This window comes from Pinus tabuliformis, chromosome 4_2, assembly GCF_031772625.1.
Source record: "Pinus tabuliformis cultivar Carrire ecotype Pingquan chromosome 4_2, CPIR1, whole genome shotgun sequence".
Taxonomy (NCBI): domain Eukaryota; kingdom Viridiplantae; phylum Streptophyta; class Pinopsida; order Pinales; family Pinaceae; genus Pinus; species Pinus tabuliformis.
Window position 1 is genome coordinate 868,339,521 of NC_142304.1, and position 72,089 is coordinate 868,411,609.

Sequence of the window (72,089 nt, forward strand, 5' to 3'; positions counted from 1 at the left end):
CTGTACGCGGAGGCCTGCAAAAGGAATTACAAGTTAATGCACAAGGTAAGCGAATTTAGTTTGCAGCAGAGGAGACGGGACGCTGCATTCAAGCCAAGCATGGTTGCTCAGGACTCGATGCAGAACAGGAGTAGAGCCCAAGGCCTTTCCCCCGTGGTGAAAATGGATGATACGCCGTATATTGGGATTAACATGTCAATTATAGAACAGAACTGGCCCATTGCTGCTTCCCGTGTTCGGAGAGAGGTTATACCGGCTTCCAGTATTCGAGGGATTGTTGAGTGTTTGGGGTCTCTGGTCTTAAGCGCCATGCCGCGCAGCCGAGGAGTACCCAGGCGAGGAGGGAGGTCTGGTACCCGTGTTGGCCTGGACATGGAAGATTTACAACCAATTGCGCCCATTGCCTCAGCGCCACCCTCGTCTCCCAGCTCTGAGCAGGAATGCCTTCTTCCACAGGGCACCTACCAAACTTTTCGCTTCAGGTTTCCTAGCCGCCTAGTCAGACCAGAAGTGGTGGTCAATTTCACGGTTTTCATCTCTGAGGAAGAGCCTGGAATGCCCAATTCTAACTCCCCTGCCTCTGCTAGTGTTCAAGATAGTGATATCCTTCTGGGCGACATGAACGGTTTGGTTTATAGAGCCCACCGTTACGAGGAAGTGCCAGCTCAGAACGCCCTGGTCTAGCAAGCTCCGACTCAAGAAATTTCAGGTCATGCCGCCTCTGTGCAAGAGGTTTTGCCGCCGCCAAATTCGAATATGGAAATGGAGGTCTTCAGCGCTCGTGCTCAGCCAGGTCCGGGAGAGCTGCCTCAGGACGTGGACGAGATGGTCATCTGGCTCGACTCGCCCAGCCCGGACAAAGGAATGCAGGCGGCCTCGCCCAGCCAGACAGTCTAGTTCCCTACGGGTGCACTGTTTTGTCTTTTTGCAATCATGTCAATACAAATGGTGTTATTTCCTTGTGTCCAATTCAGTCCTAGGTCTCAGTTTGGCTACTGCTGCAAGTTTCAGGCTTCAGCAGCATGCTCTTCTTGTTTTAGTGTCAATGATGTAAAATGGCTCTGTCCTGCCAGTAGCTATGGTGCTTTTGTCAGTTTGAGTCCAGGTTATTTGATGTCCAGGAAGCATTATTATGGACTGTGTTTTATGACTCGGTTAAAGCAGATAGACAGTATAGTCCAGCTTCTTCTGTTTGAGGACTGGCCTCGGCCTCCTCGCAAGATCTAAACTTTGTACATATTTTTCTTTTTTAATATAGCAGTAGCCTTTACTTAGAAAAAAAAAAAAGAAAGAATTTTGGCATAGAAAGGAAGAGCAGCTGCAAAGAAGAACATCTATGAAGGGATGTCATTTTGATTTTGGGTTAATACATTAGTCTTCTCAAAATTTTGAAAAGCTCCCAAACCATTGAGTTTTTGCAGGCCGTGTTGAAAAGAACACACACAACAGTTTCGTAGCGCGCTACGAAACTGCTGAAGGTGATCATTTGGCTCTTATAGATGCATTGTGGAGGAAATGCTAGATCAGTTCCAAGTTTTGAAGTTTTCAATGGATAAAGGTTCATGTGTGAACTCTTAGATGGCAGGGATGCAGGTAGCAAAGCTTCAAGGAGTACTTCATAGACAAAATGAAGATTGTGCTACGAAAACAGAGTATTTTCGTAAGCACAATCATGTTTTCATCCACATGCTTGAGTTCCCTTTTTGCACAGGTGGAAAATAATGTTTCAAAAAATCATTAAGGCTTGACACTTATACACCAACAGAGAACTGTTTGAAGATAAGAACAAAGGGTTAAGGCATTTTGTAGCAGGTTTTTGCGACAACATCATGGTCATCACCAAACTCGAGGACAGGGATGGAAACTGATTAAACAGTGTATTAAAGACTCAGATAACGGTGTTGAAGACTTGTTTTAGGAATTTTAGTCCTATTTGTATTAGGAATCTTAAAAGACAGCTTGTTGTCAAGTTGTAATTAAATAGTTTGTTTTTTAATAGATAGGTGTCTAAGTTAGGAATTCGAATTCCTTCAAAGCTGGACGATAGTATCCAATGATGTAAAGTTCTATATTAAGCTTGAAAATTGAATTCCTCATGGTTGGAAATTTCATTAGTAAGGAAAGATTGTGTTATTGTAAAAATTGTTTTCTTTCATACTTAATACAGAGATCAATAGGATTACTCAAGACTCACAATTAGTTTATGTGTTTGATGTCCTTATGGCTTTATTCAATTACTTATTTGCAGCGGTATGAGTTTGTGATACTTAGAATTCATTGGAAAATGCTCTAACTTCCTTCACATGCTTGTAAGTTGTGTTGTTTCACTGTGTTACTGTTTTATTCATAAACCTTAACTCTAAGTGCCTAGACTTCCATATCTTGTTGACATGTTGTTTCGTTGAAGACTATTTTGGCTCCAAGCCCAATAGATGTTTGCTAATCATAGTTTCAAGCAGCCAACGAGTTATACTTTATTCATTTTATTCCTAGAGTTAGCCATCTAATCATTAATCAAAAACCCTAAACCTAGTGAGAGAGCCCTCTCAGGTTGAGGAGGCTAAGCCTCAACCAAAAGATTGGTTTGAAAGAGTTACTTAGAGTTTGCTTGATCAGCATCCTATCAAGGTCAGATTTTGTGATAACACAACTTCCTTTCCTTCACCTCTTTTAAGTTTTAACCTTGTAAGCATGACATAAACTTGCAAACAGTTAAATCTTTCTTTCACAAAGCAAACCTAGTGCTCTGATACCAAATTGATCTAATTTAGAATATTATATTGCAATGCTAAGATCCTCCGCATATTCTAAACAAAAAAATTTCATTGTGCTTAAGGATTCATGAATTTTTGCAAGTGTAATGAAGAGTTTTTATGTTAATTTTATGAGCAATTTAACCTAAATAAGAAACTGAAAAACAACATAAACATGTACATAGCATAATACAAACACATTAAAAAAAGCACATGGTAAAGGGGTTCACCCCTCCTTGGCTACGTCTCCTTGGTCTAACTTCCAATGGCTTGGGCTTCTCTATTATGATAAAAAGTGTAAAAATATGTGTTTACAATGCTCAAAATCTTTTGCAACCTGCTCCAATGAGTCCAAAATACTAAAAAATAGTAGTTATCTAGCCTCCCTTTTTTTGGTGAAAAACTGAAGAAGTTATGACTTTGCTCCACAAATTGCCCCATTTTCGGCCTGATCCTACAAATTAGCCCCAAAAACGCGCTAACTAGGCGAAAATTTCACCCCGCAATGGGCCATAATTTGTCGGTAGACTGTCTTATCACAAATCATAATCAACAAGGAAACCAATGGTCTTATGGTTTGTGATCACAGCGGGGCGATGTGCGATTATGATCTGGTGGACCCAATGAAACAATTAACCGGAACTTATAGTCGCATCGCATTCGGGGAACCTATCGCATTTCATAATCGGCGAAGAACCGATAGGTTATATAATGTGGGGCTCTGCTTTTTGCGAAGTGCGATTGCGATCTCCGATCCATCACATTGCAACCTTGGCTATTTTGGGGCTGAATTTTAACATGATCTGCCTGGGACATGTGATTTGCGATATGCGGGGGCCAATGGTGGCTTGCCACTTGGTGCCTCCCCATCCTTTGAAGGGCCTTGCAACATCATATTTTCCTTCCATCTGTCCAAGTCAAACCTGAACTTTGACTTGCTCTAAATTCTTCATACGAGCTCGGATTTGAGTGTTGTTTGCACCATTAGAATCAGAATTACGATCTCTTCGATATGAATCTAAGTTTATCAAGATTATGACTCTTTAATTTTTGAGCCTAGTTTTGAGCACCTGATCCTCTGCGCACCAACAAAACCATTAGACACCAGCCCTTTCGGCAACGACTTGAAAGTGGGTCGAAATCTCACCCGAGGTGGCTATGGGTGATTGTAGAACTAGGTTTCAACAACCTTGAGGGATTGCACGGAGCGGCTCTTAGCTTCACTTTTTTGTACTTTAATTCTCCATCTAATATCCATAACATTACTGCGCAGTGTATTCTAATTACAAATTTTGTCACATTCAGTTTAATATAAACACATTACAGAACAATAACAGTTGCGCTAACATACCAATTATTTGCAATTACTTCGCATAAATAGATAGAACACAAATAAAAGATACAGCTACAAAAGAATTCCCCAAAACATCTTCTTTATTAAGATTGATCTTTAAGTACATACAACTTCTCGACCTGCGCACCCAGCTGCAGGTGGTCTGTGCACTCAGTTGCAGACTCTTCCAAGGCCTCCGTGCACTAAGCTACGAAGCCTCTCCTTAGACCTGAACAAAAGACTCAATCACTTGTGCTCTCTTTATGTTGTGATCTAATCATTTTCTTCGACAAAGAATTACATGTCCTTAACTACATTACATTGTTACAAAAACCATGGTCCACATATCATGGACTAAACAAAATAATGAACTAAAACCCCAATACCCGTTACAAAATGAGGGGTTTTGACCCACCCCGATGCCCCTAGACACTATGCGGTAAATAGAAGTTCATGGACTTCGTGCACTCTACTCCTAAAAATGTGGAGTCTTTGACCAAAATTGGACCAATTTGGGTCGCACCCAACAAGCCCCCAACACTCACATGTGACTCGTCCTGAGTCACTCAGCTGCAGTGCCCTTGATCTTTGTTGCAATGCCATTGTAGATGATATTGTACTATTGGAATATTTCTACTACCTGTGTTTCCTCTCGATGAAATTCTTCCAATAATGTATCTGTGGTTGGTCCGATAGTATTTTTCAACACTTCTTTCTCCCTCTGTCGTATCTCCCTGAGCCTTTCATCTACTGCTTGCGAAAGCTAGATGACCTCATCCTGCCATGGTTGTGTCATCTTTGTCAAAATCTGGTCTTTGCTCCGAATATCTTCAATCTTTTTATGGAAATTCTTCCCTTCAATGATGCTGGCAAGCCTAAGAAAGACTGTAAGGGTCTCTGCAATTTCTAAGATTTCTTCTTGTTGCTTCTACTTCACTTGTAGCTCCTCTTCAATCCTCCAAATGTTTGGATCCTCTTGGAGTGAGGTTCAAATCTGCATAGTCTTATCTAGTAACTTTCCACAATCCGCCACTGTGTCGGAGATGCCTTTCACTACATTTTTTAGATCCTTCTCCCTTTGTTCACATACTTCGGTGGCATGACTGGCTGCAGCCTTATTTGTAGCTCAGAAATATTCACTTCATATTCAAACTTTATTTTTGTGAACTTATTCTTCTAGCTGCTACTGTTGCTAGCATGCTTCATCTCTTTCTTTAAACAATTGTTAGGGCTCCTTCTTCAGTGAAGCTCTGTCCTTTTCCACCTGAATGCTTGACAACAAAGTGCGCTATTCTCGCTCCTTTAGTTAATCTGTAATATTTTGATGGAAATCGTGTAATACTTGAGTTGGCAGTGCGATGATGTTCATGTTAACACATTCCCACTCTCTTGCTCACTCTCTGTCCTCGACAGATTCGAACTGTAACACTCCACCTGGTTTCTGCAAAATCCTCAATCCAATTGTCAGTTCTATCCATCGTTTTGGCTGCAGTAATTGACCTACCTTTGCTGGTTGTCTGGATATCTGCGCCAGTAACTTTAACTCTGTAACTCTATATGTATATATAATGGGTTGGTTCATCCTCTAAAGGAGAAAACATGGATTTCTTGGTACTTCTTCTGATATATAAATCTCATAAATATGTATAAAACAGTGGAGTCTAAGGAGTACAAGGACTTACAATTTAAAAGTCTTTTGCAGAGCAATGATAGAGGATGAGGAGGAGGAGTAAGTCATCATATGGAGCTTACAACATCAAGAATTATATGCATAACACATAGAGCTTGCAACTTTAAGAATTCCTATACTTATCTGAGTCAGAAGTATATATAATGGGAAGAAGAGAGGTTGTATGCTATGATTAATGAAGAGCAAATGTTAGAGATATAATTTCAATAATCCATGAAGACACTAGCATTAACAATGTCTATACAAATTAATCTGTTAGAAAGTTTTCAAATATTTATAACAACAGTAATTACACGAATTCAGAGAAGAAACATGAACAAAATGGGTTTTAACAGAGAGAGAACATAATGTTATAATTTATGGGGGAATCATCACCATTTCTCTTCATATTCTGGAAAATCTGTATTGTAAAGCCATATAGTCTGAAAATAACATGTAGTGTTTCTTTAGAATTTCTGAACCTTTGTTAAGTCTTTCTTTCCCATATTTATCTGGAGAGGGGAGCAAGAACATTCATTACAACAAAATATCTCTAGTCTAGACTCAATTGTTGCGTCACCTAGTTGTCTCAGTCATAAATGGCTCTATGGCCAAAAAATATTACAGAATTAAATGCCTCATGAAAGGAGGCACATTACAGTACAGTAAATAAGAAATACTTAGATAAAAAAAATACACAAAAATTCTCCTTGTCCATCCTGTGATCATCTTTGCTGCAGGAGGTGTTCTACTTGCGGTATGGCTTCCTCCACTGCTTCACCAACCTCTGTCATTTCTACCTTTATTTCATTCGATGCCGACTTCCCGATCTATGTCACAGTAGGCTTCTTCTGAATTAGCTCGTCTCGTTGTTTAAATGCACCATATATTTTTCTTAAAACCACAGCTGCCAACCAATCACACCCTTTAACTCCATGTCCTGCACTATTAGCGCCTTTATGTATCAAGTGAGTCTCTCTTGATGGAAATACATGGGAACTTGCTCATTCTTGCCTCTGGCTGTACAAAATGTTGTGAAACAAATGAAACCCGACCTCCCTTAACCCTTTTCACTTTAGCTCCCATTTTGTAAATTTATCCATATGACCGGGGGCTGGAACCAGGGGCTTAACCCTTTGTGCACTAAGGCTTTCCGCTACTCTGTGTGGGGTTTTTTCGTTCATAATATCAGAAAAGCCTTTGATAACCCTTTATACCACATTGGCCGATATACCAGATGCGAAATTTTTATAGACCATGCTATAATAACTTATCGCATATGGGGGCCTTTTTCCTTATCGTAATCGCAGTCGAAGGTCGGGAGGGATATCGAAGGAGAATGAACTTTCACTTTGCGTGATCGCCGATCCCGAGCTGACGTCATCACTGTCACGTGTCACCCTGTGAGTGGTGACACATGTCACCTGGAAACGATCCCATAAGATCCCTGAAAACGTCGAAACCGAGTGCCACTTGTCCTCCATACTGCCATGTTAACCATAAGGACCAATCACCTTGTGCCACATGGCCCCCAGGAAGAGAGAGAAAATGGCTCGCCTGACCCTGTTTTTTGCATGGGTTTCCTTGTAAAATGATCTCAGTCTTTCTCGAGGATTTTACACAACATGCAGAATTGCACCCCGCAAGGTTTTGGAGTGGTATCCCCTCTATTCCGATGATTGCCAATAATGCGGGATTGCGGGATTTCCCATCGCTGATATGTCTTACCGCCACGTGGAGGAGAGAGAAGGGGGTCGCCAGGCCTTGGTTTTTTTGTGAAATTCCTATGTTAACGATTCTCGGCCTCCCCTGGTGATCTAACACTATATCACAAAATTGGTGATTCGCCAGTCTTTTAAGTTTAGAACCCCGTCAATCCACCGATATTGTGGGATTGCGGGATGCAATATTTACCATATTTCGCCACGTGGAGGAGTGAGAAGGGGGTGGCATGACCTTTTTTTTGATGGAATTCCTTTGTTAAAAATTTCAGCCCTCCCCGACGATTTCACATTATATCGGTTATTGTCCCCCCTACAATTCCTTAAGGATGGCCCATAGTGATCAAATTTCCCATGTAATTCCTTAAGGGGCCGAACCATAGCAGATCAAATTTCCCATGTTTTCCTTTGTCTTCCTGTCGGACATCCCACCTGAGAACCAAATATCTTGGCTGAAGAGGTTGGTCCTTTGCCCTCTTGTCGAACAAAGATTTTATTTTCTATTGGTAATTGGGCAGCGTGGTCCCAACCTGTTCTCTATTTTCGTGAAGCTCAACCAACTGATTTATGCTTCTAGTCAAGGCATTTGGATCTTCCTCTACTTCTTGTAGTAATCTCGCCACCGACATTGCTAATTGGATGGGAAAAATTGCAGCCTTACTGTCTACTAGCTCAAAAGGTGATTTCACCGTGGATCATTTAGGTGTTACCCAGTTGGCCCATAGGGAAAACTTTAGTTGGGAGTCCTAGTTTCTCTGATTTTCAGCGATGATCTTTTTCAGCACCCTTACGACAGTCTTGTTGGAGGACTCATCCAAGCCATTACCTTTAGGATAATAGGCAGTGGAGTGCTTGATGATGATATTGAACTTATGGCAGAAGCTGGTGAACTTGGCAGATTTGAAGACCTGGGCAGTATCAATGATAATTTTGGAGGGGCACCCAAAATGAGACAATATGTTCTCCTCCATGAATTTGATTACCAGTGCATCTGTAGCATTTATGGCTGGGATGACCTCTTCCCACTTGGCTAAATAGTCAGTGGCTATCAGTATCCACTTGTGTTGGCCACTGTACAGTGGGTTTATTTCTCCAATGAAGTCTAGTCCCCATTGTCTAAAAGGTTCCTCCACATGTACTGGGATCAAGGGGAGAGGAGAAAACTTTTGCCTCTCACTAAATACTTGGCACTTCTGGCACGACCTGACTTGGGAATGAACATTCCCAAAAAGTGAAGGCCAATATAACCATGCCTTAAGAATTTTATGTGTCATGGTCTCCCAGCTAAAGTGTCCTCCACAGACTCCTCCATGAAAATCTTCCATCACCTTGTGGGTTTCACCATCCACTAGAAATAATAACAATAACCCTATCAGGTCCTTCCAATAGAGCAGGCCATTGGATATGATATATTTCTGTGCTTGCAGCCTTAGGGCTCGATATTTGGATTTATCTACCCCCAACGGGCACCTAAGGAAGATAATGGAGCATCTTGCTCAGAATATTATTGATTTTGGTTCATTTAGGGGGTGATGTTTTTAATTATTTATAGGAATCTTGTATAGATTGAGTGAGAAATCTATGTGTGAGGTTTTCAGTTGTGAAATATTCTCAACTATGTGAGAATGTCAAGGATAATTGATATGTGTAGATCTCGTAGAGATCTTAGGGATTACGAGATCCTTGAATAGGAATTAGTTGAGTAACTTATGGGAAAATCATGGATTTAGTATAATCCATAATTATGTAATTAATATATAAATGTAAGTCTGTGAGGAGAGTGAAAAAATAGTGTTAGACAAGTGTTAGAGAGAGCTAAGTGGTGGAGAGAATAGATCAGAGCACGAGGTGTTCTGAATATATATGTAAATACTCTTATGAACGAAAGGAGTTTTGTGTTCAAAACGTGTTTCTGCATGATCTTTTATTATGTAATCTGCTTTCATTGATTCCTTAAATCGTAGTCTGAATCTCTGTTAAATACAGGAAATTGTGTGTGTAGTTTGGTGTTTGAGGATCACTTGAACAAAGGCGTTAATTTGTTGATCGCTGATTGAAAGCAGACAAAGACTAAATAAACTTGGCAGAACGAGGAAACCTGACCAATTCACTAGAAAACTATAAGAAGATCTGAATCGTCCGACCAAACAGATCCATCAGATCTAATGGTCATCGCGTGCCAACAAGTGCGGACGTTAATTCCCAAAATCGGACGCGATATTCTATAAAATTGAGTTAATATCTTAGTTAATCGTGACCGTCTGTTTGAAGAGGTCAGATCAGACGTGTTATCACAAAACCTTGGCCTGATAGGTTGCTGATTAGGAAGGCCTTGTGTAACTCTTTCAAACCTACTTTTGGCTCAGGCTTAGCCTCCTCAACCTGAGAGGGCTCTCTCAAAGGATTAATGATTAGATGGCTAACTCTATTAAACAATTGAAGAAGTGTAAGTGGTTGAAACACAATCAATAAACATCCATTGGGCTTATGGACTCGGAAAATCTTAGTATGATAACAGTATCAGCTAAACATGGAAGTCAGGGCATCAACAGTTCAATATATAAGTTAACACATAGAGACATGTAGGAAAACACAGTCCATAAATGTATGAAGGAAGTTAGAGCATGTCAATGAGTTCTAAGTATCATACATTCATACTACTGCACATAAGGAAATAAGGACAAACATAAACAAGCCACCATTGAACTCCTTCTGAATCCTGAGAAGTAAAGCCAAAGTCTGCATTCATAAAAACATAATCTTCTACAATGGCACAATATGAGTCTTTCTCTGAAAATTTCCAACCCTTTGTACATTAGATCTTCTCCTATATATAGAGCTCTTTACATGACTTAGATTCCTCCTCTAGGATGAGGAAAATTCAAATTCTACCTGACCTGACACCTATTGACACTTAAAACTAACTATTAAATGCAAATGACAGCTAACTAGCAGTCCTAGAGACCTAAAACAATTAGGAGTGTAACTCCTCATTATGATTAAAACAACCTTATCTAGGAATTAAACACTCCTTTTGACACCTATAACTCCATGAATTCGAATTTGATAGTGCTCATAACCCTCCAATTGGCCCTTGATGACTCATCCTTTTACTGTTCCTAGAAACTAGGAGACTGTTCCTTGCTCTGTTCTGGCTGAAAAATAGGTCTTGGGACAGAGCTCATATCTTCTCATAAAAAATGTATTTGGAAAAACTGAAGGAGGGTTTTGAGAAACATCCGTGCTGAATAAAAACCTCTCCTGGTTTTTTGAAACACCTTTCCTACCGCCCATAATGTGTCTTTGAAAAACAGGTGTAAAACAAGAGAAATATGCTTATGAAAAACTGCACCTACAGCAGTTTCGTAGCGCAAGTTTGGTCATTCCTTTTTCCCAGATCATAACGGATTTGAAGAAAGTGGAAGAGGTTTTTGTATTTCAGTATCTTAGGAATGAAAACCTCTTTCACTTTTCAGAGATGAGTTTTCCATTGCTTGGTAATCGCCTTGGAAGTTGACTGCTGTTTTCATAACATAAAATTTTGGAGTTCATAAATGTCCTTCTTTACTTGTTTTTCCCTTCCTTGATGTTTATACCTTTTAAGTAATCCCTTTCAGCTGCCAATCTTCAAAAATATTCCCCTTTGTCTCTCAAAATTGGTCCACTAAATGATAATATGTAGCTACAACAGTTTCGTAGCGCGCTACGAAACTGCTGTGCATTAGGCATCACCTACAGCAGTTTCGTAGTGCGCTACGAAACTACTGTGTAATTACAAAAACACAGTTTAAGACCAAACTTTAACTTTCTTGAGTCTTTCTTTTGCTTTGAAATGACTCTTCCATATGACATGAGGCTGTTCAAAACTAAATAACTTGACACCATTCTTCAAGGTAAACTTCAAAAGGTAGTCTATATCAAAATTTAGGATTACCTTACTTGCCTTGCTTGAGCCTTCAAAGAACTCTGATGTATGCTGACCCTGAGTTTTCCAAGTGCTTCTTATGCATGAAAGGAGCACGAGAATGACCAAGACCAATTCTTCCTTACCTTACCCTTTTCCTTTGAAATATTTTCAGTGATAACAGGACGGTAATCGCGTCGGAAAGTGCACGAGATTTAATTTAAATTTCGGATGCGATATCTTATGGACTGTGATTTAATCCAGTTGAATTCTGGATTGATCACAATTGTTCATTATGTATGGACGCGATCCGATGGATATCGCTCCGGAAGATGTGTCATGGTTAGCATAGTTTTCGGACGCGATAAGGTTTGAACATGATTTTAATTTGTTTTGAGTTCCGCTAAAGAGGTCGAGGTCTCATAGTTTAATTAAACAGGGGTTTAATTAATTTAAATTTCGTGAATTATGTAAAGATGCAGTTTCGCTGCATCAAAGTGGTATCAGAGCAGAAGAAGATTCTGCGTGAAGTTTGATTATATTGCAGACTTGTCATCATTAGTCTTTAGAATTTTTGTGCAGAGTAGCAACAGAGGAAGGTGAAAAGATTTGTAGCAGCATAGAGCAAGGAGTGCTCAATTGGTTCCAAAATAGAGAACCAGAGAGATGCCGAAAGACTAAGCTCAAAGGATAGAAGCTTAGTGAGGTATCATGTAGCAGGAAGGACTTGTTACTGCAGAGGTTTTGGTTGCAGCTCATGAATGTTGTTACGAGAGACCAAGAAAGCATATGACAAGGAAAATCAAAGGTGCAATGGAAGCAAGGGAAAAGAAGAGGAGTCAGTTTTAGAATTTGATTGAGGTATATATTTTCTTTTATTGGATTTCGATTATTGATTTGAGTTTGAAGGATTAGTGAAAATGAACATGGAGAAACTTAGGAGAGGTTCAAATAAAATTCAGATGAGTCATGAAGAGCATAGGATAAGTATTGCAGTGATGAGAGAAGAGTTGAATATACTACATGAATGGTTTCAAGAGAAAGAGAATGAAGACCGAAGACATGGATGGAGAATAAGGAAATGGGTCAAGTGGAATCTGTTAGAGTCGGTCTAGTAGCCCTCCACCAGAGATCAAAAGCTCTTTGCATTTCATAGTTAGGTGTCTCATCAGTGTGATCATGTTGCATTCCGTTAGGCATGCCATAATCTCGGTGGAAGGAGTTTATGTCGTTATTCCCCTCTTGTTTGGCTCTACTGGTTTAGGTTTGTTCAAATAAATAAAGTCCTCAAAGGGTCATTCATTTTGCTTTAAGTCTTTAGGTTTTAGGTCTAGGGTTGAGTCTAATTTTGTCTTGAGAGGTCATCAAGGACCAGCAGGCTAGAGGGATGTCCTTCATTAAACATTTCTCATCATTGTACAGCTAAATTTTTACCTTGTTCTCAAAAACTCTGTTTTTGAAAACAAGGTCATTATCTCATTTTTGTAAAAATTCTCAAAATTTCAAATTCTTCAAATGTCAAAGTGCAACCTTGGTCTCCTTTGCCAAAGCATCCCAGAAGCTATCCTTGCAAAAATTTTCAGAAGAAATCATCATTTCAACCAATTTTTCAAAGAAATGAAATTAAAGGTCAGAGCCAATTAAAGCAAAAAGTGTCAACATTCAAACATTACAAAGTGGGTTTTGGGCAAGTAAAAAATTAAAAGGAAGCCTATAAAAGCATGCCATCCCTCATTGGTAATTCATTTGCCTCTCAACACTCCAAGAGAATACTTGTCAAGACGGTTTCAAAGTTCATTGGGCGAATTGAGTAGTTGCAGCAGCGCGCTACGCATCAGAGGAGGCGCGCTACGCGTTGGAGGCGCGCTACACATCAGCGCGCATTTTCCAGTTCAAATTAACTCAGGCGCTGCACGTTGAAGGCGCGCTACGCATCAGGCTGGGTGCGCTACGCGTTGGGTTTCTTGCTCAGGAAATCGCCAGCAAGCCATCAAAACTGCTTCTCTCTCCAAATCTTTTCAGGTAGGCCTCTAATCATGGTGATTTTTGGTTTGGCTAAGTGAAAACCCTATCTTGCTGTATCAAATTTTAAAAATGCAAATGTGCTAGGGTTTCATTGAAATTTGCTGCCCAAGGTTACCCATTTTCCCATTCCTCTTTCCCCATATTTTCCTCACCATTTTCCTTGACATTTTCCATGCAAATCATATAATTTCCCTACTAAAAATCATTAAAATCCCCAAACCCTACTAATTCCTAAAATCCTATGTAAATTTCCTAAACCCCACTTCCCATTTACAATCCTACAAATTATGATTGTATATGTTCCATGTTCCTTTCCTAAAATTTCCTTTCACATTTGTTTTCCCTAATCCCCTCAATTTTCCCTTTTCCCTAACATTTCCCATGTGTGTTTGTCCCCTTGGTAACAGCATTTAAACAAGTCAAAACAGCAGTTCATTGGGTGCACAGTCAGCATTATTTTTCAGTCACTTGCCTCCAAAACCATGTCAGAAACCGAAACAGATTATGAGCAAAGTGATGACCGTGAATCAACACCAGAGGTAGAGGTTCCAAGGAGGCATCACAGGGGTGGTAAGGGTGGTCAACATGTCAGGGAGGAACCCACCTCTTTGGCTTATCTACAAGCTTGTCCACTTGCAGTGTCATGTTTCCGATATCTATCATGCTATGAATATTGTGAGAGAATCTCCCAAATTCAACACCACAAGGAATTGGCCCGCTTGTTTGTCCTACATTTGCACAATGGACATGTGAATCTTGCAGGAGTGGACTTCACATTGTCACCTGAGATTGTTGCTCAAGCAATAGGGATACCCAATATTGGAGAAGAATGGAACAAGCGCCAGCAGTTGGACAGATTTCATTATGATCCATATATCAAACCTGCATATATGAGGTACCTAACTAGTGTTTTTCCCTTCAGATTCTTAAGAGACGAGTATGCACCTTTGATGAGGATCATCATTCGCTATTTCACTTGTGAGGGCAGATTTTCTCGTTTGTATTCGTACCATATCCGTTTGTTGATGCATTTCACACGGGTACGAATGATGAACATTCCATTCTTCATGTGCCGAAATATAGAGAGGATGGTTCCCTTGGTGCAGAGAAAGAGCCCAGCACAGCAACACAAGAGCATTTATCATTATGCACTGATCAAGATTGTGGTCATGCATCAGTTGGCACAACAGGGTATTCCATGGGAGGATTTCATTTCTCATGACTTGTTCACAGTGCCACAGCCACCTCCTGAGGTTGTCCGTGATGAGGGAGGGCCTTCACATCAGTTTGATATTCCAGAGCCCGAGCATGTCAGCACTCCTCCTTATGTTACATATCAGAGAGGCCACAGGGTCTTCTTTGCATCTGCACGGTGAGTATTATCTCCACATCAGGTGGAAGGGGTCTCACCTTCTTCATCAGCACAGCGAGTGTTATCTCCACATCAGGTGGAAGGGGCCTCGCTTTCGACAGCAGCACAGGTACCAGAGAGAGGCAAGCAGCCCAAGATTGATGAGGGGCCATCAGGTGTTCCAGGCATAGATGTTGTTGACCTTGATATCATTTCTCCTAGCCTAGAGTCAGAGGAGATCATCCAGCAGCTAAGAGCTGAAAATGACTTGTTGCAGCAAAAATTGGAGATGGAAAATTGGACAATTACTTATTTGGAGCAGCGCAACAAGCAATTAGAGGATGAACACTCTCTTGATGAGTTGTGGAGGATCCCAGAAGACCGGAAATTGGCTCGCAAGAGACCCAGTGATTTGACACCTAAGGAGCAAAGCTCTATGCTCATTCAGGTGAACACACATCTAGAGAGGTTGATAGCAAAGGCAAACAGGGACAAAGACATGCTCCGACACATGAAGAATCACTATTGGGCTCGAATGCATGTGTGTAAAGCAAGAATGAAGGTGCTCAAAGGACGGTTGGCCAAGGCACTAAAACGGAGGAAAAGGCCCGATCCCCTTCATACTTTGGCTTAGGCTACCTTGAAGGAGCATGGTGCTCAATGATGCACTTCCAGCTCAAATTTCAGGAAATTTTGAGCAATTTTGGTCAATTTTGACTTTTTTGTGCCACACACAGGTTTTTGCTCTCAACGCGTAGCGCGCCACGAGCTACCCTGAAGATGGGCAAGTCCATTCCTCAAAAACTTAGCATTTTTGGATTTTTCATGACAAATTACACTTTCTCAGCAATTACCAAGACATTTCATCAGGTTTTGAGCCCTCAGAAGGTCAAAAAACATGCAAAAAATGACTTTCTGCCACTTTTTGGACACACAGGGAGCAGTCTTGGGAGATTGCAATTTTTGAGGGGCAAATGACCACCAAATTGAGAAATTCCACTTGGGCTGGAAAGTAGACATCCAGACCTTTCCAACAAGCCTACTTTTGCCTCATTTGGATGCCGGGAAGTGCCTCAAAAGTTGGCTCAAAGGCGCGCTACGCGTTGAGGATTGGGGCGCTACGCATCAGGGAAGTTTGCCAGATTTTCACCTACAGCTCAACAAAACGCAGATTTGACTAGTTTTGACTTTTTGGAGTGGTTTTTCATCCTCCTTGATGTAATTGATGTAATTTTATGATGTCATGGCACTTATTTATCTCTTCTAGAAGATTCATTCATAAAAAGTCAAAAATTTAATGAATGAATTGGTTTCCTAGCTTATAGAGGCAAGTTGTTTTGATTGCCTAGATTGTAGTGCTCAGTTTAGAATTGGTTGAAACAGCTCCTAGGATGATGAGCTTGACTCCTAGAGGCAAGGAAAGGTGTTAGCTTGCCTATATTATGTATTTTCTTAGTCATTTTCATGGTTGGACTCTGGAGGGATTAGCTTCTATTGTATTACACTTTGTATCTCTGCAATTTTGGCAAAGGAAAGACCAGGGTTTTGCAGCACTATTTGCGATTCTTGTGGTTATTTGTGTTGATGGTGTGTTCTCTCATGTACTTGTAAGATTTGTTATGTGTATCAATTTCCTATTTCTCTTTTCTGCACATTAAGTAAATGAAGTGTTAAGGTAGAATTCATAATTTATATGCTCTGCCTTTAAGTTTGCTTAATATCTATGTTTTCCTCTGTCTAAAGAGAACTCTCGATGGTTTTTTGCTCTCTTTAGCTCCTCACCGGTCATTCCTATCCATTCCCTTAAATCAAAGGCATCAAGACAATCTCCTTCCTTGCCCCAAAAAGACCTCTGCAAAAGCTGTGTCCCATCCCCGCACCCAAAATTGCTCTCCCCCTGTTTTCCACAAAAACCCTAAAAATCTGAAATCAAACCTTTTCAATCAGTTTACTAGCCTAAAATTAGTGTTCTTATTGGTCATCTCCGCCCTTTGAAGATCTTTTGTCGAGATAGACCCGAAGAGAGCCCTCTCCTGCCCCGTAGGGCTAGCTACGAGGCGTGGTTTGATGTTGCCTTGGATTTTGTCTTTTTCAGCCTGAGGCCAAATTCAAGCGCTAACATATTGGCGACCATACTGGGGAGAACAAACTTGTTTGTGGATTGATGTGTTGGTTTCATAAGTCTTAGACGGAGCCTGAAGTTATGCCAGGTAGCCTTCGAAACGCTTTTGCTTTGCATAAGCGGAAGTAGATAAACGTTGCTTCAGTCAATCTCCGTGAGCTTGTGAATACAACCACTTCGATTGCATTTTACCCCAGTTCATTTGTAAACTCTGAACTTTTGGATGATTAGTTAAGATTTTTCACAGGTTGATCGGTTATTTGTTCCTCGATATCCAAACTGGCTTCAGATTCTAAACACATATTCAAATCTCATTCATGTCCAGCTATTTTTGAGTATCTTGAAGACATTGATTTTGACGAGAGTTTTGAGTTGTCCTTGTTCAAAACCAAATCTGAAAGTGCACTTGGTTCTCTAGTTCCCAACCCTGATTTTGCTGCTGCTCTTGAAATCGAGAGACATAATAAATTGGTTGAAAATTTCATCCTAAGATCTCTCCAGTCAGATATTCACGCTACTAATCTTGCTGAGTTCGTTGAAACTATATCTGTCCGTATTGGATCCACTATCACGGCGCATGAGCAGACCAATCCTCCTTTTATTTCTGTTTCTCCTATAATCACTTATCCTGAATCTACAGTTGGTTCACCTTCTACATCCCATACCACTTCTCCTCCTAATACTCCTCATACTCCTACAGCTCCTCATACTACAGCTACACTTACTCCACCTGCTACTCCTAGACCCAATCTACCTAAAGCAATGGTTGCCCGGTTTGCTCCACTTGCTCTTCCTCAAAATCTGCATGATATGCCAGCTGATTATCAGAGTAAAATTTCCATGTTTTATGGCACTCCTCAGGGTGTTTCCGCTCAGCAGCATATAGACAAGATGACAACTTTCTTTGATTTATATGAGATAGATGAAGAGGATGTAACTATGTGTTTGTTTGTACAAACATTTGATGGAGAAGTAAGAAAATGGTTCAGAGGTTTGACAGCTAGAAGCATACCCACATTGGAAGAACTTCAGAAGCAATTTCTAGATTGATGGGAAATCAGAAAGGATCCACTTCAGATCAATGCAGAGTACAACAATCTCAAACGTAATCATGGTGAGTCGGTCCAAGATTACATTATCAAATTTAACACAGTTTACAATGCTATTCTAGATGATTTAAGGCCATCCAGAAAATCAGCACTTCTCAAATTCCTGGATGGTTTTGATCCGGAGATGGCTTATTCATTGCGAGATAGAGATCTGCATACCTTGGAGGATATGCAGAAAATTGTTGTTAGTGTTGAAGCGAATTTGAATGATAAGAGAGCAAGGATGAAAGCCGAAAAGCGAGTGACAATCAAAGAAGAAGCTTCTACATCAGATCAGCTCCTTCGCAAGGTAGCTACGTTGCTTGAAAATACTCATCTCAGCAAGCCGGAACCGCAGATCCGTAATCCTAATTTCCGAGGTCCACAGCAGCCACAATACAGAATCAAGCAGCGTGAAACAAGGGCACAAGAAACAGTAGTTCAGCAGCAAGTAAAACCTCCGCTTCAGCAGAATTTTGTTAGCCAAGAATCCGAGGATGAAGGTGATACTATAGGAGAGGAAAATCACTTTTTCACTCCTCATGATCTGCCTACCTATATTACAGAAGAAGAATAATTTGTGATAAATTCCATCATACATCAGGATGAGAATTATATCTTATCAAATGAGGCAGCACTTGAGGAAGAATCGGAGGAATACCAAAGAGGATATCTCAATGCTTTGTCCGCTCGGCAGAGACAATTAAGAAACCGGGCTGTTCCCATAAATCCCATTCAGAGAAAGAAAGATACTTCAGCAAAAAATGATTCAGCTTCCCCACAGCCAAAAGGAAAAGACATAATTGATCCCTCAGTAAGTCAATCATCTTCAGCGGATAAGGTAAATCAGCCACCAAGCATAATGAAGGATAAAATCGAAAGAAGAGAAGTTCCGGCCAAAGAAGGTGAAAAAGTTTCAGCATTTAGTTTGGAGAATGAAATTTCAAAGCTGAAAGTGTCCATTCCTTTGACGGAAATCATGAAGAACAGCAGTTACCGAGGCCAAATCTCCAAAATGCTGAATTTTGATCCAATGCTTGACACGGTAAATGTAGAAGATGATCAGCCGGAATTAATTTTTGGGCCTGCTTTGAATGGTGAGTCTCCTGAAAATGATGTTCCTCCCTTCTATATCAGTTTGAGGTTGCACGAGTATATTTTACATAATGCTATGTTTGACTCGGGTGCTTCGCACAATTTGATGCCGAAAGCAATCATGGAAAGGCTGGGATTAGATATCACAAGAAAATATCATGATCTGTATTCATTTGATTCCAGCCGGGTAAAATGTATCGGTTTGATCAAGGACTTGGTGGTAAGCCTAGATCAAATTCCAGCTAAAAATGTTTTGATGGATGTGGTTGTGGCGGATATTCCTCCGCAGTTTGGTATGTTGCTTTCAAGATCTTGGGGAGCTAAGTTGAAAGGTACACTTCAGCTAGAGAAAAGCCAAATGAGAAAGTTATATCGGGAGCAAAAGATGAAATACATGATAACTAGCAAAGAAAAGCCAATAAATCATCCTGTAAATTATGTACATACAGATTTGGAATCGTTTGTTTTGTTTGCTGATAATTTTAATGAGGTAGATAGTCAGTTAGTTCAAGCAGAAGATATACCAGAGATTACCGAAAATTTTCGAGAAGTTTTGCAAAAGGAAAGAGAAGAAACGCCAACTGCCATGGAGCGAAAAGCTGAAGCTAATGGGCAGCAAGCAGAAAAAACAGAGGCAACACATTTTCAGCACTTGGAGGAAGATGAAGATGGTCTTTGGACCATGGATTTCGATGGCGCTGTGGACAACGATGGTGCTGGTATTGGTGTGTGGATTCGAAGTCCCTTTTCTGCCCAAGACAAAGTTCCAAGCAAGGTGAGAGTATGTTCTTATAAACTAGCATTCGATTGTTCAAATAATGAGGCGGAATATGAGGCTCTCATTGTTGGCCTTAAAATTCTTCGAAAGCTGAAAGCAAAGAAGATTGCAGTCTATGGCGACTCCGAGTTGGTGATAAAGCAAGTTAAAGGTGAATTTCAGGCCAAGCATCCTCGTATGAGAGCATATCGAAATGTAGTCCTAGATATTTTGAAATTGTTTTCTGAGCATACTTTGACATGTGTGCCCCGCATACAAAATGGTGTTGTTGATGCATTGGCTAAGGCAGCGAGTAAATTAAAGATTCCCATGAATTCCAGCAACAAATTTGAGATTTATGTGAAGCATCGTCCTACAGTTCCGGACAATCAAAGATGTTGGCAAGTCTTCCAGGATGATGAAGAAATTAAAAAATTTCTGCAAGTTGAAGGTGAGTTTAAAGACATCTCCATAGATACAGAACCTGATGAAGTGAATCAAATGGATGTGCTGCAACTTAAGGATAATTTTATTCCTAAAGGATTGATTCCTTTGGAAGAGTTGTTTGATCAAGATAATGTGGCCCGCAAGCCGACATTGAGACCAACCAAGGAAGGTGTTGAGGAGGTAAATATTGGAGCAGTTGAGAATCCTAAGATGGTAAAATTATCTAAGTCATTGTCACCAAAGGTAAAGAAGCAGTATGTCAGATTGTTGTCTTCATTTTCTAATGTCTTTGCATGGGATTATTCAGATCTGAAAACGTATGATACTAATATCATTCAGCATACTATTTCTATAAAGCCAAATCAAAAGCCTTTCCGCCAAAAGTTGAGGAGAATCAATCCTAAATTGCTGCCATTGATAGAAAAAGAAGTGAATAGGTTGTACAAGTCTGGAATCATAGTACCTATCAGATTTTCTGTAGGATATCAAATTTGGTGCCCGTAAGAAAGAAGACCGGTGAGATCCGTTTATGCATTGACTTCAGAAATTTGAATAAGGTATCTTTAAAGGACAATTATCCACTGCCCAAAATGGATCACATATTGCAGCGAGTAGTTGGAGCATCAAGGATGTTGCTACTTGATGGCTATTCCGGGTACAATCAGATTTTGGTGCATGAAGATGATCGTGATAAAACCGCATTCACTACTCCATGGGGTACATTTCATTATGCAAAAATGTCATTTGGCTTGAAAAACGCAGGTGCCACTTTTCAGCGTGCGATGGACATGGCCTTTGCCAATGAGAAAGATGTCTTTTTAGTTGTTTACCTTGACGATTTGATTGTATTTTCAAAATCCGATGAAGAACATTTATATCACTTGCAAATTGTTTTTCAAAAGTGCAGAAAATATGGTATTTCGTTGAATCCAAAGAAAAGTCTTTTCGCCATGAGTGAAGGCAAGCTCTTGGGTCACATCATTTCCAAAGATGGCATCCGTATAGATCCTGCACGTGTTGAAGCTATTCAGCAACTTGAGCAGCCCCAGAACAAAAAAGAAATACAGTCCTTTAATGGTAAGCTGAATTTTCTGCGTCGCTTCATTCCGAATCTTTCTGAGCATCTTAGAGAAATCACAAACATGCTGAAAAAGGACAGCCAGCTAAAGTGGACTGAAGAGGCGGTAAAATATTTCAATTTGGTAAAGTTGGTTTTATCTTCAACCCCTACTCTAATCAGTCCGGATTACACACAAGATTTTATTTTGTTTTCATTTGCTTCTGAGCACACATTGGCAGCTGTACTAATGCAAAAGAGAGATGGAGTTGAGAAGCCTATTGCTTTTTTCAGCCGTATTATTAGAGATGGAGCATTAAAGTATAACATCATTGAAAAACAAGCACTTGCACTTGTGAAGGCCCTGAAGGATTTCCGTGTATATGTATTGCATTCCCACATTATAGCTTATGTTCCTAACGTGGCAGTAAAGGATGTGTTGGTACAGACAGAACCGGAAGGAAGGCGGGGAAAGTGGATTGCTGCATTATTAGAGTATGATGTGGAGATTAAACCCACTAAGTTGATCAAAGGGCAAGGTCTTGCCAAGTTGATGGCTGAAACAAATCTACATGTCCTAGACATCAATTTGATGGCTGCCATGTCCGATGAAGATGAGGAGAATTCAGCACAAAAGGTATCTGACATCTTTGTTTCTTCTCCTTGGTATGCTGATATTGTATATGTACTTCAAAATTTGTCTTCACCTCCCGGGATGCCTCGAAATAAAAGTAGGACATTGAAGTTGAAAGCAGCCAAGTTTTGCATCCTTAAATCTGCACTATATTGGAAAGACCCCGGTGGAATATTGCTGAATTGTTTGGTTGAGGAGGAAGCCAAAACAGTGGTGGAAGATTTTCATAAAGGTGACTGTGGGGGTCATTTGTTTTGGAAGACTACAGCAAACAAGATCCTAAGAGCAGGTTTTTATTGGCCTTCATTGTTTTCAGATGTATATAAAGTTGTTAAAAGTTGTCATGAGTGCCAGATTTTCCAGGGAAAACAGAAATTGTAGCCATTGCCTCTCAATACAATTGAAGTCAGCGCACCATTTCAGCAGTGGGGCTTGGATTTTATCGGTGAGATTCATCCGGCATCGTCAGGACAGCATAGGTGGATATTGACAGCCACAGATTACTTCACAAAATGGATTGAAGCCATTCCCACCCGGCAGGCCACAGATGTGGTAATTATTTCTTTCCTTGAAAATAATATACTGTCACGTTTTGGTTGTCCAAGTAAGTTAATTACAGAAAATGCAACAGCATTTAAATCAAAGAGAATGGTTGATTTTTGCTATAAGTATAATATCAGCTTGGGGCATTCTACTGCCTAGCATCCGCAAGGAAATGGGCTGGCAGAATCTTCAAATAAGTCCTTGGTAAATATCATCAAAAAGTTGTTGGAAATCAATAAGAAGAGCTGGCATAAAAAGTTAGTGAATGCACTATGGGCTGATAGGGTAAGTCATAAAAAGTCAATTGGCATGTCTCCTTTTGAGCTGGTCTACGGGGTAGATGCAGTGTTTCCTACTTCGCTTGCTATTCCGATGGTCAAATTGCTTCAAGAAATTGATAGTGAGGAAGATCCCATGCAGAGGCGGATTAATCAAATGATTCATTTACAGCAGACACGGGAGGAGGTTCTTCACAATACTCTCAAGTTGCAAGAGCGCATAAAAAAGATTTATGACAAGAAAGCAAAATCAGATGACTTTCAAATAGATGATGTGGTTTTGAAGTGGGATGCTCGGAATGAAGACAAAGGGAAGCATGGAAATTTTGATAATTTATGGAAGGGTCCCTATAAGATCGCAGCATATCGTGGCCAAAATGCTTTTCTTCTCAAGGAAATGAACGGAGATGATTATCCCGGAGGGTCGATCAATGGTCGACTGCTGAAGAGGTACCATGTCTGAGCATTTTTGTTTTTCTCACCATCATTGTATATGCCATTTTACTTCTGTTTTATCGCATGTGTGTGCTGATCTTTCATCCTCAGTCTGGGGCCCGTGGTGAAGGCTATAATTCTGAAGATGAAGATTAGTTGGTGTGAGGTTTGTCATGTGTTTTTATCAGTCCATTTTCTGTCTAAAGTTGAGTTAGTTTGGGTCAAAGTTGTGTCCAATTTGTAGTCAGATGTCCAGTCAATAAAGTTGTCCAAGCTTAGGTCAAATATGTAAATAATGACTCCATCACCCAATGGTTGAAAGCACTGGTCTTCTCTCCCAGAGGTCTATGGTTCTTGGCACCTCCAAGGAGCTACCATCCCCATTGGAGACAATGTTAGAGTCGGTCTAGTAGCCCTCCACCAGAGATCAAAAGCTCTTTGCATTTCATAGTTAGGTGTCTCATCAGTGTGATCATGTTGCATTCCGTTAGGCATGCCATAATCTCGGTGGAAGGAGTTTATGTCGTTATTCCCCTCTTGTTTGGCTCTGTTGGTTCAGGTTTGTTCAAATAAATAAAGTCATCAAAGGGTCATTCATTTTGCTTTAAGTCTTTAGGTTTTAGGTCTAGGATTGAGTCTAATTTTGTCTTGAGAGATCATCAAGGACCAGCAGGCTAGAGGGATGTCCTTCATTAAACATTTTTCATCATTGTACAGCTAAATTTTTACCTTGTTCTCAAAAACTCTGTTTTTGAAAACAAGGTCATTATCTCATTTTTGTAAAAATTCTCAAAATTTCAAATTCTTCAAATGTCGAAGTGCAGCCTTGGTCTCCTTTGCCAAAGCATCCCAGAAGCTATCCCTGCAAAAAATTTCAGAAGAAATCATCATTTCAACCAATTTTTCAAAGAAATGAAATTAAAGGTCAGAGCCAATTAAAGCAAAAAGTGTCAACATTCAAACATTACAAAGTGGGTTTTGTGCAAGTAAAAAATTAAAAGGAAGCCTATAAAAGCATGCCATCCCTCATTGGTAATTCATTTGCCTCTCAACACTCCAAGAGAATACTTGTCAAGACGGTTTCAAAGTTCATTGGGCGAATTGAGTAGTTGCAGCAGCGCGCTACGCATCAGAGGAGGCGCGCTACGCGTTGGAGGCGCGCTACGCATCAGCGCGCATTTTCCAGTTCAATTTAACTCAGGCGCTACGCGTTGAAGGCGCGCTACGCATCAGGCTGGGTGCGCTACGCGTTGGGTTTCTTGCTCAGGAAATCGCCAGCAAGCCATCAAAACTGCTTCTCTCTCCAAATCTTTTCAGGTAGGCCTCTAATCATGGTGATTTTTGGTTTGGCTAAGATGAATGAGTAATGAAAATGCAAAAAATGCCATGCTAATATGAAGTGAAAACCCTATCTTGCTGTATCAAATTTTAAAAATGCAAATGTGCTAGGGTTTCATTGAAATTTGCTGCCCAAGGTTACCCATTTTCCCATTCCTCTTTCCCCATATTTTCCTCACCATTTTCCTTGACATTTTCCATGCAAATCATATAATTTCCCTACTAAAAATCATTAAAATCCCCAAACCCTACTAATTCCTAAAATCCTATGTAAATTTCCTAAACCCCACTTCCCATTTACAATCCTACAAATTATGATTGTATATGTTCCATGTTCCTTTCCTAAAATTTCCTTTCACATTTGTTTTCCCTAATCCCCTCAATTTTCCCTTTTCCCTAACATTTCCCATGTGTGTTTGTCCCCTTGGTAACAACATTTAAACAAGTCAAAACAGCAGTTCATTGGGTGCACAGTCAGCATTATTTTTCAGTCACTTGCCTCCAAAACCATGTCAGAGACCGAAACAGATTATGAGCAAAGTGATGATCGTGAATCAACACCAGAGGTAGAGGTGCCAAGGAGGCATCACAGGGGTGGTAAGGGTGGTCAGCATGTCAGGGAGGAACCCACCTCTTTGGCTTATCTACAAGCTTGTCCACTTGCAGTGTCATGTTTCTGATATCTATCATGCTATGAATATTGTGAGAGAATCTCCCAAATTCAACACCACAAGGAATTGGCTCGCTTGTTTGTCCTACATTTGCACAATGGGCATGTGAATCTTGCAGGAGTGGACTTCACATTGTCACCTGAGATTGTTGCTCAAGCAACAAGGATACCCAATATTGGAGAAGAATGGAACAAGCGCCAACAGTTGGACAGATTTCATTATGATCCATATATCAAACCTGCATATATGAGGTACCTAACTAGTGTTTTTCCCTTCAGATTCTTAAGAGACGAGTATGCACCTTTGATGAGGATCATCATTCGCTATTTCACTTGTGAGGGCAGATTTTCACGTTTGTATTCGTACCATATCCGTTTGTTGATGCATTTCACACGGGTACGAATGATGAACATTCCATTCTTCATGTGCCGAAATATAGAGAGGATGGTGCCCTTGGTGCAAAGAAAGAGCCCAGCACGGCAACACAAGAGCATCTAGCATTATGCACTGATCAAGATTGTGGTCATGCATCAGTTGGCACAACAGGGTATTCCATGGGAGGATTTCATTTCTCGTGACTTGTTCATAGTGCCACAGCCACCTCCTGAGGTTGTCCGTGATGAGGGAGGGCCTTCACATCAGTTTGATATTCCAGAGCCCGAGCATGTCAGCACTCCTCCTTATGTTACATATCAGAGAGGCCACAGGGTCTTATTTGCATCTGCACGGCGAGTATTATCTCCACATCAGGTGGAAGGGGTCTCGCCTTCTTCATCAGCACAGCGAGTGTTATCTCCACATCAGGTGGAAGGGGCCTCGCTTTCGACAGCAGCACAGGTACCAGAGAGAGGCAAGCAGCCCAAGATTGATGAGGGGCCATCAGGTGTTCCAGGCATAGATGTTGTTGACCTTGATATCATTTCTCCTAGCCTAGAGTCAGAGGAGATCATCCAGCAGCTAAGAGCTGAAAATGACTTGTTGCAGCAAAAATTGGAGATGGAAAATTGGACAATTACTTATTTGGAGCAGCGCAACAAGCAATTAGAGGATGAACACTCTCTTGATGAGTTGCAGAGGATCCGAGAAGATCGGAAATTGGCTCGCAAGAGACCCGGTGATTTGACACCTAAGGAGCAAAGCTCTATGCTCATTCAGGTGAACACACATCTAGAGAGGTTGATAGCAAAGGCAAACAGGGACAAAGACATGCTCCGACACATGAAGAATCACTATTGGGCTCGAATGCATGTGTGTAAAGCAAGAATGAAGGTGCTCAAAGGACGGTTGGCCAAGGCACTAAAACGGAGGAAAAGGCCCGATCCCCTTCATATTTTGGCTGAGGCTACCTTGAAGGAGCATGGTGCTCAATGATTCACTTCCAGCTCAAATTTCAGGAAATTTTGAGCAATTTTGGTCAATTTTGACTTTTTTGTGCCACACACAGGTTTTTGCTCTCAACGCGTAGCGCGCCGCGCGCTACCCTGAAGATGGGCAAGTCCATTCCTCAAAAACTCAGCATTTTTGGATTTTTCATGACAAATTACACTTGCTCAGCAATTACCAAGACATTTCATCAGGTTTTGAGCCCTCAGAAGGTCAAAAAACATGCAAAAAATGACTTTCTGCCACTTTTTGGACACACAGGGAGCAGTCTTGGGAGATTGCAATTTTGGAGGGGAAAATGACCACCAAATTGAGAAATTCCACTTGGGCTGGAAAGTAGACATCCAGACCTTTCCAACAAGCCTACTTTTGCCTCATTTGGATGCCGGAAAGTGCCTCAAAATTTTGCTCAAAGGCGCGCTACGCGTTGAGGATTGGGGCGCTACGCATCAGGGAAGTTTGCCAGATTTTCACCTACAGCTTAGCAAAATGCAGATTTGACTAGTTTTGACTTTTTGGAGTGGTTTTTCATCCTCCTTGATGTAATTGATGTAATTTTATGATGTCATGGCACTTATTTATCTCTTCTAGAAGATTCATTCATAAAAAGTCAAAAATTTAATGAATGAATTGGTTTCCTAGCTTATAGAGGCAAGTTGTTTTGATTGCCTAGATTGTAGTGCTCAGTTTAGAATTGGTTGAAACAGCTCCTAGGATGATGAGCTCGACCCCTAGAGGCAAGGAAAGGTGTTAGCTTGCCTATATTATGTATTTTCTTAATCATTTTCATGGTTGGACTCTGGAGGGATTAGCTTCTATTGTATTACACTTTGTATATCTGCAATTTTGGCAAAGGAAAGACCAGGGTTTTGCAGCACTATTTGGGATTCTTGTGGTTATTTGTGTTGATGGTGTGTTCTCTCATGTACTTGTAAGATTTTTTATATGTATCAATTTCCTATTTCTCTTTTCTTCACATTAAGTAAATGAAGTGTTAAGGTAGAATTCATAATTTATATGCTCTGCCTTTAAGTTTGCTTAATATCTATGTTTTCCTCTGTCTAAAGAGAACTCTCGATGGTTTCTTGCTCTCTTTAGCTCCTCACCGGTCATTCCTATCCATTCCCTTAAATCAAAGGCATCAAGATAATCTCCTACCTTGCCCCAAAAAGACCTCTGCAAAAGCTGTGTCCCATCCCCGCACCCAAAATTGCTCTCCCCCTGTTTTCCACCAAAACCCTAAAAATCTGAAATCAAACCTTTTCAATCAGTTTACTAGCCTAAAATCAGTGTTCTTATTGGTCATCTCCGCCCTTTGAAGATCTTTTGTCGAGATAGACCCGGAGAGAGCCCTCTCCTGCCCCATAGGGCTAGCTACGAGGCTAAGTGGTTTGATGTTGCCTTGGATTTTGTCTTTTTTAGCATGAGGCCAAATTCAAGCGCTAACAGAATCTATTGCAACAGAAATCGAATGCTATGTTGATGAACAAAGTTGAACAAATACATATTTCTTTGTTGGAGAAGGAGAGACTCATAGGAATTGAGTCAAAACAAAGAGGATTTGCTGAAACCCAGAAATCCGATGGTGGGAATTTGGTGCTTGAAGCATCAAAAGAGATTGAAAGGTATAGTATTTTTAAAATTGATAGTTTGTCTGTGAATGTAGGTATGGTACTTAAATAAGGAATTTGTTGCTATAGAGACAACTAATGACTGTTGTTATGATCAAGAAGTCTTTTGGGAACCTAAAGGAAATTGGGATGATTGTTTTTCATTCCATGAAGTTGAGTTTGCAGCTCAATTAGAGAAGGGAACAATAGCTAAAGAGGCAGAAGCCAAAGAAGTTGAGACTAGAGAAACTGTAACAAAAGGAGGAAAGTACACCATAGAGAACATCAACTGTGTTGATGTGATTAACAAAGAGGAATTACTCCGAAAGCATGGTGGAGAAAATTTCTTTATAGATATACAGAATTTGGTTGACTGTTCGAGCGATGATGATGGTGAAATTTCAGATCTAGTTCTTACTAATCTCAACATGACAGAGATACTTGACAAAGCTAAAGGTGCAGACAGTGAACCAGTTCAAGACTCGTTCAAAATTTGGAAACCAGGAAAATGGGTATTCAAGTTTCCACATGCAGTTCACAAGTCTATATTTCCAGAACAGAGGATGATGAGGTATGGAAAGTCGAGAATCATGTTTAATAATTCTCTGAAGATATTATTCTACAAATTTAATGCCAGACTACATGATGAAGTTATTCCTTTGAAGGACCATAAAAAAAACAGAGTTTGGAATCCTGGAGGTAGCAAGTCATTCAGACTTGTAGCTATCACATTACTACATAAAAGTGACAGACCTCATAGACAGGTGTCTATGATTTTTTTTATACATCGGGAGTTTGATGCAGGAGCATCCTGATCAGAATACTATTGTTCATTTGGTTGATTTAGGGTGATGTTTTTAATTATTTTTAGGAACCTTGTATAGATTGAGTGAGAAATCTATGTGTGAAGTTGTCACTTGTGAAATATTCTCAACTATGTGAGAATATCAGGGCTAATTGATATGTGTAGATCTCATAGAGACCTTAGGGATTACGGGATCCTCGAATAGGAATTAGTTGAGTAAATTATAGGAAAATCATGGATTTAGTATAATCCATATTTATGTAATTAATCTATAAATGTAAGCCTTCGAGGAGAGTGAAAAAACAGTGTTAGACGAGTGTTAGAGAGAGCTAACTAGTGGAGAGAATAGATCGGAGCACGAGGTGTTCTGAATATATATGTAAATACTCTTATGAATGAAAGGAGTTTTGTGTTCAAAACATGTTTCTGCATTATCTTTTATTATGTAATCTGCTTTCATTTACTCCTTAAATTGTAGGCTGAATCTTTGTTAAATACAAGAAATTGTGTGTGGAGTTTGGTGTTTGAGGATCGCCTGAACAAAGTTGTTAATTTGTTGATCACCGATTGAAAGCAGACAAAGACTAAATAAACTTGGCGGAACGAGGAAACCTGTCGAATTCGCAAGAAAACCAGAAGAAGATCTGAATCCTCTGATCGAACAGATCCATCAGATATAATGGTCATCGCGTGCCAACAAGCGCGAATGTTAATTCCTAAAATCGGACGCGATATTTTATAAAATTGAGTTAATAGCTCAGTTAATCGTGATTGTCTATTTGAAGAGGTTAGATCGGATGGTAATCGCGTCAGAAAGTGCACGAGATTTAATTTAAATTTCGGGCATGATAACTTATGGACTATGATTTAATCCAGTTGGATTATGAAACAATCACAGTCATTCATTATATATGCACAAGATCCGATGGATATCGCTTCGGAAGATGTGTGCTGGTTAGCATGGTTTTCGGACGCGATAAGGATTGAACGAGATTTTAATTTGTTTTGAGTTCCGCTAAAGAGGTCGGGTTCTGATAGTTTAATTAATTTAAATTCTGTGAATTATGTAAAGATGCAGTTTCGTTGCATCAGATAATAAACAATGTTCTTATACCATGGGGATCCCTCATATTTGGCATAGATTTTCTGCTCTGATGTTCTTATCCCACTCTGATAATCCTCAAGTCTGCCCTCCTCTATGATCGGGTTTATCCCAAGAGCTTGGCAGTTGGATTCAGATAAAATCTTGGCCAATCCCTGGCCTTTGATGAGCTTGGTAAGCTTCATTTATAGCTCATATTCTTGTATTTTAGCTATCCACCTTCCCCTCTTTCCTTCGATGTCTCCCTACACTAGGATGTCCTTGACTACTATCGTTGGGACAAACGCCGTGATTTCCGATTGCAGCACATACATACTAAATGCTTAGATCCTTGACATGTGCATAGGATAGTTTCTCCAATATATTATATTTCAGCTCAACATCCCTTAGGACCTTACTGAAAAAGGCAATGGGCTGCTCATAACCTTCTTTGTTTTTCTGTAGCAGTACAACAACGATAGTATGTGGAGAGGCGAAAGAAAAGATGCAGAAAGGTATTGAATAGACGGGGCTGGCTCGTATCGGGGCCTCGACCGGAGCTTCTTTGATTATGATGAAAGAATCTCTGGGGGCAGAGCTCCACCTGACTTCATTTTCTTTCTTGAGCATGTCTGTAATACCCTTGACAATTTCTGCGTAATTGGGTATGAACCTCCTCAAGAAATTTATTCTCCCTAGAAAGGCTTGAAATTCTTTCTTATTTCTATTGATAATAAATTGCAAACGATGGAGCAGCTCAACAATAATTTGCAAAGCGATCAAATATATGAAGAATCTGAATTGTTTATTTTGGAAAATCAGAAACCATCTATGCATAAAGAAACCTTTAGGTATATATCTTCAACTTGCTATTTTTCTCTCTACCCCGATATCTTTAACAATATTAGTTTAATTCATAATCAATCAATATTTCCTTTCGATACAGATTTAATATTAGAAAACAGAGGAACTCATTTTAATAATGAATTATTAATTTTTTATATTGGTAGAGAGAATTTAATCGGTAATTCAATCAATAAACCTGAAGATTCTCTTAACTTGATAGTCAATCACTTGCCTAGTTTTGATTTATTTAATTCAAAGGAAAAGGACACTTATGAAGTTATTTATGGTGATGACTTGGAAAATGAAACACTCAGCCTCTTTTCTCTTCGGAAATTTTGTCTGATTCCTTAGGTGAATCTATTTTTGAAGATAAAGAGAATTTTAATCAAGGATTTATTTCGGACCATTCTAATTTTCAAACATTCAATCATCCTATTAAGTTTGGTATTCAAGAAGCTATCCCAATTTTTTATTCCTATGATGATGAAACACCCTTTTTGGATCTTCCCATTCCTTTCCACAAAAAAAGCAAACAATGAGTTTAATTTTATAATTTCTATTGATGCTCGTGGGAAAGAAATCTTCACAAATGAATCCCAACCATGTTGTACCATTACTTGTAACATTAATGTAAACTTGAATCCGCTTTGTTTTCAGTTCCCTCGATTTGAATTTATTTTTCTTTTGAATCCCCTTTTTGAATTTCTGAACACATTGTACTGGTATTTTGAACATTCAAACTCTAGACACTCATTAGGTGCATTAATAAGCATATATGAAAATCAATTCAAGAGTTTTAGGCAAGGACATCAACTACTTTTTATTTTGAAATTTTATTTCTTCATGCTTGACCAATTTATTTTTGATTTTCAAATAAGTTCATCACAAATTATGGCACCTGATAGTGCACCATTTCATTCTGACCAACAATGGTCTAGAAACCTTTTAAATGTTCATCCATTCTTTATTGATCCATTTGAAAAATATCTAGAAGTTCCAATCCGCAAGAAATTTTTTGACTTTGCTAGTGTTCAGGAGGCTTTAATAATTAAAAATGTATCATTCAAGCATGGCATGAGGTTTTCTATCCCTTCGAACTTCTTCCAATCATTCACTAAAATTCATGATATTTTTGATGATCCTATAAACATTTGGTTGGAATAATTTCAAGGTAAGAATTTTTGTAAATAAATTTATTTCGCTAATTTGTTAATTGTGCATAATAGGCTGAAATTTTCTTTTTGTAATTTAGTTTTAGTTTTACTCCTGTTGTTTGACATGTACATACATGCAGGAATTAAAATGAGAGAATGGTTACATTGGAAGTATGACTATACCTAGTCATGTTTCCTTCCATTCAGATAGAATTAGGAATATATTAATTTAGATTAGATTCCTTCTATGTTTGCATTTATTTCATTATTTCAAATTTTTAATAAGCAAGTGATGAATCCAAGTTTTTCTTGACATCTCCTTTCATTTTCTATCAATATATCTTGGAACATGTCAGAGTTCTTATATAATGAAATCATATACACTTGTGATGTGCTTAATTTCATTGCTTTTGCAAAACTTCATTGCATTTTTTTTGTAATGAAAACACGTATCAAGAAGTTTCAAGGAATTACTATGACTTGGCAATTTTGGATTCACAAGTATCTCTAAAGGCTTATTTTATCACTTTGATCCTCTGATGGAAATTTGAAGTGGATATGATTAATAGTTCATTACTTAGAATTTTAAATTGAATAAATAAATGAAGCTTGAACATGAATCATTGTTTTAGTGCTTGCTTTAAATTGAATAAATTATGATTTTGGGCCAATGAAAATTACATTCAAAGCCACTTCTTCATGCTTTTACTTCCAATTAAAAGAAGAGGTTACTTTGGCTAGAAAAACATTTTTCTCAGGTAAGATCAAACAAAATTCTCCAGTGGTAAGTTTCATATGCCCATTCTCATCCTTTTATTTTCTGCATTTTTTCCTTTTGCTTGAATTCCTTGCTTCTGTTTTCTCTTCCAGTTATATTCCCTTATCCTTGTCTCCTCTATTTTGTAGGTTTTTTTTTGTTTTTTTAGTAAAAGCAGCTAGGAAGAACAATCAAGAGGTTTCAGGAAGTTTCCTTTTCCCTTTCTTGATTTTATTTTCATTCTGATTGATGGTATTTTTCTTAAAACAAAACAATATTTAAAGACTTCCAATTTAAATTTCTAGAACGAGATTTGTAAAAGGAGAAAGTCCCCAGAAATGCACATCAATGAGTTATCATTTAATAAGCTTCAATTAACAAATCTATTTACAAGATAAAAGCTCTAAATCTTGACATACTTTTTATACCTTGTAAAAAATTACATAGAGCTCATTCTCCCGATTGGATTCCCTACTGATTTGCTAACATTTGATGCTTGCCTTTTTATTTCATTTTCACATAATCATATGTATATACCATAGTATCTTCTATTTTTGAAGTACCATTTCTTTTGGTTTTATACTTGGGATATATTTCCATCTGTGTGATCCAACAGAGTTCATTCCAAAAGGAATATTATTAAAGAAATATCATTATGATATCTTTCATATTTTCACTTCACTATAATCTATTACTACTTAATCATCATTCTGCTAAATGATCTTTGAACTTAACACTTTAAGGGTTATTTCTATCATAGGATAATGGCTTGTAGCCAAATGGTTATAAGACAGGAGGTCTCATCACGAACTGGCATGTTCGTTATTATTAGTACTGGTGTATGGCATTGTCAATATCTGGTCACCAAGCCAAGACAATGGCTTTCAAAGTAACTAAAAAGAAATAAAATAATTATTACTTATTCCTCTAAAGTATAAACTAATGGATGGGATACTGATACTTCCAAGGGTTAAAAGGTGACCCTGTCAAGGCTATGGATGCCTGCTGGCAGCAGTGGCACCACCTATGACATTTGAGTATATCTTTAAGCTAAACTCATAAATAAACTTTGTTTTCTTTAGTTCAAGCTAACATCTATACATAGTTGTCTAAAATATGATTATACTCTTATATCTAATACAAGAGATTTTATGCAGATGTTGAATTCTAAATGGTTTTTATAGAGATATTTTTAAAAGGAAAAGTTGAGTCCTAACATCTTATCTTTATTCCCTTTTCTTTGAACTTCCTTGGTATTTGCCCAGAGATAATTGTTTTGCCCAGTGTGTCGCCAATTGTTGTAGTACTCAACAACCCCCCATTTAATTTTTATTTTAGCCATATAATAAAATTATGGGGACCCTTTCTGTATTGCATGTAAGATTTGAGTGTGTTTACTTCATTTCAAGTCCAATGTGCATTTTATTTACAGTTGTTTTATTTTTTTACTTTGCCTAAGTTTGATTAAGTTTGTTTGTTAATAGACTTTGTAAATATTTTTTTGTTTTAAACATCTTAATTATTTAGATTAATGAATAAAACATAGCCCCTGAGACCAAGCTCATGTTACAACATGTGGAAATGACTCTCTACTAAACAAATAGCGAAACTTTAAGTTACCAGAGTATTCTTTTGGAAACCTTTATAATCAAAGTTTGGTGATATATATTATAAAGTGGTTGTAGTTTATTGGAGACTCACATATCACATAACCCTCCTCCACTCCCTTATATCGGAGAATTCCTTATCGAAGTTTTGTTATGTGTCACCACTCAAAACCTTTGACCTCCGATATGCAATAATCATTAACCTTCAAACTCCGTTATCATATTTCCTTGATTTCCACTCCATCTGATCATCAATATCCCTAAAGGCCTCTGATCTCTTATATGCGATAATACAATTATCTTTTATCTCTGATAGGCCTTTGCTCTGACGTTTGACCTCTGATATGCTCCAATATTCGATATCCGGACCTAATTTGATTTAAATTGTTTATTAATTATAATAGCGCATTCACACCCATATCGGAAATTTTGAAGTGATACTCCAATATGACTTAACCCTCTAATCGTCGATTTAGTTACATATCCAATATAATTATTAAAACAAATTAATTATGATTTCGCATCCGCTCCATATCGGAGCTACCCATATCGCAAATATTTTGTGTTGTCTCATTTTAAAAGTTGTGATGAGCTTACCTCTAATTCCAATCAAATGCTACGACGTGTCACTATTTGGTACGGATGTAATGTTTTAATAAATAAATAAAAGAGTCATTTAATTTGTTTTAAGTCGGTCTCACAGCTTGTATTTTAGATTTTATAGTTTGCTTATACTTTGGCTTGTTTTTCTCCCTGATTTTAACTAATTTTGGCCCTGTATTGGCAGAGAAGATTCCAGGATGAAATATATTAATAGATCCAACAAATGATCCCTAAAAGAACTCCTCCAAGTGGAAAATAGAATCTAAAAATGGGCAGGAAATCACTATCATTGTTGAAGCAATTGACTGTGGTCTTCTCCAAGCATGAGATAAATTGGGCTTCTCCTCAAGCTATAGCCATTCATATTCTGCCAGAATTTGATCTAAGGGAATAATTCACCTCTATTTTACCTTTATTTGCTCCATCTGTTGAGAAAATAAAGGGAGACTATTATTATTCCCATCTATGGGCACTGCAATAAGGGTTTTGAATCATGGAAAAAGGCCTTCTCTACTGTGCAATTCAGGATTCTAAAAGCACTACTATAATAGGGATTTAGGGTTGTAGAGGAGATGAGAATTTAATCTCAGATCTAAGGAATGGAGAGATTTATCTTTTACATATCTAAACTATGTATAATGAGCAGAGCTTGTACTATTGCAGCGCTTGTTTCATTAACAGAGTTTATGAGTTGTAGAGGACTACTGGAGATCAGAGAGAGGGAATTGGACTTAATAAATTGGTATTTAAGATATTATTGTTTTAATACTAGTTTCATTTTAGAATAGTAGAGACTTGTGATTTTCAATCATATTTGTGCACTATTGTCTATGTGAGTGATTTATTGCAATTATATGATGTTTATCTCTACTGTTATGTGTTGAACTCTAATTTATGAGTAACTACTTATTAAGAGATTAGCATTTTAATTTTGTCTTAACAAACAATAATATTATGTGAACTATTTCCTTATATTATTGTTTACTCATTCGAGTTGTTGGATTACTAATCATCATCATTTTTGTGAACTACTTCCAAAATGTTGTTGATTAATCTCTAAAGAGGATATGTTTGGTATTCATAATATCAGTTAATTGAACTACTTTGTTAACTTGATATTCATTATAAGTTAGACATATTTAAATCTCAATTCAATTATTTATCTTGCTCTAGGTTTGGTTAGATTTACATCTTCCTAATCCAGATAGCTTTAGGTTTTCTATATTATAGTGTTAGCTTATATTTAGATTTAATTCTACATTCATGAAGTCCTCTTATCAAAGAGGAAAATTTTAGTTGTGGCTTGGTTGAGCCCCAAATCAACTTAATAATCACTTTATTGTCTGATGAGCAAGAGGGTTGATCTGATGTCCCTTCTCTATTGGTAGGTGAAAGCCATATTTTAAGCCAATGGAGATAGAGAGAACGTAATTGGACCTAGTTTAACAAGTTAGAACCACCATTTCAATGGAAAAGGAGTTGCTCTAAGTTCCCGACCGGGTGGTCTCCCTTATAATGTTGTAGGCAAAGATTTTCGATCCTTCAACACTTTCATACCTTACCTTACGTACAAAGCTAGGTATCAAGGATTCTAAGAAAAATTTGGTCCTTGAGTACCGTGGTTGTTTTCACAAATACATCCAGGTAGAAATGGAGTTCCTATACATCTCCTCGCTTATTGAAACACACCGATATGTTGTCAAAATCGAGCAAAAATTTAAACAAAAGAAGAGATACTTTGGATCTATGAATATGAAGTAGGGTAAGGGCACCCCCAAACCATAAAATAAAGGATAGCACTAGAATGGAACACCCCAGGACAACCCATCAAAGCCACAGGAAAAGAATAATAATGGGATGACAAAGAAAGACACATGAAAGTGGTGTGAGTTCCATAAGAGTCCCACTCACAACACAAATGAATGTCGTGTAAAGCAGTCACTAGCGGTCAAGATAAAAGCTTCAAAGTCAGACACAAGTTCCAACTCTAATTTAGAACATGACAAAGGGAAAAAAAATCATTGATGTAGAACCCAATGCCACCATTTCCACCACCAAGGTCAAACAAAGCGAGCTCGAAGATGTAGAGGAAGGTGAGCATTTCTTACACTAAAAAATGTGGGTGAAGGGTGCTCTGTTGTGTTTCATTATCGATAGTGGGAGTCAAAAGAATCTCATCTTATCAAAGGTCATTAAGTGATTAGGCATGTTAACAACACCATGTTGAAGAATCAAGGGAAATTAGGTGTAGTGTTATTCTTCTTGACTTGATAATAATTTGTGGAGTCTTTTTACTTTTTCTTGTTCACTTAATATTCTTCTTATTATTATTAATGCATGTGTGTGTACTTCATCAAATTTCTACAAAAAACATAAGAACAAGATCTCAAGATGTTGGCTCTCTTCCAAGGCCAAAACCTCTCTTCTCTTGAGAGGAAAACCCTTTAGTAATTTTCTCTTATTGAAGCTTCTTATTGATCAATGCCAAACCCTAGACCGTTGACAAGAATATCCTCCAAGCACGAGCCAAGTCCTTCCTCTTTTCTGCACTTTATTTCCCAGCACTTAGTCTTTCTTCTTCCTGCACTTCGTCCTCCTTCTTCCAGCTGTACATAGGGCTTGTTTATGTGAGCTCTAGATGAGATGATTCTCTTCTATATTTAATGATATCCTTTACTTATGTAGACACTTTCCTTATTTCAACCAAATGAGCTCATTCTTGAGATGTAGATGTAGGCTTGGTGTGACTGTACAGCGGCCTGATACCTCCGCATGTGTGGAAGGTATCCTTGTGAATTAGGGCCCTTTCACCTTCACTTTAGAGAGAGTTTTCTTCGCTTGAGTAGGATGCCTTATAGGCCTTACTTTATAGCCCAAACAAAGATAAATTAGGATTGTTATATTGTTGTAGTTATGACTGTAGGGTTGATTTTGTTTCTCACACAAGTGACTGTCTTCTACCCTAGAGTGTTTCACCACCAGTTATGCCCTCATTGGCGAGCCTATCTGCCACGCCATTTGCTTTCCTTCTAACCACTTGAAAGTGGATCCCACTGAGGTCCTCAATGTGTTGCTAGATTCGATGAAGTGTTTTGTTCAATCTCCAGTTGTTCGTTACCTTGTTGACCGCGGAGCCTGGCTGGAGCTTACAAGCAATAAGAGTTTCCAGCGTCGAGTATCCTTCCAGAATCATGGGACTGAGGTGCTTCTCTTTTACAATGGCTAGACCATGCTCGAGAGCATGCAGCTCCACCGCATTATTGGTGGAAGTCCCTAATTTCCCAAAATGAACCCATTGAATCTCACCTTTAGAGTTTCTGAAGAGATCACCAAAGCTCGCAGCACCCGAGTTGCCTTTGGTTGCGCCATTGTAATTCAATTTCATCAAATTCTTCTCCAGGGGGGGCCAGTGGTCAGGAGCTCTAGGGGATGTAGTCAATAGGCTTGGAATTGCAAGAACAAGGTTGTGCAAATCCAAAACATGGAGAATGTGTTGGTCAACAACGCAAGGAGGCCATGGATGGAAGGAAGCTTAGATATGGAAATGGTTTTGGCGAATGACTTTCTTAATCATAGTAAGAAATTTTTCCCCTGTATGTATTATATTCTTGAAAGTTTTTCCATTGTGTTCTTTCCAAATAGCCCAAAAAATAGTCCCTAGTAGGAGATTCTAGGCCTGATTGACTACCGAGTTGGGGGATATGCTCAAATGCTAGTTGTCCAAATTAGTTTGGATTTAGGCCCTATTTTTGTATGTTGTCCTAAATATTTCAGCCACCCATTCCCATAGGTTTTTGGTGTAGTCAGAGGTGTTCAATAGATGGTTGATAGTCTCTTCCTGTGATTCGTAGAGAGGGAATTTCGAAGGCCTTGTAAAGCCTCTTCGTTAAATATTGTCCCACGTGAGAATTTTACCATGCATAACTAGCCAGAGGAAGATGGTGATTTTGGGCCATTGGTGCCTCCCCCAGAGAGTTATCCATCTTTTATGTTGTTGTTGTTGATCATGATTAGATATATACCTATAAGCCTCCTTTAGATTGAAGACCCTGGTCGAGTTTTTTCCCATCTCAACTTATCTTATCCATGGTCCACTTGAATTTGCCTCTCCTTGAGGAGATGTTCAAAAGAATTCCAGTATAATTTTTCTGGTAAGGAAAGCCACTCCTGCTTGTCTAGCCATTCTCATCATCGATCTCTTGGAATGAAAGGCTTCTAATACTAGGCAATTTGGAATTTCCCTTTTGCTTACATCGTTCCATGGAGGGTGGCATGTTGATTGTTGCCAAGGATCAGGAATTGCTACCAAGTGTCCTCCCAAAAGAGGACATTTTCCCCATTTCCTATCTCCCAGAAGTTGTGCCCCTTAATAATATGTTTATTTCTCCATGTCTGGTTCCATATGGTCGAGCCTTAGGCTTAACTTGAGAGCATAATGAGGTCTTTATGGGAGTGGTTGGGAGCATATTTCACCCTCCAGAGCTGGCCCCATGGTGTACCCAGGTTATCCAACCACATCCACCAGGTTTTGGCCCCCAAGGATTTTCCCAAAAGTTCTAGATCTCTTAGGTTGATCTCACCTGCCTTCTTTGCTTTGTAGAGTTGATCCCGCCCCACTAGGGCCCATTTATTACTCATATCAGAGCTCCCCAAGAGGAAGCTTCTTAGATGCCATGGATGGCGTTTTTAATAGATTTTGGGTTCGCCAAAGCCGAATAGGTAAAGAGGCATGGCTTGAAGAACAAATTTAGCTAAGATGAGTTTCCCAGCAAGGTTGAGGGATCTAAAGGTCCAACTAGAGTTTTTCTTACACAATATGTGGATTAGGTCCTCCCAAATTGATTTCCTTGCGGATTTATCATTGAGGTGAAACCTCAGGTATTTAGAAGGGATGGAGCAGAGCTGGAATCTCAATATTCTGGTGATATTTATTTGAATAGCTAAGGGAGTGTAAAAGAATAAAATTCATATTTTTCAAGGTTAATAGAGGTTCTCAATGCTTCAAAGAAGAGGCTAAGAATGCATTTGAAGACAACAACTTCACTAGCAATTAGGACACCCATAAAGAGGGTGTCATCTACGAACTGTTAATGGTTGGAGGTTGGGGAAGAGTCATGCAACTTAAGACTAGTGAGGCTATTATTGGTGCTGGTAGCTTGGAGATATTTGCTTAGACCCTCAGCCGTGAGAACAAATAGGAAGGGGGAGAGACGGTCCCCTTGCCTAATGCCTCTCCAAGGGGAGAATAGCTAGGTGGGTCAGTCATTGAGCAGAATGGAGAAGAAATCTCCTTATACGAGAGCCATGATCCATTCAATGTAGTCTTGGTGGAATCTGAAGGCCTTGAGGACTTCATGCATATATTCCCAATTGATTTTGTCGAAGGATTTTGACATATCCAATTGCATCATCATTCCAAGATTTTTGAGGGTTTGGAGCGAGTGAATAGTTTCATGAGTGAGGATGATATTGTCGAGTATTGTCTACCTTCCACACACACCACTTGGTTGGCTGAGATCATAAGGGGAAGCAAAAGTTTGATCTTGTTAGTCAACACTTTCGAAATGATCTTGTAGATAACATTGTAGAGGGTTATCAGTATGAATCTATCCGGAGAATCAACTCCTTCTTCCTTGGGAATTAGAGTGAATAAAGTGGCGTTAAAAGCATTGAACATTGTTTTGTTAGCCCAAGAGTCCTCCACCAGGGTATGTACGTCTTCATTAATAAAGGGCCAACAACTTTTAAAAATGTCAATGGTAAAACCGTCGGGCCCACGAGCTTTGCCCAAGGGCATGGCCATCACAACTTCCTCCAATTCATCCATGGAAACCTCTATGAGAGGAATCTTGTTATGATCCTTAGTTAGGATGGTGGGGATGTTACCAGTGATTTCTCTGATGACATGAGTCTTGTTTGTGTGGGGCTCCTATAGGAGTTTACTGTAGAAATTTTTCAATTCCTTAGATATCTCCTCATGGGTGCTGGTTGTTATTCCACCAACAGTTCTCAGGATTAGAATTCTATTGGTTCTCCTGTGTTGGATCATGGAGTGGTGGAATAATTTGGAGTTTTTTCCTCCACATTTGAGCCAGTAAACCCTGGATTTTTGTTGCCATAACTTTTCTTCCTACTTGGCTCTTTCCTCCCATTTGTTTTAATATCTCTTTCCTCCTCCTTCATTTGATATGTGGTACCCTAATGGATGATTATTTGCTAAAGCCCCTCCATGCTTTGTTCCAACTTCTTCTTTTCTTGAAAAATATTATTGAAGACATCCTTGTTCCATTGTCTGATTTTTCTTTTTACATGCTTAAACTTTTGTTGGAATTGGTATGATTTGGGTGCAATTATAGGGAGGATAGCTGGCCCACCAGTTTTTCATGTTTCTTAGAAATTATGGATGCTTGAACCAGAAAGCCTCAAATCTAAAGGGATGATTCTTTGGGGTTGTTGAGATATGAATTTTCAGAGATACCAGCCAATGATCAGATACCGATTGTGGTAGTCTTTTGCATTTTGTTTTTCAGGAGGCTAGGAAGATTGATTCTAAGATGAGGAATCTATCGAGCTTGGAGGTAATCTGCCTTTCTCCTCCTTATCTATTGTTCAAGGTGTAGGTACCATTGACAGTCTACATGTCCACTAGTGTCATTTTATCTATGGTTTCTTGGAAGGCTTCTATGTCCCTGTCCAATTTCCTGAGACCTCCTTTCTTTTCTGACACATCCAGGATCATGTTAAAGTCCCCTCCTATGATTTTGAATGGATGGGGTATTCTTTCAAGTTCTCATTATTGAATATAGCATTTGGATCCTCTCTTCCACCCTATCAAGCCCATAGGTATTGGTAGCACAGATTCTTTCAGTGGTGCATTTTATTTTTAGAACTGCAATGATAGAGTTTCTAGTCACTGTTGAAGAGATTAGTTCATATAACGAGTTTTTCCATAGGATTAATTTCCCTCCTGTTGTGCCACGTGATGCTTTGGCTAAGTAATTGTAACCCTTGCAACATTCCTTTTGCGAGGTTGGTAGGTCTTCCATGGCTAACTTTGCCTCCTAGAGGAGTACTATTTATGGTTTGTTAGTCATTATTATTTGTTTTAATAGTCTTTTCTTTCCAAGGCCATTTAAGCCTCTAATGTTCCATGAGATTGAATTCATTGAGAAATATGAGGAGTTAGGGTAAGAGCTCTTGCCTTTCCTCATTGATTAATCTTGCGCTTAATTCCTAAAGGAGTTGGTTGGTGGTTTTTTGTCTTCATTTCTAGCCTATAATTTTAGGGTTGTACTGATTGGCTACGATGTTTGACAGAATCCCCTTGTAGGCATTATCCTCAAGGTGTTTCCTCATTGTGGTCTGTTTAAGCTCTTCTTGTATTAGGTATGCTCCTTCTATTTTTTTGGAGGTATTCTGCTATCGAGTTGAGATCAATTCCTCCTAGAGATTCTTCTATGACTTGGTCCACTTCTGAGTCTTCTTTGGGTTCAAGATCCATGTCTACGTCTTTTGAGGGCAGGCTATTCTCATGGTGGCTTTGTCTAGGAGCATCCTCCTGATTTTTTTCTTGGATCGATGGTTGTTGATTCAACCTTTCACTTTCTTCCTCGACATTTCCCTCTGTAGCTTGTTCTTCTAGCTCCTCTTACAAGGCTTTGAATATATTTTTGTTGGATGGAGGATATTAACCTTGTTTTCCTTGATTTCTTTTATTGTTCCTGCTTCTAGTGGTTGTCTTGGTGAAGCCCTATTCATCCATTTTCTTTTGTGCTTGGGTATTGGTTTGTTGAGAGACATTCTAGGGACAGTCTCTGAAGAGATGACCGTGCTTATGACATTTCATGCATTTGAATTATATATGCTCATAGTCTATGTTATGGAGGAATACCTTGTCCTTGAATACTAGTTTAATAGCCTCTAGAAGCACCCCTAAGACATCCAAATAAACACAGATTCTATAATATGAGATGTAGTAGCCATTCCTGGTGCCCTCAACATTTTGATGTATTCTCCTATTTCATCACATATACTTTTCAACACAGAGGGTGATCAATATTCCATGGATAGAGTCTCACCTAAACAGGGACCTTGGTGAAGTCTTCCTTTTCTGGTGTGAATTTTTCCTTCTAGTACCAAATGTATAACCCCACAGAGTTGAGGAAATAAGGTCCGCCTTCAAAGATGCGGTCTCAGTCCTCTAAGAGGTAAAAAAAAGACAGTAAAAAAACCTTTAGATCCTAGTTGCAATATTATTTCTCCTTTTGCATGCCACTTGGTCTGAATCCACCAGTTTACGACTTTTTTCGAGGACCAGATGCCCATGAATTTGCAAATGATAGCCTATTCTTGCATAAAGTCTTTCTATGTTGCAACATTAGGATATTGAATCTCTAGAACTGATATTTTCTTTGCCTTTGGTTTGCAGTTGTTGCTTGTTTGAGTCTGAGGCAAAGACATTTCTTTTATGCCTTACTGCTTGGAGCCCCTTAATCATTCGGTTGTGAGGCAGTGTTCTTTCATGAACTCTTCTCCGCTCCTCTATCCCTTGAGCGAGTGCCATTTTATTTTCTAGAGGAGTTGAAAGCATTATAAGTCATGAGTTTTTATGAAGAATGAGGTTTCAGGCTCCTTACCTTTGCGTGAGACAACATCCCGGAAGGAGGGGGCCTCTAAGGCCCCCCTTACATTATCATGGTAGTGATCAGCATAATGAAAGCATGGAAACCCTAGTAGAGCGAACTCTCGCTTCTATATCATTAAAGAGTGCCTCAATGAGAGTGATTTTTATTTTTAGCAAGCAAAGTATTATAAATCTAATAAGACTCGAGGATTCAATCATGTGGCTAATTTTGAAATTATTATTATTATTATTTTCGCACCAAGTTCCTACGTATTTTGACAAGGATACAAAGGAATGTGTGTGTTAGGGTCCAACCCTAACCCTCTTATTTATGTAATAGGGTCGAGTCATAGTTATAGTTACTTAAAGAGTCAATAAAGCCCATAGTTATAATTGTAAGTGGTTGAACTGCATTTAAAGAAGGGACCACAGTTAGTTGCAAATGGTCCATGGTATTAGATAGATGGTATTAATAAGAACCATGGTACTGACCCATGGTATTGCATGTATGAATCCTATATAAAGGATAGAGAATCCCAGCTCTATTGCAGGTTGCCCCCTCGAAGAGGCAAGTGAACATTGCTTTCCTTTCTGAATAGTAAAATACTTGTTATTTCTTATTGTTCTATGTTCTGGGTATACTTCTTCGCATATTTGGTATTTTGGTATCTTCTCGCAGGTCAAGAGCATAACAAGTGGTATCAAATCACTTTCCAGGGCCAGTGGGATCTCCATTTTTAGCAGAATTTTTTTCGCTAGAGACGTGTTCCAGCGTCTTTAAACCACGGGATCTGTCGTTGAGCGCATAAACCTACGAATTTGGGGAGGCATGCATGCAGGAAATACAAGAGGTGGTCACGATTGTTGGACTCCCTTGTAACCCTTGTGGGTACCCCTTCAAGTAGTAGCGCATTAGACAGAACCGCGCACGGACTATCTTCCAAAGTACCCTCTGGGTATATCAGAATCCCCCTAGGCTCTCTTGAAACCTCGCCATAGATAAATCGTTGGCCGTCTTTCTGCTATAGTACACCGAGAATAGCAATCGGGGAGATTACTTGCGCGTACCGATAGGGTAGTTGGGTTGTACGCCTAAGGGTACAGTTGATCCTCCTTGGTTAGTGCCCTGAAAGATTGGGCCGAGTACTACTATTGGACCCTTATGTATATTGTGATCTATAGCACCTGACACTCCTTGAGACCATAGTTCCCTTGTCTCCCTCTAGATCACGCATCATCTTTTCCAGATCATATCTAGCAAGTTGGGTTTTGTCGCAGCTGCAACAATCAGTTCCGTCATTCAGATCTCTTAGATCCACCATTCAGATCTAGCAGTTTGTGTTCTGTAGTAGTCACAACAATCAGATCTGCCATTCAGATCTAGCAGTAAGGGTTTGATCACTGCCACATTCCTACTCATACTCTGCAATTGAGGGTTTCACCGACAGATCTGACTATTTGTGTGGCTCCTATACCTGGGCGTGATTCTCGCAGGACATTGGGCAGAATTAACTTTTCTGCGAATCGGTTACTGCAGTATTCCTAAGCGAGGAGTAAAACTCCTTCTGGAGTATTAAAAGAAAAAACAAGCCTGAGACCCTCCCGGGATGCTTATAGGAGACTTAGCCCATAAGAATCAGGTCGACGGGCTGAGCAAGGTGGTAACATTCACTTATCAGCATCAAAATTTCGGGTGGTCCCAAATTTTTTTCACAGTAACGACAAGTGCACCGGATCAGTGCATGGTACAAACCAGAGCTCAAGCTATGGCCAATAAGAAGATCGACACCCTTGAACAAAAGTTGGAGGCATTAGCAAAGCAGATCCAGACCTTAGTTGACACAATCACAAAGGGCAAACCGGGGGAACAATCGGAGGCATATAATTTTAATGAAACCCTTGAGGGCGAGTCTAGCCATTCTCTTCACTTCTATAGAAACCACCAACAGTCCCAGCTTCGACCACCCAAGTTGTACATGTATAAATTTTATGGCTCTCATCTGGCCATATGGCTAGCACAAATGGAGCAATATTATACATTGAATCACATCAGAGATGATGCGACTAAGCTAAGTGTGGGAAGCCTGTACTTGGACCAAGAAAGATGGCAATGGTGGCAGTGGCATCTGTTGGTCTTGAAATTGTCATTCATTTCCATTACACTTTCACTATTATGTCCATTATATCACCTCCATTCCACTACCATGTCACTACATTCATCCCACTTTCATTATCATTGGGCCACATTTATGTTTTTCCAAACTTTATTAATTCTTAGCCTTTTAAGTGAATTTGTGGTAAAAATTTAGAAAATAATGTGCATATACTTATACCTAACAAGTGGGTTGAGATTTTTGATATGTGTAGGTCAAAAAGAGGCTTCGAGAAGACCTTTATGTGGCACCCTAAGGCCAAATTCGAATTTGAGTGGAGAGAATCATGGGATCATGAGAATATGTGTCACATCTCCTAATTATATTCAAACTCTAAGAAGACATGTGTCTTATCAGTTCCTATTTTGATTAGGACTCTAAAGGTAGAGGGAGAGATTCATGGACTCTCATTAATGAGATGACTTCTCATCTTTTTGTATAAATAGGAGATCTCTCTCCTTCATTTGTTAGTTCTTAAGCTTGTAGCTTTTTAGTCTTAGCTTTTCTAGCTTGGAGCATATAGTTTTTCCTTGATGGATATGGAAAGCTTTGGAGAGCTTTGTTGTACTTTGTAATTTTGAAGAATTTGAATAGACCTTTGATGTTCTCAACATGGAAGGAGATGTGAAGTAGATGTCATGGAGCATATTAGAATGTAAGGTAGAGTAGATTTTGTTTTGTAGTTTTGCTTTGATTTCATTCAAGTATATCATTTGATTGCTTTCAAGTTTGATAGTTTAGATTTTCCATTCATGCCATTTTAATTCATGCAAGTGTGTTCAACCCGTCGATTGTAGATTTATCTAACTGTGTAGTCTATGCTTAACAAAATAGTCCAAGAAAGTAGTCTTCCTATTTTCCGATTGGTGATTGGAGCATTAGAGCACACAGTAGATTAGTTTTCCTTTACATGTTTTGTATTTGCTTTCCATAGTTTACTAACTCATGTTGTAAGTGAATTTTTCCGAAAGCCCTTGGTTCATTAAGTGGTGAAGTATTTCATTTATGAATGAGTCTAGATTAGTTTTCCTTTACATGTTTTGTATTTGCTTTCCATAGTTTAATAACTCATGTTGTAAGTGAATATTTCTGAAAGCCCTTGGTTCACTAAGTGGTGAAGTATTTCATTTATGAACGAGTCTAGATTAGTTTTCCTTTGCATGTTTTGTTTGCTTTCCATAGTTTACTAACTCATGTTGTAAGTGAATATTTCCGAAAGCCCTTGGTTCACTCAGTGGTGAAGTATTTCATTTATGAATGAGTCTAGATTAGTTTCCTTTACATGTTTTCTATTTGCTTTCCATAGTTTACTAACTCATGTTGTAAGTGAATATTTCTGAAAGCCATTGGTTCACTAAGTGGTGAAGTATTTCATTTATGAATGAGTCTAGATTAGTTTTCCTTTATCATTTTTGCTTTCATTTCATAGACATTTTTCCGGCTTAGATTAATCTAACTGTTCAAAGTTTTGATTTGTTTCATTTTCTCCTTTCTTTAGAAATTAGATTCTAACATTAGAAGTCATTAGATTTAATTGTCCATTAACATTTAGAGATTTCACCTAGAAGAATAGCTTTTCTTTCTTAGATTAATTTCCTTAAGCATAAGAAACAAAACCCCCAAAAACAACATAAACTATAAAACAACGAAGTAAGAAAAAGGGTTAACTAAGCACATATGGTGCACCACACTTCATCAGTTTACGATACCCGGATTGATAATTTATGTAGAGAAATTTAGGACACTAAATTGACTAGACAACATCAATGCTTCTATGCAATGCCACTAACTTGGCAGATATTCTCAAAAGCCCTTTCTGATCGCTTTGACCATGAATCTAACTTTTTGGGTCGTCTTACTAAGCTCCGACAAACAGGCACAGTGCAAGAATATATTAAAGCCTTTGAAGCATTATCCTTATGCACAGGGGGTCTAGCAAATGAATTCTACTTGGATTGTTTTATTAGTGGTCTCAAAGATGCCATACAAGCCCACGTCTGACTACAACACCCAATCTCATGGTTGGCAGCTTGCAAGATAGATCGTGAAGTAGAACGTGCGTTAGCGGCCCAGTCGACTCGTCCAAATTTCATGGCCAAGGGACGCCCCACCCAGGCTCCGAGCACTACCCAAACACTTAAGGTTTAAAAGGTGTCACCAGTGGAAATGGCGGAAAGAAGAAAGCAAGGATTGTGTTACTACTGTGATGAGAAATACTCCTCGGGGCATAAATGCAAGGAACCCAAATTCTTTCAAATTGATGCTATTGATCACTGTTCATCTGAGGAAGCCCCACCATTTGAGGGACCAAAGGAAGAAGATGAGGACAACCAGCCGGAGAATGAGCTCCCAGTTACACTTGAAGAACTAGTTATCTCACTTCATGCTTTGCCAAGAATTTCTTCTCCCCAAACTCTCAAAATCATAGGTTTTATTAAGCATCTCCCTGTAGTAGTCTTGATTGATAGTGGCAATACGCATAACTTTATCCATCAAAGAGTCGTTAGAGCAGTGCATTGTTTTGTCAGAGCAGTCTCTAGTTTCCAAGTCTAGATTGCTGATGGGAGGACAATGAAATGTGAATGTCGTTGTGAAAATGTCAAACTTCAAATGGAGGATTATCACCTAAAGACCCACATGTTTGCCATCAACATGGGTGGGTGTGACATTGTCTTGGGTGTTGAATGGCTCCGCACACTTGGCCCAATCATAATGGATTTCCAGGAGTTATATATGAGCTTCAAGCAGAATAATCACACACATACCCTCCAAGGACTCCAGGTAGGTGCTCCTTCTATCATCAGCTTGCATAGGATGGAAAAATTGTTAAAAAAGGGCCACCATGGAGTTATAGCCCAATTTAATGCCATCCAGGCCTTTGACCCCACTTCTCTTCATATTCATCCTGAGATGCAACAATTCTTAAACAACCATCTGCAGGTCTTTGACAAGCCTCATGAGCTTCCACCCTCGAGAGGGGAACATCATCATAGCATTACTTTGGTCCCAGGGGCATAACCACCAAATGTGCACCCATATAGATATCCTTTCCCCCAAAATAATGAAATTGAAAAAATCATCAAGGAACTCCTGAAAGCCGGTGTCATTCGTCCTACCATTAGTCCTTATTCATTGCCTGTGGTCATGGTGCTCAAGAAAGATGGGGAATGGCGTATGTGTCTAAACTTCAGGGCCCTCAACAAGCTGACGGTCAAAGATAAATTTCTCATCCCGGTTGTTGATGATTTTCTGGATGAACTAAATGGGGCTCAATTCTTTACTAAGCTCGACCTTCACTCGGGCTATCACCAAATTTGCATGAAAGAAGGACATTCCAAAGACTGCTTTCCAAACTCATGAAAGCCATTATGAATTCCTGGTCATGCCATTTGGTCTCTATAATGCCCCATCCACTTTTCAGAGCCTCATGAAACACCTGCTCAAACCATATCTCAGAAAATTTGTCCTTTTTTTTTTATGACATCCTCATCTACAACCTCACCTGGGAAAAACATCTTCAGCATGTAGATCTGCTCTTGCAACTGCTCTGGAAGCATAAATTATTTGTCAAGTTGTCCAAGTGCTCTTTTGGCATGGAAGAAGTTGAGTATTTGGGCCACATTGTGGGGCGTGAAGGTGTCAAGGTGGATCACAAAAAGATCCAGGCAATGGATTGGCCTCAACCAAAGACTTTGAAGAGCTTGAGAGGATTTTTGGGTCTCACCGGCTAGTATCGCAAATTTTTTCGCAATTATGGTAGCATTGCTAGACCCCTCACTCACCTTCTCAAGGAAAATTCATTCCTCTAGAATGATGAAGTGCAACAGGCATTTATAGCTCTCAAAAATGCCATGTGTTCCACTCTCGTATTGGCACTGCCCGACTTCACCAAATATTTTGTGATTGAATGTGATGCTTCAGGTACGAGTATTAGGGTTGTCTTAATACAAGAAGGTCGACCCTTGGCCTTCACTAGCCAACAACTAAGTGGAAAAAATCTGGGACAATCTACCTATGAGAAGGAGATGATGTTCATCTTACATGCAGTGGATACCTGGCGACCATACTTATTGGGGCAGTGTTTCCAAATCCGCACAGACCATCAAAGCCTTAAATATTTTTTGGAGAAAATCCTATCCTCGCCACAACAAAATAAATGGCTAGCCAAAATGTTGGGATATGATTATGAGATAATTTACAAGAAAGGGCGAGAAAATGTCGTAGCATATGCTTTATCATGCTAATTTGAGGAGGAAAGCACCCTGCTAGCAATCTCTCTTCCCATTCTAGAGTGGATTGAAGAGGCTCCCAAGGAATGGTTTTCACATCCTTTGCATTCCCAACTCATTAATAAATTACAGGTGGATCCAAATTCCATAGCAGGCTACTCTTGGCAGGATGAGATTCTTTGCTACAAGGACAAAGTAGTGATATCACCAACATCCACCCTCAAAAGCCGCATTTTGACAGAGTTGCACTCATCTCCCACTGCAGGCCATTCAGGCTTTAAGAAGACTTATGCTTGCACCTGATGTTCATTCTTTTGGATAGGCATGAAAAAGGACATTCTTACTTTTGTAGCTGAGTGTGATGTGTCAGTGCCACAAAGGAGAAACAGTCAAATCCCCAGGCACATTACAACCATTGCCCATCCCTGCCTCAATCTGGACAAAGGTTTCTATGGATTTCATTACGGGTCTTCTGAAGTCAAGCAACAAGTCATTCATCATGGTGGTTGTGGACAGACTGTCTAAGTATGCTCATTTTTGCGCCCTACTCCACCCTTTTACACCAGCTTTGGTGGCTCAATCTTTCATGGACCAGATCTTCAAATTGCATGGCATGCCCACTTCCATTGTGTCTGATCGTGAGTCGATCTTCACCAGTAACTTTTGGCAGGAACTCTTCAGGTTACAAGGTACCCAACTACAACTTAGTACTTCTTATCATCCCCAAACTGATGGTCAAATTGAAGCAGTCAACAAATGTCTGGAGACCTACCTCACGTGTTTCACTTCAGAAAAGTAACATCTATGGGTACAGTGGTTACCTCTAGCCGAATGGTGGTATAATACTAACTATCATGCCACCACCAAAATGACTCCATATGAAGCAGTTTATGGTCAACTCCCTCCTTCACCTACTTCTTATATCCAGGGATGATCGAAGGTACAAGCAGTGGATCAACTCCTACAGAAGCATGCAACCATGTTGGCCCACCTCAAAGAGAATCTCCATCAAGCTGAAAATCACATGAAGCAACAGGCAGACCAACATCGTTTAGAGCACAAATTTCAAGAAGGGGATCAGGTATTCTTGAGGCTGCAACCATATAAGCAAACATCACTCAAAGACAAGGGTTGTCAGAAATTATCTCCAAAATTCTTCGAACCGTATCAAATACTTCAGCGCATCGGAGAAGTAGCCTACAAGCTAGCCTTTCCACCCACTGCAAAATTCCATCCCATCTTCCATGTCTCATGCCTCAAGAAAGTGGTTGGGAACCATTGCAGAATTCAAACTAGTCTACCGGAATTGGATGAAGAAGGTTCAATCTCGCTCCAATTTGAACAAGTTCTTGACACGCGAGAACGACACCTGCATGGCCACACGATCAAGGAAGTCCTCGTCAAGTGGAAAGACACCTCTCCAGAAGATGTGACTTGGGAACTAGCCACTGTTCTTCAGCAGTTTCCGCAGCTTCAGCCTTGAGGACAAGGCTATTTTTATGGGGGAGGGCATGTTAGGGTCCAACCTTAACCCCCTTATTTATGTAATAGGGTCGAGTCATAGTTATAGTTAGTTAAAGAGTTAATAAAGCCCATATTAATAATTGTAATTGGTTGACCCCCATTTAAAGAAGGGACCACAGTTAGTTGCAAATGGGCCATGGTATTAGATAGATGGTGTTAATAAGAACCATGGTACTGACCCATGGTATTGCATGTATGAATCCTATATAAAGGATAGAGACTCCCCTTGAGGAGTGTCATGTCTTATTTTGTAATTGAGCCCAGCTTTATAGGAGGTTGCCCCCTCGAAGAGGCAAGTGAACATTGCTTTCCTTTCTGAATAATAAAATACACGTTGTTATTTCTTATTGTCTTGTGTTCTGGGTATATTTCTTCGCATATTTGGTATTCTGGTATCTTCTCACTGGTCAAGAGCATAACAGTGTGGATATTGATCGACCTTTGAATTTCACTTGCATTCCAACGTTTCTAAAGAATTTAGGTATTTTGCTACTCTTTTATCTAATAGATGGAAAACACCTGTGGATAAGAAATTGGCAAAGCCATTGAATATAAGTTTGAATATGCCTATCACTAGAGAGACATAATCATATTTTGCAATTTTTACAGCTATTATATTCCAAGGATTTTGCTGGAATTATCAACAATGTTTCCAATGTGTTGTATCTTCTCCTTATTGCTTTAAAACCTTTGTATGATGAATGTATCAATTATCATGCTTGGTTATTAGAGGTTGTCCCATGGACATAAGAGGAAGAGAGAGAAGTTAGAAATTGGTCCCTTGTCTTAAGCGTGAAGGGACTACAGGACTCACAAGAATATCTCCTATAAAGGGAAACGTATTGGAGGATATGCTACACGATTTGATATTCACTGTAACTCATTGTCATTTAAATGGTGAAACTATTGAGGAATTTGTGGATAAGATGTAACACCCTCCTCCCACATTTACCTAAGTTAACCGGTTCGTTGGGGTAAACATGTGACAAGAGGCTACTATGATCTGATTCAACTTCCCATGTATAGTTAAGGAAGTGGAATTGACACAATACAACCAATATGGCCTTCTCCACATACCACAAAACCCTCAGGATCCATCCATCCCATCCATGTGAGTAGCCCCTGAGACAAACTACCATTTCACTACCCTAAAGCTCAGTTTCTCCCATGACATGGGAATGCATGTGAGTAGGGCCCTCCATTTGCTCTCATAGCATGGGAATGCAAGCAACTGGGGTCTTTTTCAGCTAGTTCTGAGCCTACGACCCTAAATTTTGTGCCACTTTTTTCAGGGCTAGGACTCATGCCACTACCCAAAAATCCATGAAACTTTTAGGAATGAAAAGTGACATAAAAAAAATGATACAAATGCAAATACTTGGATGGACTCCTACTAGTCAACATGGGAATTTCGTCAAACATGTCACAAATATGCATTCTACAGGTTTAAACAACAAATCTGAGCATAGGGGTTTCATACTTATCTAAGAATCGCTAAGAATAATTGATTCCTTATCACATTAACTGCATGATCATCTATTAGGTCATATATTCATAGTACATTCATTTACAAATCAAAAAATGATGAGAGCCATACATCAGCATTGTCATAAAACATGCTCATAACTAACATATAACCAACAGAAATAACAAGGATACATCAACAATAGATGCCTCATATGAACCAATACATTTGCTCATAAAATACCAAGGATAAATAGTTCTTATTAATGAATGATTAGGCTAACCAGGTTCGAGACTTCCATGTACCACCCGATCATAGATTAGCTTAACCAAATCTTTATTTCCACCAATCGCCCCCCTGCCATATTCCAAGCATGAATGTGGGACTCAAACCAAAATCAACCAAGGATTCCCAAGGCTACACCACCTCACCCTCAACAATAGAACCAGGCTTTACCGCAATCCCCACTGGATCACTAGGCCATAAATAATAAACCTACAATACAAGGCTTTACCGTAATCCTCACCGGATCACTAGGCCATAACAAGCATGGATGCCACAGGATCTCTCCACCTACACCATGAGGAGTTTGTCTGTCCCAACCCCTCGGCTTTACCACGTATCCCTCCATTACCGAGAAAGGGAATACTAGGCCCATGAGGTCTACACCCTCTAGGCTTTACCGTGTATCCCATCTTGAGATTCCTAGGCCTAATCATGGGTACTCACAATTGAGCTTTATCATGTATCCCTCCATTATCGGTCAAGGGATTCCTAGCCTCAGTTGAGGTGTTCACATTTAGGCTTTACCATGTATCCCATCCCGGGATTAATAGGTCTTGTCAATAATCCTGGGACCACCCCACTCAGCTTCAAGTCCATCCAGTAATCTAGCTCAGCCACAACAGAAGAACCCACCACACCATGGCTATCAGGAAATGCCAAGGCTTGGCTGAAAAAACATTGTCAAACCTGGAAAAACCCATGCGAAGGAAAATAAGAGAACCAAGAACGCACATGCATAACCATGCATGCTAAATCTAGCAAGGAAATCACACATGCAAATCAATACCTGCAAATAATCTCATTGTGGTTGTTAGATCCCGCTCTTCCTTGCTTGATCTTTGCTTCCTCTTGCCTTCTTTCCTTTTCCTGATCCAATGTTGAAGTGCTCCAAGAAAACTCTAAGTTCCAAGAGTGAGAGAGTGAGAATAGAGAGAGAACTCCAAAACTGAACTGACCAAAAGCCATGAATTGATACTAATAAGCCTTTTTATCAATAAGGCCTCTAATTTCTACATTTTCCATTATTTTCCATTATTTTCCTTCATTTTCCTCCTCACATGCAACTTGTGACCTTTCACCTTCCTTTTCTCCTAATTTCCATTATTTTCATAAATAAAATGCCAATTAATGACATTTTTCCTTTCCAAGGCCTTTGTCATTGCCTTTGCCGATTTCCTTAGCAATAATAAATCAAATGAATATCCACACTAGGATGTCTTTCCCAACATTCAGCTTCGAATAAGTGTCCCATAACCGTGGTTATTATTTTGCCTTTATTAACTTTTATTTACATGGAATTTTCACCAAGGCTGTTACATGAACTATTTCACAATTATTCATCATGAGATGTTGTTCACCTAGTTTGAGACAATGTTTTTACTACAAGTTTGAGAAACAATGAAATATTCATTGGAGGAGTACTCTAGTCCCAATCTGAGAGGTGACCATGATTAAATTCAAGCTATGTAGTGGATTAAACTACATACAACATGTGTGAATGCAAGGAATTTTCTATGGCTTATGGAAAGAATGATTGAATTGAGACTTGTAGATAGTGCAGTGAAAGAATGGAGTGATCAAGCTACATTTACTGAAATCTACCTAGAACCTTTAGAGATGACGCATGGTGTAACATATTCCATGTCTTCCTATACTTGTCCTTTGTTGCACTTATCACCTTAAAAGTTTAGTTGTTACTTTGTCCATACTACAAGAAAGGAGGCCAAGATCAAGAAGGAATTGAGAATTCCCTATAACCCTCAATGGTTTTCTTCTAAATCAAAAAATACATAATTCATATCTTTCGCCCTTTATTACTATTATTATTCCTGGTCAACCTCTTATTTTGTATGTTTTTCTTGGTTATAGTTGCTATTCAAGGGTAGGGACATCGTGAAGGTTTCCTATGTTGATAGGTGGTTGAAGGTACATCGTGAAGGACCTACCCAGACCTTTGTAAGAAAAATTGGCATGGAAATTCATGGTCTCTTGTCCTCTAATCACTCTAATCAGATTTTCCTCTAAAAGATATTTATGATTATATGTGTTACCCCACACAGTTCTTTATGGTTTTAAAGTTATTGGTATTTTAAGTTGAAGACCCAATTTTGAGGGCTAAAAGGCCAAAGGGTTGTGACATGACACCTTATCATTAATTCACCTACAATTGTCAATATAAGACAATAATTCTCACCGTAATCTCATTGTGTATAAGTTGAATAACTTCAAGAACCAAAGGAAATAAATCAATAAATTTCACAACCAGGTAGGACCATATGCATCAAATTTTAGTGGAGCTTAAAAAAAATAAAAAATCCTAAAGTTTCCTCCAAACTTCATTAAGAAAGCCCTCTCCAAAATACTATAATACATTGACCTAAGGCTTTCAACATCTAACTTTTCATTTTAATGGTTTTCTTAGGGCTTAAAATAATATTATTTAATCTACCTCATAATCCTCCTCAAACATTCACCTATTGAAACCCCTGTTAATCGTCCAATAGTTAACTTTTGAATCCCTACTCTTCTTATCCTAAATGATCACCCATCGCTACAAAAACTACTGTTTGTCTCACAAATGAATATAAGTGCTCAACATCTAACCAAAGAAGAATGTCTCCTGTGAAATTCGAGCTTCATTGAAGATTAATTACAAATATTTGTGGCAATGCGAGGAATGGTTTTATATCACTGTTTGGATATGGGTTTTTGTTTGCATGTATTAAGATCTAAACAGTTCTGGACTAGGAGCAACGAAGTTGTTGAGAGGCCAGCGAAGGCCTAAATTGTGTTGACTTTACCTAATGATCATGGACCAAGCTCTTATCTTGATGAACCAAGACTTGTAGGGTTTTTAAAATAGTTTTGTAAGAAACAAGATGTATGGAAGGCTACTCAAGCTCTCAATCAATACAATAAGACCTAACCGCAGGCTGTAACATTCATTCTAGGGCAACAAATGGCATTTTAAGGAAACCTTTATGATGTTTGAGTGATATATGGTGCATAAAGTTTGAAAAGAATCAATCAACAACCAAGGATTACCTTGCACCATTTGGAAGGCCATCCGAGCTCTTAAAGATATCATCCACAAGCCTGATTCAAGTGTGAGATATGTAGAAGGTTTAATCAAGACAAAATTGTGAGTATTATTGAGATCTGAGATGTAAACAAGTGTATTGTTTAGTCTTCTTTAAGGTCTAGTTCAATAATGCTAGGGAATTGTATTCTGGGTCTCTTGTATAGGTCCTTTTGTAATTAGGATTATGGTATAGATTTTTGTGACATATTGTTGTTGCATGTGTATTAAATATTGTGGGGATATGCATTAGGACTATTGTGTAAGACTTAGGGAATTCTGCTACAATGAGTACTTTATGTTATCTAGATGTTGTGAGTGTGTCATACATTTATATAAGTTTGTCACACACCTTGCATTAAAGTTTGTCATACACATTGCATCAAAGTTTGTCACACACACCTTATACTAAAGACTGTCACATAATTATGTCAAGGTATGTCGCATTGATTAGGGTCTATCATAGTTAGTTCTTGATTAATATTCTTGCGTAGTCTTATTTGGTTTGTTGTTAGGTCTAGGTAGTGTGCAAAGTATCCTTTAGGTCTGTCATAGTTAACAGTCAGTCCAGTCCTAGGTTAATTGTAAATTTGGTGGACAAGTCAAGAGACATCATAAGGGTAGTACACAAGGTACAAGCTTACTTCAGGTACGTATCATTATCATGTAATTTATAAGCCTTGCATTTTTATTCTTTTTTTAGTAACAAGTGTATTGTAGGCAGAGGTAAGTCTCATAAAAGGGGCAATTTTGTTTTATCTTTGGGTATTGGGAATCATCTTGGGAACTTTTCTTTGCAGGTGGAAGATGTTTCTAGAGCACAAGGTATTGAAGCAACAACCAACCAAGCGATCTTATCACCTCTTGAATGAATCCTTACAGAAAGTTAGATTGCACATTATATGATGACAGAGCAACCATCATAGTCACATCATCAATAGTTTTCCCATGTATTGAGAAGCATTGTAAAAATTCAAGAGTCAAATCATTGTAACTGGGCCATTATCCCTAGTATGAGAGCCCATATTTTTTAAAGAGTCAAGTTGCCTAAGAATTGTAAAAGGCATTGTTGGGGAGAGTCAATTCTATTTTCAGTCTCTATCAGGATAAGGGTATGGTCTTAGTGTTGTCTGTCATTTATTGAAAATCATTGTAACGTGGATCGTTATCCCTGGTACAAGATTCCACATCTTTTATTTGTTTTGTCTTTATAGGGAGGCAGGGTGTTGATAGGTAGGTGAATGAAGTCACCTTCAGGTTGGGGCCTGTAAACACTTCATGGTGGTAGGCTTGTGCTAGGGAATTGGGGTGTCCTTCCAGTGGGAGCTAGAGAATAATGTTTTCTAGAGTTATAGGAAGTTGTAGCTTTCTTTTCAGTTGGGGCTGGAGATTAAAGAACTTATTAGAAAAGGATTCGGTGGTTTTTGACTCGAAGGGGGTTTTCCACCTAAAAATCTTGTGCCTGCTGTCTGTATCTTTTGCATTGTTGTTTACTACTTTTACTGGATAATTATAATAACTACAGAACAACTAATGCTCTGAAAAAATATTAATAAAGTTATAATTACTAATAGCTAAGGAATTATGGGACAAGATTCAAAACATATATGCAGGAGACTCGAAGGTCAAGGAAGCAAAACTTCAAATTTACAGAACTCAATTTGAACAAGTAAATATGAAAGAAGATGAGAACATTGCGGCTTACTTTAAATGTGTAGATGAAATAACAAATTACTTGGAAGGATTAGGAGAACCAGTTGGCAAAAAGGTCATTGTTTGGAAAGTCCTTAGAACTCTTCCAACAAGATTAATCCTAAGGTTTCTATCTTAGAAGATATATCGGATTTAAGCAACTTGAGTAGGGATGAAGTACATGGGATACTTACAGCATATGAAATGAGGATTGAGGAATAAAATGGTTCATTTAATATAGAAACAACATTTACAACATCTAATAAGGTCAAAAAGGGCAAACATGTATCCAAACCTAGAACTAGTTTTTGCAAAAATGAAGAAGAAAAAGAAGAACTTTCAGATGAAGAATTGTTGGCTCGAGGAGGCTTAGACCCACGTTCAAAGTTAGTTGTTCTAACCAACAAAACCCTACTCTACCAGCCCTTTCGGCAACAACCCGCGCAACGCAGGCTGCAGTCTCACCCAAGGTAGTATTGGGGGATGCTAGAACCATGTTTGTGCATCCAAAGGACTACGTGATGTGTTTCTGTTAGATTTAGGGTTTGTCCTAACCTTTGCGAACCCTAACCCTTAAAACCTAGAAATTATAGCAACTAGAAGTTAATAGATCTAAACCCTTCGTTGATTGCGCTAAACATTCATAACATCATATAATTAAGTAAATCTACCTCTTTGCGCATCTATTAAGTATTTTTCCAGAATAGTTGCATTCGACAGATCAACAATATAGTAAATTCAATAGATAAACAATAACACCAGATATGTGAAAAACTCTTCAAAACAACGTTTATTGTGCTTAGATCTTCAATTACGGACTCTTCCAACCCTGCGCACACAGCTACAGGGGCCCGCACACTCAACTGCGGACTTACCAAGGTCTCCACGCACGTAGCTGCAAGAGCCTTCCCCTTCGCCCAAGTACATAAAACAGACTTCTATCTTTTATTTAGATCATAGAATGATTGATTGACTTCTATAACTCTTCTATGACTCATTTTTATATCTTTCTTCATTACAATACCATGGTCTGTGAACCATGGGTGGGTCACAAAAAAACTTGACTCTTAACAAAATAAGGGGCTTTGACCTTCCTAAATCTCCTTTAACTCCTATCGACCTATGCTACTTGCGCTCCACCCCTCGAAATGGGAAGACTTTACAATATTTACCAAAACTTTTACAAAATTTGACCCCAAGGGACCTCGTCCCAACAGGCCCCCAGCACAAAGTCATGACTCGTCCCAAGTCACTCTGCTAGTGTTGCCTCAATCTTTACATGCAGACCACTAAACTCTATATTCAATGCTTTAATATTGATTGTTCCTTGTGTGGAGGCCTGTCGAACCTCTTAAACCATTTTTCCATAGTTGGACCTTCGACTGCAAAGCCCATCATTCTTTGTGTCTACTACATAGCCTTCAGCTTCCTCTGAATGACCTATGTCAACTAACTTGCCTCATCAGCCTAGGGTTGTGTCCTTGAGGATATGATGGATTCCTTCCGACACAGCTCATCAATCTGGGTCTCGATGAACTTTCCCTCATGTAGTCTTGTGAACCTTTGCACTCGTAATAAGGTCTACGCTGTAGCCTTGATCTCGTCGAACTTCACTTCTTTTTCTCAGATATCTGCTTCAATTTTCTGCAAGTGTGGATCCTCCTGCAGCAAGGTCCACATCTCCATGGTTTTCTCAAACAATTGGCTGCAATCCTTGTGTTATGAAACCAGCTCACAAAAAGATAGAAAAGAGAGATCCACGCCTTAGAATTCAGCCTCTTCGAGGGGGCAACCTCCTTTACATTACATAAATGAACAATTCTTGGATGATACAAATGACAAAACCTCCTTTCTATATATAGGAGTCTAAGGAGTCACAATATAATCCAGCCGACCTAACAATAATAATATAAAGCCACAAAAATAACAATAGAGGGATTCTATGGGCACATTAATAACAATATGGGGGTAATGGAGGCACAACAATATAAATAAGGGGTATAACTACAATAGTAATGGGGTAATCACTAGTATTATAGGGACCCAACATGCCCCTCTCCTTCAAAAAAGTGTTGTCCTCAACGCTTGAGTAGTTCTGGATACTTCTGCATAAAATTCTCATCCTCCCATGTGGAATCTTCAGCGGATAAGTTCTTCCACTTGATAAGATACTCTGAAATTGATCGATTTCGTAGCTGTCGAGTTCTTGTTTCTGTGACTGCTTCCGGTTCCAATATAATTTTTCCTTCCTCGTCAAGTTCTGGCAATATTGTTTGAACTGGGAGCTTGTCGCCTATAACCTTCTTTAAACATGAAACATGGAAAACTGGGTGCAATCGAGAAGCTGCAGGAAGCTCCAATTTGTATGCCATAGTACCAATCTTTTGCAACACCTTGTACGGACCATAATACTTTGGTGATAATTTATTATCCTTCTTAGCTTGCTTGAGGGACATTTGCTTATATGGTTGTAGCCGTAGGAATACCCAATCACCTACATCAAAACTTCTTTCACTGCGATGTTGATCTGCCTGTTGTTTCATTCTATTCTGTGCCAACACGAGGTTATCCTTTAAGAGTTGGAGGACTTGTTGTTGATGTTCGATGTGATGTTCCACTGCCTGAACCTTAGAATTTTCTCTTAAATATGATGTGATGGATGGTGGTTGATACCCATAAAGTGCCATAAATGGGGTCATTTTTGTTGCTGTATGGAAGGAAGTGTTATACCACCATTCAGCCAGAGGCAACCATTTGACCCATTGTGTCTGTTTATCAGATACAAAGCAACGAAGATATCCTTCCAAACATTTGTTTACTATCTCAGTTTGCCCATCAGATTGAGGATGATAAGATGAGCTATGAGCTAACTGAGTACCAAGACAAGAAAATAATTCTGTCCAAAAATTTCCAGTGAAAATGGGATCTCTGTCACTTACAATAATCTTTGGGTTTCCATGTAGCTTTTGAATTGTTTCCATAAATGCAGTAGAAACTGTACTGGCTTTAAATGGATGTGATAATGCACAAAAGTGTGCATACTTGGTAAGTCTGTCAACTACCACCATGATGACACTCTTTCCCTCAGACTTGGGTAAACCTGTGATAAAATCCATTGAAACCTCCTCCCAACGTTGGCTTGGAATGGATAAAGGTTGTAATAGACCCGGTGTCTTAATTGTTTCAACTTTATTTTGTTGGCAAACCAAACATTCTGCCACAAACTTTTGAATATCTGATTTAAGGCCATCCCAAAAAAATTCCTTCTTAACCCTGTGGTAAGTTTTTAAAAATCCTGAGTGCCCTCCTAAGGGAGAAGTGTGCAATTCCATAAGAATCTTTTGTTTTAGCTGGGAATTCTTACAGAGGTATAAGCGATCTTTGTACCATAACGAATCATTTTTCCAGCTAAATGTATCAGACGTACTGGAATCTTGTTGTAGCTTTCGAATAAGTGCCCACACTTCTTCGTCATTCTTCCATTCCTCCCTTGCTTCGTTTATCCAATCTGGTTGGATAATAGAAATGGCGCACAACAATGCTTCCACATCCTCATCCTTTCTTGAGAGTGCATCTGCCACCACATTTTGCTTCCCTTTTTTGTAGATGATTTCAAAGTCATAACCCAACATCTTTGTGACCCACTTTTGTTGCTCTTCAGAGGATAATCTTTGTTCTAAAAAGTATTTAAGGCTATCATGATCCGTTTTTACCTTGAAGTGTCTTCCCATTAGGTAGGGTCGCCATTTCTTAAGTGCATGGAGTATTGCCAACATTTCCTTCTCATAAATAGCTTTGCTTAAAAACTTTCCCTTGATTGGACGACTTTCAAAAGCAATGGGTCTTTCATCTTGCATTAGAACAACACCAATTCCATTTCCTGAAGCATCACATTCCACAATAAAGGTTTTTGTGAAGTCCGGTGTAGCTAAGACCGGTGCTTGGCACATTGCCTCTTTAAGATGTTCAAAGGCCTTTGTTGCTTCCGGAGTCCATGAAAATGCATCTTTCTTCAATAATGTTGTTAGAGGTGCTGCTATTCTCCCATAATTCTTAACAAACTTGCGATAATACCCTGTCAACCCAAGAAATCCTCGCAGATGCTTTATGGATGTGGGGATTTTCCATTCCTTAATGGCTTTAATTTTGCTAGGGTCTACCTTAACTCCTTCATGAGATACAATATGACCCAAATATTCCACCTCCTGGACTCCAAAGAAACATTTGGATCTTTTTGCATATAATTGTTTCTCCTCCAATAGTTGTAGCACCCTGTCAACATGTTCAACATGATCCTTCCAAGACTTGTTGTAGATTAGTATATCATCAAAAAATACTAACACAAATTTTCTAAGGAATGGTTTGAAAATTGAATTCATCAAACCTTGAAATGTTGAAGGTGCATTGGTAAGGCCAAAAGGCATGACCAAAAATTCATAATGACCCTCATGAGTTCTAAATGTCGTTTTCGGAATGTCTTCAATCTTCATTCTGATTTGATGATATCCTGAACGAAGATCCAACTTGGTGAAGTAAATTGATCCATGCAATTCATCCAGTAATTCATCAATGACAGGAATGGGGAACTTATCTTTAATAGTGAGCTTGTTGAGCTCCCTATAATCCGGACACATGCGCCATGATCCATCCTTCTTGTGCACCAATACTACTGGAGCAGAGAAAGAACTTTGACTCGGTTGAATTATACCAGCCTCTAGCATTTCTGCAACCATACGTTCAATTTCACTTTTTTGGACATAGGGATATCTGTACGGCCTGATGTTTGGAGGAACACTTCCTGGAATCAGATGAATAGCATGATCATGATCACGCATAGGTGGGAGACCTTTGGGAGTCTCAAATACCTTGGAATGATTGTCCAGGACTTTTTGGAGATCTGGAGAAATAGATGATTCCAATGTGGAAACATCTAGCGAACATAATTGTGCAATTACACCTCTTTGCTCCTTTTTTAGAAGCTTTGTCATACCATTAGAGCTGATTATCTTTCCTGGTTTCCCTGCAATACCCCTTAATTCAACTTCCTTTCCTTCCACAGAAAATTTGATGAAAAGTTCTTGAAAATTAAAAGCTATTGTACCCAAGGATTGTAGCCATTGGACTCCTAGTACAACATCAGCACCTCCCATTGGAATGGAAAGCATTGGGCTAGTCAATACATATTCTCCCATGGATAGCTTGATATTATGGCACTTTCCAGAGCAATTTATTGTTCCTCCATTTGCAATCATCACTTGACACTCTGGTGCTGGATATAGGAAGCAATTCAATTCTTTTGCTACCCTACAATGAATAAAATTGTGGGTGCTTCCTGAATCAATCAACACTATTACCTTTTTCTTCTTGATTTGTCCTTCTATCTTGATGGTTTGAGGAGTGGTAATTCCCGCCAATGCATTACAAGATATGGTCGGATTTATTTGTTCTTCATCTAGGCTTTGTTCCTGGAGTATATCTTCTTCTTTTGACCTTTCTTGCTCCTTTTCTTCTTCCTCTTCACAATCTATGTAGAATAATTTCTTCTCAGCACACTTATGACCTTTAGTGTATTTGCTATCACAACTGTAACAAAGCCCTTTTGCTCTTTTTTCTTCCAATTGTTGTGGTGTCAACCTTATAGGTTGTGGAAGACTAGGGGCAACAACACTTCCGTCTTTATAGTTGTGAGTGGTATGCTTCCTGGTTGCCATAATTTTGCTTTCCATTTTTCTTGCTAACCTGAATGCCTTCTCTAATGAATCAGGTTCCCAAAGGCGAACATCATGTTGGATATTATCCTTTAAAGACCCTATGAACACATCAATCCTATGCTCCTCTGGAATATCTTTTACCCTTATGTTCAATTTTTGGAACTCCTCAATGTGCTCCATTATTGAACCCTTTTGTTTGAGACTTATCAATTGGCTAAAAAAAGTGTTGCTTTTTGTATCCTCATAATGTGCTATCAATTCTTCCGTAAAAATTGCCCAAGTGATAAATTTTTTACGAGAGCAAAGCCATTGATACCATACAAACTGATTTGGTTCCAAATATAAAGTTGCCATACGTACCTTTTGTGTGTTTTGCACATTATTGAGATCGAAGAATTGCTCCATCTGTAATATCCATGTGGCGGGATCCTTGCCATCAAACTTCCTCATATCGATTTTTGGAATATGGTGGGTCTTCGATCCAACATTAGAGTCTATGGAATCATGATTAACATTTCTTTTGTTCACATCATGAGTTTCCTTTACAACCTTTTCACCATTAGTAAGTATTTCTTGTAGAAAATTTGTCAAATCTGTCTTCAAATCTGCCATGTCTGTCTTCAAATCTGTCTTCAAATTTGCCATGTCTTTCTTCAAATTTGTCTTCAAATCTATCTTCAAATCGTCCATATTAGCTTTCATGCCCTTTATCTTAGATTCCACGCCATTTATCTTAGCATCTGTTAGCTTTTGTGAGCGTGACATTTGTTGCACTTGTTCTTGTAATTTTGATATATCATGTAGCATTTCTTCCTCTTCTTCATGAGTCATGCTAGAGCTTTCAGGTTCCTTACTAGGTGTTTGCATTTTCTTTCCTCGGGGCATCAGTTACCGATAATAATGCTTTACTATGCCCTTTGAATTCCTTCAAACCAAGCTTATGCAAAAATAAAAAATAAAAACTACACACCTTTTTTTACTTTGTAGAAGCCTGATATTGAATCTGATGTATCTCTGTAATTTCGAATCATCCAGTTCTAAAATTGTGACCTGTAGTAGCCTTCTGTGTCCTCTTTCCAATGCCACTAGTCTGAACCAAATTGGATTCTCCAAGAAAGAGTTATGCACAATCTCCCGCAGTGACCTTCCTACGAAATTTCAGTTTGATGCTTAGAAAGAAAGTTATGACGATTTTCCCCAGGTCACCTGTTTTGAGTGTAATTCAGGAGTCTGCAAAAAGACCAACTTCCTGAGATCATATCTCCGCAAATATCGCGCGAAAAGCTCTGAAATTCAGACCCAAGGTTCAGTGCGATTTCTTCTCAAATGGGTTTTTTTTGCGACTTCTGAAACGTCACAGAAAAAAAGTTATAGTGAAAATGCCACGATGACCTGTTTGGAGCAGCGAAACCCTAGAATCCAAAGCTCTGATACCAAATTTTATGAAACCAGCTCACAAAAAGATAGAAAAGAGAGATCCACGCCTTAGAATTCAGCCTCTTCGAGGGGGCAACCTCCTTTACATTACATAAATGAACAATTCTTGGATGATACAAATGACAAAACCTCCTTTCTATATATAGGAGTCTATGGAGTCACAATATAATCCAGCCGACCTAACAATAATAATATAAAGCCACAAAAATAACAATAGAGGGATTCTATGGGCACATTAATAACAATATGGGGGTAATGGGGGCACAACAATATAAATAAGGGGTATAACTACAATAGTAATGGGGTAATCACTAGTATTATAGGGACCCAACACTTTGACTACATCTTCCAAAGTATTCATATCATCTTTAATAGTAGCCTCGTGCTGCTCCCTGACTTTTGGAGGAGTGGTTGGTTGCAACTTAAGTTGAAGCTCAGATATCTGCAACTACAGTTGAAACCAAACTTTTCCAATTTCCTCTTTTGACTCCTTCATTGTAGCGACTAACTTCTAGATTTTCTCTGCGGAGGTAACTTCTACCAGAATTTGGAGCTCGAGAAGCTCACCGCAGACTTGTGTTATCGTTGCCTGCAGCTGTTGACTACGCGTAATGACCTCTTCCCATTCTTTGAGCACCTATGCCTTTTCCTCGAACATTTGCTGGTTTTTTATTTTGACTTCGTTGATAACTAGTAATGCACGTTTTTCCCAGACTCTGAGCTCATCTGAAACACCTTGATGCAGCTCATGCAATGTCTGAATGGGGAGCGCCACGAGGTTAAGGCTCCAATTCTTCAGATGCAATAGGCGCACCCTATCACCTGAGGTCTCAATGTGTAAGGAACCCTCTTGTAACTATATTGCATGGAGATTTGTGGTGATCTATGTTGTTGAGGCTATCACACTCGCTTGCTTCAGGCTCACTTGATTGAGGATCGCTTGTCCTACGCTCACTTGAATTACCCCTGTCTAGACTTGCAATTCCCTCAGGCCCTATTGTACCTTGTCCAATGTCTGATGGTATTGGTCCTCAATGTGTCCCCAAATAGTTTCTATAGCATTGTGGAACACATTACCGATCTCGTCCAGGTCCCCCTCTTTGAGGACCAATGGTGTCACGCTCGCGGATTTGTCGGACTTCTGCTTCTTGCGTGGTCCCGTGCAACTTCACTTCTACCTCCTTTTGAGTATGAAGGGGGACTCTAAGTCTGTGCCTCTTTCCTCTTCATCCTAAGTCTTGACCTCCACATCTGTGTGCTTTGGTTCTTCGAGGTCAATAGTGGCATGTGAAGTTGTTATTTTTTCCTTTGGTGCATCCGTCTCTTTTGCAGAGACCTTTTCTTTCGGTGCTTATCTCTCCTTTGTAGAGGTCTCCTTCTGCTATGTGGCCTTTTCTTTCATAAAAGTCTTCTATGCTTATTTCTTCTTGTCTTTCTCTACAGTTGTCGTACTTGCGCCTTTTGCAGCCTTACTTGTTCCAACACCTGCGTCAGAGTGTGTGACCCATTCGCTCGGACATTTTTTGATGACCCCCATAATATCATTTTCTACGACCAAGTATGGAAACTTATGCCATGCGCCTGTGGCATCCTTCTTTACGCGGATAAACAGATTATGAAAATTTGCCTTGAAATCAACAATATTAGCATATTGCACATGTAAACTTGGTGATAAATGTAGTTGTTGGTTAATCACCATCCGCAACTCAGACTCGAACAGGACCCAGAATATCTTTGTCTCAATGGCGCGTTAAGGATCTTTCGTCACCCACAACGAGGGGAATTTTGCAAACTAGCATAAGTCTAGATCATGTTGCGGGAAATAACTCTCCTCAAGTGTCCTCCATGCCACTAGTGCAATCAACAAAAGTAGCCACGCGTAGTTGAATGCATTTCTGTCATTCTGGGCTTCATGACAATCCTCCAAAAACTCATGACATATATACTGAGCCCAATTATATTGGACCCCTTTGGTACACTACGCAGCTAAAAATACTACTGGCGTTGACACTTCATCAGTGCGACACTTCCACATGATCTTCCCAACCAAAATTTGTGCATCAAATTGCACGGTGCCATTCAATATGGAGCTAATTGCATAGCCACACGACTTCTTCACCAACCTGAAGTTTCTCTTCATCTCGTCTTCTAGATTCTTCTCCCGCAATTTCCCTACAAAGGCATCTGCAAGGTTCATGCCTTGATAAGGCAGCAATGTTATTCGGTGGATCAACATATCAGTGATTGGAATGGGCCCTCCCAACCAAAGGCACCCATTGTGAACCAGTGTCAATAATTGACACACACATATAGTGTTAATGGTATTGCGGCTAAAATGTGGCACCCACAACATATTGAGAAACCTCATGTGCTCAACTCTCGTCACACACTTCATTGGCTCAAGTCATGTAACATCTGACTCCTCATAGTAAACTTTCTTCAGATATTTGCTTGGTTCCAACTATGGGAACTTCGCGTGATCACCCAGGTCCCAGTCCTCCATCTTCAAAAATTGTATCCAGGCTAACAAATTTCTCTCAAAAGGCACCTCCTCTGGCATAAATGGTATGGAGACCTGGAACTCGTTGAATCTAGGTCTTTAGTAACTTTGGTCGTGGATTTCTTGGGGAGTACATAAGGTGGTAGCCGAGTAATTGGCATAGTTTCATCTGCATCAATCTCTTCAATCCCCATAGTTAACTCTTCCTCATCTAAGTCCAAGGGTTTCATAGGCTACTTCGTCTTATCCATCTTACCCTTTTATCTGACCTCCGTTGGATTCTTGCATGGCAATTGTCGCACCGACACTTTTTGGGGTTTCTTTTGCTTCTTTTCTCCTCCCGCAGAGGCAGTGATTTTAGGCCTTGGTGACCTAGGTGTTGTGGTAGGTACGGGTTGTGTTGCAGTCATTCTCTCCCATAATCTTTCCTTCTTCCACTCAGTTAAATTCGCCTCCCACCCAAGTTCTTATTGTGAAAACTTCTCTCGAGTATCCCTCCAATCCCCTCCAGACATGCAGTAATTGTTTTGGCGTAGACTAAGGCGCAAAATCTCAAAGAAATTTCTCAAGAAGAAAAGTGTTCGAATGTAAAGCAGGAGGTTGTATTTATAGCCTATTTTGAATTCAAATCCATCTGTTCCCTCCAAATCTACGTCATTAATGCGCTTTTGGTGGAATATTTCCAAAGATATGCTCCTTAAATGCTCCCCCCCGCTCCATTTAATGGAAAAATCGCCATCCAATCATCTAAAGTGCTTCCAACGGTCACTTTTTGGCTAGGATGCGCGGAACCCACCATGCTAGCGCAACTCCTTCGTCGCAACTTCCCTCTTCACCTTTCCTCTATTCGTCACGCAACCCATTCACTTCGCCAAATTGTCCTTCTAGCAGCGTAGTTTATAGTCCCGCACTTCCTTGCAACTTCCTGGAGTACTAAGATTGTCCTGCATCCAAATAGTCATTGCGCAAGGGTGGGATCGCCCCTGAACAACTTTAACCGACTTCCATTGATTTTTCCTGGAAATAGCTCCCCATTCAGTTTCTCGAGTTGAATTGCACCTCCATTCGTAATCTCCTTGATGATATATGGCCCCAGCCAATGCATCTGAAATTTTCCTAAAAACTTCATGAATTTACTATCATATAGAAATACTAAATCACCACTTTTAAAGGTTTGCTTCTCAATGTGGTGATCATGCCACGCCTTCTCGCAAGCCTTCTGCACCTACTAATGAAAACCTGCCAAGAAGCGATCTTCTTCCAACTCAACTATCTGCAGGAGGCGTTCTTCCATAGTATCCCGATCAGCCATCTTTGTGACTATAAAAATCTACAAACTGGACACGATGTACTCCATTGGCATCACTACCTCTTTTCCATAAACTAGCCTAAACGGTGTTTATTCAGTCAATTTCTTACGGGTAGTTCTATATGCCCAAAGAACAGTTCGTACGTGCACATCCCAATCATTCCTATTTGCATTATAGATCTTCATCAAAGCATTCTCCAGGATTTTATTAAAGGCTTCCACTATACCATTCGCTTGAGGATGATACAGCGTGCTCTTATGATTATACATCTGGAATTCTTTAAGAACGGCAACAATTTTTTCATTCAGGAAGTGCAAACCATTGTCACTCATCAAAATCTTAGGACAACCAAACCGAGACAAAATGTATTCAAATATGAACTTTGCAGTTGTAGTCACGCTACAATCCTTCGTGGGTTGCGGCTCAGCCCACCTGGTAAAGTATTCAGTTGTTGTCACGATGTATCGCGCTCCTGTCTTCTTTCTTGGTGGTTGAATCGGTCCCACAAAATTTATCACCCATTTGTTAAATGTCTGTAACAGCACTTACAGATTCAGTAGTAATTCATCCCTTCGTGACAGCCTACCTGTCCTCTGACAGACATCACACTCCCTACAATATTCCTTGGAATCCTTGTGCACAGTTGGCCACCATAGCCCTGCTCGTAGGATCTTCTGCGCAGTCAGTCTTCCCACATAATGTCCTCCAACAACTCCTCCATGCACTTCAGCGAGGATGATTTTTCGTTCATAATTTAGGACATACCAACGTGAACTTCATCCGATCCCATTTTATATCAATGTCCTACAATGACATAAAAAATTTAGCCTTGACCACCAATTCTTTCTTATGTTGCGTCATATACCCTTCTGGAGATGTACCCATAGACAAAAATTGGATTATGTCTACAAAACGTTCATCTGCAATGCGCATAGAAAAGATTTGCGCATCCAACAATCCTTCATCAATATTTGTAAGTTCTTCACCATTCTCAATTCGTGAAAGGTGATTTGGTCCAACATTTAATATTCATGGCTTCACAACTACTTCAAATTCATATTCCTGAAATAACAGTAATCGTCGACAAATTTTCCCTCCCAACACAGGCTTTTTGACCAGGTACTTCAAAGTTGAATGGTCTGTGTACATTTTGAAGTGAGCACCTAACAAATAATGCCTGAACTTTTGGAGCACATACACCATCGCCAATCCTTCATGCTTCATGGTTGAATAATTCTTCTCTGCCTTAGATAACTTCCTGCTCACGAATGCAATTGGATGGTCGATATCACCTGCGCCTAGTTGGGTTAACACTTCTCCTAACAATATGCAGGATGCATCTACATGTACGTGGAATTCTTTCTTCCAATCGGGGAACACCGAGATAGGTGTTGTAACCATCTTTTCCTTCAATGTAGCTAAGCTTTTCTGGAAATCATCATAGCAGCAAAAAGTCACATCCTTCTTCAATAATCTTTTCATGGCACAATGATCTAGGCATATGCCTTGATGAATTTCCTATAGTATCATGTATGGCCCAATGTTACGCACAGTTGTTTTACATTCCTTGGAGGTTCCAGTTGACAATCACTGCAATCTTAGCAAGGTCCACCATCAACCCTTTCTTACAAACAACGTGGCCCAAGATTATCCCATATGGTACGCAAAAGATGCACTTCTTCAGATTAAGGGATACTTCCTACAAATATCCAACATTAGGCAAAGACTGGCAACATGCTTCTTCACTAATGCAAACACTCTCTAATCGTCAAAGTAAGCCTCCAAAAACTTATGAATAAATTATTTGAAAGATGTGACTATCACCCTAGAAAAGATCGCAGGGGAATTCTCAAGTCCAAAGGGCATAACTATATACTGAAAATAGCCCCATTCTGTGGTGAAGGTAGTCTTACTTAATCTCCTGGCGAGATCTTAATATGGTGATACCCTAAGAACCCATCTGTAAATGAGTAGATTTCTTGACCACCAACGTTCTCTAATCCTTCATCTGTGAATGGCATAGGGAATGGATCATGTACACAAGCATCATTCAATTTCCTTAGATCTACGCAGATTCGGATTTCACCTTTGGTCTTCTTCTCCTGAAACACCATAGGACTAACCCAGTCTGATTCTTATATAGGCTCAATGATTCCTGTTACAAGTATCTTATCTAGTTCTTCGCTTACTTTTTCCTTATACTTAGGATTCAACTGGTATGGGCATTGCTTTACCAGTTTCGCATTTGGCTTCAGGTTGATCTTCATAACACCCATATCACCTATTATCCCCTCAAATAAAAAAACTTCGTTGGAAACAAGTCCCGATATTCCAATAATAGTTCTACTACTTTGTCAACTATGTCCTCATCCCAATGGTCGCCTATATTTGTGAACTTCGGTTGTGCTTCCGACCCAATGTTCACTTGCTTCACTTTCAATGGTTTTGAGATGTCAGGAATTTCTTCCTTAAGCCGTACAACTTCGCGTTGTCCTTCTGACTCAGGGATATTGATATTCCGGGGTTCCTCTTCAACTTCTTTTGCGTTCACAATGTAGCATTCCAAAGAATGGTGCAACTGCGTGCTCCAGTCTGGTTGTACCCATGTGACATGTTCTTTTGGCATCCTGAATATTGCAGCCTTAATTTCCTGTAATGATTCATCAATACATTTGAATCCATCCTCAAAAATAGAAGTTAACAGAAATCTTTCCTTCAATACATCCCATTCCACGGTTCTGTGTCACAGCTCTGTTTCTAGATACCAGTTCATCATAATAGTATCCAAAGTGTGGCAGAATATGTGAACCCATTCAAGTTGTGGTTCCTCGCCCCATGCTTTCGTCTAACGAGCCAGATGTTCGCACAGACCATCCTTCCTTGTATCTTTTTCAGTCATGCGACTATTGGCATATCTGAATTGTAGCTTCATCATCCTACAATGTTCTTTCCAATCTGCAAAGTTGTTCTTATGTGTACCTACCATCTAGCAGGCGTAGATCTCAACGCGATGT

General features: G+C 39.3%; 1 pseudogene; it reads left to right on the plus strand.

The window, feature by feature from the left end:
- Positions 1–756: 756 nt before the first annotated feature.
- On the plus strand, positions 757–55,090 carry LOC149172413 (uncharacterized; annotated as a pseudogene).
- The last annotated feature ends 16,999 nt before the right edge of the window (positions 55,091–72,089 follow it).